At 39.4% G+C, this 60,948-nt stretch overlaps 1 protein-coding gene and 1 long non-coding RNA gene across 2 annotated transcripts; both read right to left on the reverse strand.

Moving 5' to 3' along the window:
- Positions 1–21,127: 21,127 nt before the first annotated feature.
- Positions 21,128–54,364, reverse strand: SDHAF3 (succinate dehydrogenase complex assembly factor 3). The gene is made up of 2 exons (XM_050327539.1): positions 54,167–54,364; positions 21,128–21,498 (listed from the first exon to the last, which is right to left on the reverse strand). Exons 1-2 carry the CDS (start codon positions 54,332–54,334, stop codon positions 21,295–21,297), a joined length of 372 nt encoding a protein of 123 aa, XP_050183496.1. The 5' UTR covers positions 54,335–54,364; the 3' UTR covers positions 21,128–21,294.
- LOC126646351 (uncharacterized) lies at positions 47,919–52,629 on the reverse strand. Its single transcript, XR_007630280.1, has 2 exons — positions 50,758–52,629; positions 47,919–48,815 (listed from the first exon to the last, which is right to left on the reverse strand). It is a non-coding gene; the product is annotated as an uncharacterized LOC126646351 (long non-coding RNA).
- Positions 54,365–60,948: the final 6,584 nt, after the last annotated feature.

Genomic DNA, 60,948 nt, shown 5'->3' on the forward strand with positions numbered 1-60,948 from the left:
AGCCTCCTTTTCTCCAGGATGAAGAACCCCAGCTCCCTCACCTGGTCCTCATAAGCCCTTTCACCAGCTTTGTTGTCCTTCTTGGGACACACAGTCAAGGTGCCTGGTCAAAAGTGATTGTAATCTGTTAGCTAGAACCTGTAGATTTATTTCTAGATTTATTTCTAGTTGTACTTTATGACATTTATATCTGGGATGCTACTGTCCCTATGTAGTGCTAAATTTCCTGTGACATACTATTTTATGGATTGGTTAATTTTAAATTAAGTTCTGTGTTTGTTTTTCTGAACTGTTAACACAACCCATCTCACTTGAAATGCTGTACTTAGCATGGAGGACACACTACTTGCTGCATGAGCACAGCTACCAGGAGTCACCCTCCTGATTTTACATAATTATCCCAATTGCTATTGCCTTGTGTCCCTTGGATAGGTTAAAACAGACTTGCCATAAAATATAATAACTAAAATCAGACATTAGGGATGTAACCTGCAAGCATTTATGTCATCTGCCATTAGTCAGGATTGGTAAAGCTTCTTAAACATCTCCAGTATGTCCTGTACAATTTTTTAGAACACTGTCTGAAATGCAAAAAACACAAGTGAACAAGTTTTTGGTAATCTGATATCCAGCTATTTTGTTTGACCCCAAAATGAAATGGACTGTTTAATACTCAGGAAGGACTACTTTATATATAAGTTAATTAAATCATGGAATGAAAGACTGAATATGTTTTATTTATCTGAGAAATCACCAAAATCAATTAGAGAAAGCAAACTTTATATAACTGTTCCTTTAAAAGAGCTGCTGTGCAAGTAAGCCATCAGAAAAGTAGATGGAGTCTTTTTCCTGTAAGAGATTCAAATAGCACTGGGTAGTACTTTGTCCTTTCCACACACCTTCATTTTCTTATATGCATGTTCAAAACACAGACATCAGTTCAAAATGAAAATCAGTTTATAGACCACAGCTAAATACAAGGCATAAACTGCTGCATTGCCTCAGGGAACGTCTGTGCTGCAGTGGGAGAATAAATGACTGAGCTGTAAAAGCTCCAGTGTGCAAGGGCTCCCCATGTCCCCTCCCAGGCACCACGCAGAGGCGCAGGATGAGCCACAGAAGCAATGATGTGGTGAGCTTGGAGATGGGGCTTCTTCCTCTCTCCAAGGTTCCCTCTCAGCTCTGGGTGCCCACACTGGTGCTCCCAGCAGCTTTGCCAGCACACTTTTGGTCCTGGGACACGGACCCTCAGCACTTCTCCCTGTGACCTGAACTTCAAGGGTGAGGTTGCACAGGGTAATCAAATGATGAAAGACAGATAAGGGAATGACAGGACACGTATTTCAGCATTTTTTTCCAAGTCCTTTGTGGGATTTACAGCTGGTTAAGAGAGGACATATGCTGATCAATATTGAAGAGCTACAGCAACCACAAATATGACACCTACTTAATTAGCAGCTTTCCAGAGTTTCTGAAGCACAGGTTGAAAATCCAAGTGTCTTGAGAGCAAGCATCCTTCAGAGCTGCTCTTGGACCAAGCATGAGTCAACACAGAGGTTTCAGCCATGAAAAGCTAGAACATTTATAAGAAACTGTTTAACAAAACACACCATGTACATTCATCTCTCTGAACAAACTCATCTGAAATCTGGGGAGGAAAGGAATCAATAATTCCACATTTTTTTTACATCTCAGTATCCAACTGACACTAGATTCCCTGTGGAGCAAGCCAGCCCACCTAACCTGACAGATAGTGGTACACAGTAGTCTAGAGCAGCAGTAAGAGTAATGAAATTGCAATGAATCACGATGATGAATAGCCTGGGGCAACAGCTCATCCTGTGAAGGACCATTCTAAAAAATGCTTTTCTTTTCTGTCAATGAAATATTGTCCCGTCAGAAAGCACTGATGAATGAGTTATTGTGAATATGACCCATCTCTGCAGAAAGATGAATCTGCCTGTTCCCAGGGAACACAATGTGAGGCTTAACAAGCCCATCCATGAACCAGGGCACTCCTGAAGCACTTTAATCCAGACAAGCATGCAGAGCAGCCTCTAGCTGGCATGGTTTTAGAAGAGCTGAGCCACCAGATCCCTGTCCAGTGTGCTCCCAGAGCCATGAGAATCATCAGGTGCAACAAAAATTTGCTCATATATGAAAAAACAATGGGAGCTTCAGGGTATAAAACAAAGCAAAGGGCCGTAAACCTGTTTCTAAATGAGCTAACCAATAGAAAATCAGGATCATATTTTCTAAGATCATGACAAGGTTTTACAATGGAAATTAGGTCAGATCCATGTTCCTCATCTTAAGCAGAGGTTACCAAGGATCCATTCAGAACATATATGCCATTGTCATACACTTCATGAGTAAAGCAGATTTGGAAAATTAGATTGAAAGATGGAAAACATGATGTTTTTAAGGACTGGGAAATATTTCATACAAATCATGTGCCACTAAACTCACAGCAAGAAAAACAGGATGAAACACAACCTGGTCATGGTTGCATCTATGGAGAACATTCTTTAACTAATTTGAGGCAAATTAGACCCTTTGAATCTATAATATGTTGGGGCAGTCATTGTCATCTTTCTGGTAAACTCAGGTTTAGAAAGAAATCAGTGGAGATTACTAAAAAATGGAAAAGGATGGGGCCTGGTTCTGTCTCAGGACAGCAGTGTTGGACAAGTCATTGCCTTTAACACCTGCACCCCATTTAACTCTATAATTAACAGTGAGTCACCACCGACTTTGGGTACAATTTCACAGCACAAGGTTCTCTTCTATTTCTCTTGTAATTGAACAAAGTGTTAGCACTTCATTAATGTTAACTGCTTTTTCCAGCAAACTTCTAATATGCATCCACTTCTCATGACAGCCCATACTCTGTTGTTTCTGGGTGTCCTGGCCAAGATCCTTGAGCTAAGAAGTAATTAGTGTTTTCCATGTCTGGAAAGATGGATGTTTGGAGAACTTAGCATCCTTCACACTTCAACTGTGGTGGAGGAGAAGGAGGTAAGATCACCTGCCCACCCTTCAAGCATCTATCCCAGTGCCATCCACACAGCTTCTGTCCCACGCATCCTAACAGCATGGAAGCATCCCACTGGCAACCCTAACATTCACTGGATGGGGCAGAATATATAACTTATCTTTTCTAGTGATGCAGCAGAATTTTTAGATCCATTTGAAAACTATTTTCTTTCTTTCCAAAGACCAGAAAGACTCGGGTCTACAGTGGTAGCTAATTGTGCCTTCATAATAATCTCATTAAAAATTTATTTTATGGTTCAGTTACTAACAAAGGGGTTTGTATGTAAATTTGAACTCTTAAAGTGTTGGGATTACTAAGGATATATAAAAGGTAATACGCGGGTGAGCTGCTTTTGTAGCAGTACCTACAAGCTGATATCGAACATAATTACAAATATTTTCCAATTTTGCTGCTAAAAAGAGCCTTCCTCATATTCTTTTACTAATAGATGATGACAAAGTTTCTTCTCCAAGAAGATAGGCTTGGAATTCCAAGCCTCCTGCACCAAAGGAGCCCACCTGGACGTGTGAGTGCTCCAGCCTGGCTACCTCACGCTGCTGGGGACTCTGTGCCATCAACAAGGGAGCTGTGAAAAGGACTGCTGGCAATGGCAGAGACACTTGCAACATCCGTGTGATTAATGCAAGCCATGTTTGCGAAAACAGATGGCAAACCCTGACCTGCATTAATCACGCTAAGAAGGGGAATTATTTTGCCTGTCGCTGTGATTAGGCTGTGTCAGAAGGAAACCTTTTCCATGATGGTAATTGTTAATATTTACTGAAACACTTTAAAGCACTATTTAACTAAACTTCATTTCACTATGAATAAGACCCTCTCTCACTCTTTTCACCCAATTGCCCATATCACCCTGATAAGGGGCCTTTTGTCCCCCAGTTGCTTGGGGACTTGGTTGTTCGGGGTTTTTTTGCTAGTTATGGAATTTTTTTTTTTTTTTTTATTACACAGAATACTGAGCCTTTCTAGTCCCTGAATTGTTTTCTTGTGCTGTAGAAACAAGAGGTAACAATGGCATACAAGGAATCTTTCACAGTGTCTGTGTCTCCCCTCCCTACTAGGGAGGACCACAGAGCCCTCCAGAAAACAAGAATTCTCTTTAACACAGACCAAAAACAAGTAAACAAACAAATAAAGCCAAAAATAAAACCACAAAAACAAACCAAATAAACAAAAAAAACATCAGCCAAAAAAGAAAAAAACCACTTGGAATCTGGTTCCATGCAGAAATGACAAAGAGATTTTTCTGGAAAGAAAAAGAAAAAAGAAAACATAAAGAAAAAAAAAAGACACATTAGGGAGTGCTTAGACAAACCAGTGGCCAGTGAAGCAGCATCAGCAGGAGTTTGAATCTGGGTCTGCTGCATTTCAGTCCTCAGAACTTCTCCCTCTCTCTCTGACCTCACCGCAATTAAAGCAAAAGATTTTATCTCAAGGGATGCCCTTCTGCAGGGATCTTCATCTTTAGCCAATCTACATTTTGTGATGGAAAAATGTTTCATATATCAGATGTAATATCAATCAAATTCAGTTAAATGTAATATTTCCAGGAAACAAAGGTTTTTTAAATCCAAAACTATTCTGAATCAACCTGGAGACTTTGCATCCATAGAAGATCTTAATTTTTTTTTTTTTTTAATTTCAGCATTCATCCATTAACTTATCAGGGATAATGGAGAGCATGTTGCTTCTTGTGTTACAGTGCTAATGTATTGCATTTATCAGATTTGGTAATTTTCTGTTTACAGGAAGCCAACATTTACCCGTCATTAGTCTTTATCCTTTTCATCCTTCTGCAGCAAGGAGTGATCTGTATTTTCTCCAGTGGAGCCACTGAGAATTCTAAGCCATACGGCCTTGAATCTCATATTATTCACAATGGGAACACTCTCTCAAATTAACTTATTGGAGAGAAATGTAAATCAATTATGTTTACAGCTCTCAACAAACAGAATTAAAATGTTCCACCAGTCTGCTTCGAATTCCTAATCATTTGTGTGATTAACCCGGTGTCTGGGATTTGCAAGAGAGTATGAGATGAATTGGTTTCTCTTCATTATCCAAGACAGTTCAGTTGTTCCTGAGGTGTTCTAACAAAACAGCCAGCCAAGCAACCCCCACCCTCACCCTCCCCCCCCTTAAAATAATTATCCGTCAAGAAATGGATAACACCCACTGCCATTCCACAGGACCACTGTGCAGCATATATGCAAGTCACAAGGTCATGCTCTTGAGACGGGAAATGAAGCAAAATCAATCCCAGGCCGAGAATAAATGCATGACCAGCCTGGCTCAGGTCAGCCTGCTCATAAAGGACTGTGAGTGAAAGCAAGAGAACTGGGTATATGACATACAGAAATGCAATTTTTGAAAATAATGAGCAACATCCAAAAATATGAAGCTCAAAGTGCCACTCATCTCCCCAGTACAACATTTTAATACTGCTCTCTGCTGCAGCCATCTCCCATTGATTCCATTTCATTTAGACCAGTACAATAATGAGGTTTTCATGATCCCTGGGGTCTATCTGCTTTTGTGATTACATGAAAAGACAATCCCTAACCCATATGTGTGACTGGTTTCTGGCTCTGAAGAGCCTTTTGAAGCAGGAGGGGTCTGCCTTACTCCAGAGATCCTGCTCCCGAGCTGACAGCCATGGGAATTACCTCCAGCCTCCCCACCCCTCTCCTGTGCAGAGCAGGGATGTCCTTGAGGACACCTCGTCACCCTCTACAATTACTTGAAAGGAGGTTGTAGTGAGGGCGAGGTCAGTCTCTCCTCCCAATAACAAGTGACAGGATGAGACAAAACAGCCTTAGGTTGCACCAGAGGAGCTTTAAATCAGGTATTACGAAAAATTTATTCACAGAAAGGTTAATCACTGGAACAGGTTGCCCAGGGAAGTGGTAGAGTCACCATTCCTGGAGGTACTTAAAAGATGTGCAGATGTGGCACTTAGGGACATGGTTTAGTGGTGTGCTAGTTGGCAGTGCTGAGTTGTACTCAATGATCTTAAAGGTCTTTTCCAACCTAAACTATTCTATGATTCTGGGATTTCATGTCTAAAGAAGACACCATGTGCTTTTCAGACATGGCCAAAAAAATTCCAGGCCTGGAGCATTTTGCCTTTTGTACAGTGAGATATCACCCCTGTTCTGTCATTCATATGAAGCACAAGGTGCCCCAACAGACAGACAGGAGACTCTGGCAGAAGCCAAAGTCTAAGCACAGGAAGGTTCCCTAGGGAATTATCTTCCACAGAAGTGCATTATTTCAGGAGATTCCAGTGTGCTCGTGCTGACCAAGAGCCCAGACAACTTTTCTGACAGGCAATGGTTGGGTCAGCTCTGCCTGAGACATCATCTCGAGATGCGGGGTAGACTGTGCTTGCTCCTCTGCATGAAGAATTTGACCAGCTGGGAGGGAAAGAACCAGCCCTCACCCAGAGAAGAAATGGGCCTCCTGAGCTGCAGGAGCCCAGCACCTCCTGCTCTCCAGATGTGCAGGCTCCCATGGGACAAGCACTGCAGGCCCCTGAATCAAAGCAGTTACACACAGCAGGAGCGCTGTTCTTAGAAAGAGCAGGCTGTGCTCAGCAGGCTTCATCCACCTCTGAATTTCAACAGCCCAGATCCTTCACATACTTATGTAAATCTCTGCTCAGTCTAGACTGACAAAATACGCACCTTAAGCACAGCCTGCACTGATATCCACAAACCCGGCATTTAGTGGCTTGACACACCAATAAAGTATCACAGTTGTTATTCCAACCTTATAATCAGAAAGTCAGAATTACAGTAACTGGAGTCTTTTCTATCTTCTGTTTTAAAAGGTCTAATCATTTTATTATTCAATGTATGTACATGCAGATAAGTAATAATTATTCTGAGTATTATCCTGCATAATAGAGCCTGTTAATGCTCAGAGATAATAGCACAGAGACAGCTCATTATGCCAATTTGTACAAAAATAACAGAATTATTTTTTTCTTCTGAACAAACTTGTTCTGGTTTGATAAGAGGAAGTTTCAATCACTTCTTTATTTGCTGAAAGATTAAACTATAAGCAGCCAGTAAGGTGATTATTATTTTAATGATGAATCACCACGTGCAATGAGGAATGAGCCATCCAAAGGATTTGAAGGAAAATTCATGAAAGGCTATACATCCTTAAAATAAGATGATCCTAAAATTATTGCACATCTGTTTCTAAACAGCCTTCTTACCAGAACTGTCACTTAGGAGTTTGTCCTGCTAACAGCTGAGAAAACTCAGGTGAGCATGGAGAGGAGGAAATGGTGATGGCTTCCAGTATCTCAGAACCATGCAAGTTTGAGGTACAGAAAACTCGTTCAGCCATTGAAAGTGTTTGGTTTCACCAAGGCTGAACTTATACCCTGAAGCAGGACAACTGCAACACAGGAGGTGGTTTTCCTGCAAAAAGAAAACAGCTTTGCTCCCTGATAACCATTTGTCTGGAGTATCATGGTCTCTGGCAGATCTAGCAGTCTGCTGCCCTCAAAGTGGGTATGGAAGTCCTCTGACACAGCATGTATTTAGTTTTTCTTGCCTTTTTTTCTTTCATCACCACTGATTCAAGCCTTCTTCATTCAGCTTCTCCTTATCTAATCCCTTTCTCCACTTTTGCCCTGAAATAAAAAACTCTGTGAAAAAAGCAGAAAATATAAAACAAATTAAACAAATGCTTGCCAGTCTTGTCTCTCTTACTCCAGTTCGGTTTTCCTGCCTAGAGGCCATTGGCATGACATGCCCCATGGGCAGGGCCACTGTGAGACTAAAGACCCAGTCCAGGGGACTTGAAGCATCAGCCAGTCCCATGATGCACAAGACATAGTGCAGGGGAGACGCCACAGGTTGAGATAAAAAGCCTATTTCTGATTAGTATCCTAGTCTGTCTGTCTGTCTGTCTGCTGGGGCAGACTGTCAGGGGCCCTAGCAGCACTTAAGCAAGGCAGGACTTAAGCAAGTGTGTCTTCCTGGGAGTATTCAGGACCTGTAGCCCCTCAGTGACACCCACAGGTCACGGTGCATGGCCTACAACAGTAGAACAGGCTGGTTAACATTAACAACAGGCGACCACCTCCATCCCACACCATGTGCTGCCTCATTAGTACACAGAGCTTCCCACCAAACTCAAGCTCATCTGCCAACCCCTTGACTAAAACCCCCACCGAGAGATCTCTACAGACAGTGCTGGGCTCTCCCATGCCCTCCAGTTGATGGTTGTTTTCTATTCTGGATAATTATTTCAGTGGCTGGCTAAACTTGGGGTTTGAGTCATTGTAAAAGTACCAGATTTATTTTCAGTTTGCATACAAATATTTTTAAAAAATCTTTAAACCCAGCAAATCTCCGAAGAGCTTGTTCTGCTTCTGACCGAGTACTGAGGAAGAAGCACAAACATCCTTGGCTCCCAGGGGTAGTTTTGACTGGCAGATCACCAACCGCAGCATCCCTGCAAGGTCCCACAGGATGTCACATCGGAAGGGAGGCAGTTCACTCCCCACCTCACAGAACGACATGGGGATGGCTGGGGCTGCAGCTGGTATTTCTCCCAAAGTCCCATCTGCTCCAGAACTGTGGCCTGGTACAGCTGAGCATCAGGGAAGAGACTGACCCACCACCTCCTCCTTTTCCTGTGAAGTGGGGCTGCCAGGGTGGGGCCAGAGGCTTTGGAGAGACAACTTACTTTCAAGGAAGGAAAATAAAGCACAGAGGAAGAACTAAAAGAAAATCTCCACAGAAAAGGAAGACTTTAATTTCAAACTTTTTTTGTCTTGCATCCCTTGGAGTCTGTCCTGCAGTGAAAAGAGAAAATCACTGCTATATTGAACACAATTTCATAACTCACTCCTGCTTTTGATGAAAGCTCATTCGTGGCACTTTTTTTCTGCACCAGCATTTATGCATTTGCTCTGGGATTGGGAAGGTCCCCTTTAAGCAAATGAAATATTGTTCTTGCCTCTAGACAGACATTACGGATCGTTGCAATTTCTATCTTCCAGCAGAGGAGCCTGAGACTGTGAATTTGTCTGCAGCTTTGCGTTTTTTCTACACGAGCTGTGTGAAGGTAAGCAATGAGCAATGCTGCTCCTCAGCCATGACCTGTGCTGCTTTCACTGGAAGCCGAGGTTGGTTCTCAGGCCATGATAGTGATGTCTCTCCTTCACTAACACAAGCAGCAGAGGCCTGGCTCTGTGGGTGCAGATGAAATTTGCCACCTTCTTCCCTGTATGTGGGGTTTATTGGAGGAATGGCGCTTGCCCTTGTCCTTGGTTCCAGTTAGTCGATGACGCTGCCAATTGCAAATCTTATTTCTACAGTGCTGATGGGTTTATTTTCCATGGATTAGAAAGGGCATTTTTGTCATCTGAATTGCATGAGCCAGCAGTACAATTCACTGAAATTTAGTACCTCTATAAATATTTCATAGGAAGATGCCAAGTACAATAAATTGTTTCATACAGTGGCTCCCAAACACCACGGAAGCATGATGCACACCAAAGGCATTGAAAGGCCTGTGATCCAAAGCCTAGGAGGAGCTGCCTGTCCCATCTGTTGGCAAGGGGAAGAAAATACATTAAAAACCTTGCTCAGAAAAGGTATTCACCAGCATGCCAAGGCTCCATGACAGCTCTGAATTTTCATGGCATGCAAACTGGGCAGAATGTCATAGAAAGAGTAGGAAAAACCTTCATTATTTATGGCAGAGACTGAGTCTAGTGACAAGCTCCATTCCTGGGAACCCCAGGCATGCTGTCTGCCTGCATCCAGTCCTAGGCATGTGGCTTGGTTGAGGCTGAAGAGGGATGCTAAAAGGGTTTTAATTTTCCCTTTTTGTGTGCTGTAGAGAGGCAGTAAGGAGGTGCGGGTCAATTCCGCTGATCGAAGTCCCTGTTTCCTACTCACAGAGGGATTCCCTCTTAAGATGTCCCCTCTGCTACTCAAGTACATATTAACAATGTCATGCTGTTATCGGTGAAGTCACTTTTGATTATGATCCAATAAGTTAAAAGAACTTTTCAAAGCTGAAGAACATCTCACATAAATCAAATGCCCAGTTAGAACTGATTTGAGAATGTCATTCTATTTAATTTTAGCATGTGAGCACATGCCACTGGGTGGTGGGAAAATGGACCTGTCCTAAGTATCTTAATATGGCAGTTTTTTAGCGTCTTTGTCCAAATCTTGCCAAAATCTTTCCACTGGAAAACTTGAGGTCAAGATGGTATTATACATTGCTCCCAGGACATAAAGGGAAAACCCATTTAGGGTTTTTCTTTACAAACAATGAAATGCAACTCTTCTGCTTTGGCTTTGCTTCTGAGTTAAATTACAACATTCTTGTCCAGTTCAGCTATTCCAAGTAATTCCAATTGTTAATTGGAAGATCATCTTGGAAAAGAAATTAAGTGCATTTTTATGTGCATTGAGGTAAAATAAGGTTTGTTCAGATACATTTGTATTTCAGCTTGCTTTTGTTTTCCTTCTAGTCATAGAAACATAGAAATCCTGAGTTGGAAGGGACCCACAAGAATCACTGAGTCCAACTCCTGGCCCTGCACCCATTCCCCAGTCACATCACGTGCCCAAGAGTATCATCCAAACACTTCTTGAACTCTGTCAGGCTTGGTGCTGGGACCACTTCCCTGGGGAGCCTGTTCCAGTGCCCAACCACCCTCTGGGTGAAGAACCTTTTTCTAATATCCAACCTCAACCTCCCCTGACACAGTTCTAGCCATTCCCTTGGGTCCTGTCACTGGCCACCAGAGCACCAGGTATGCTGTTAGTTGCTGATTTCATATGGAGGGACTTTTCCCAGACAGTGAGAGAGAGAGGGACTCAACACCTTCACTACAAATGACTGTAATGCTGTGTGACTGACACGTGTTGCTGCATTGCAGGCAGGAACACGTCACACACAGCTGCACATCTGCAGCCTCTGCCTGCTGCTCACTGGCAACCCCTGCCCAGGAGACTGGCAGGCAGGGAAAGAAAGATCTAGGAAGATCTGGCTTCACAAAAAAACAGGGAGGTCTACCAAGCATCTCTTGGTACTTTAAGGTACTTTCACCTGAAGAGGCCTCTGCCAAGTGCTGATCCATCACTCAGAGCACCAAAGCCACAGCAGAGGTCTTGGTGCCAGACATTGGCTCAGACTGTGGGGTCCAGTCTTCCTCAGGCTCAAAATTCCTCAGTCTGTCTTGGGAAACTCCATTTGTCTACCACAGGAGGCGGCATTGCCTGTGTGCAGAGTGCACTCTGCATGCCTGTGGTAGGTTCATGACAGTAACTTGGGACAATTGCTTCGATTTTGGTGTAAATACAGCAACGCAGCCCCATATTTTCAGGGGATTTAGTACCGTGTTGCCTTCCTGATCCCACGGTGGTGGGATGGTCAGTCTAAGGAAGACTGGCACTGTACAGTGTTAAGTCCTACAGAGGTAAATGTGCTATTTCCTACCTGCTCTTCCCAAGCCTGTGTCTCACCTCCCAGAGCTCAGGAAAGTTTTTTGGGTCTAATTTGGCCCATGCTTCTCACTCCAGTAGCCTGCTTTTAAAACTGCAGTGAGCAAGTAAGTTATGAGATGTTTCACCCAAGCCTCAGGTGAGACTACAGGATTGGAACTGTAAAACATTTATCATTGTTGCTATGGAGACCGGAGTTTATGTAGCAATGACTTGTTCTGGTTTTTATTTCCTTGTCTTAAGCCAAAAAAAAAAAAAAAAAAAAAAAAAAAGAAAAAAGAAAAACCCACAAAAATATCAGGGACAAAACCTCTGAGACATGAGAATACAATTTGAATGACCTCTCAGCAGTATTGCAAAAGAAAACAAAGTTGATAGGAATAGGGAGTAAAAAGTCTTTGTGTGCCAGGACAGTCTCTTTCAGCAGAGAAGGAACTAGGAAGCAGCTAGTAAAGGAACTAGGGCCACACTGGAAACAAGTGCAACCATCAGCTGCAGACTCTTTGGGGTACCCAGTGTTCTCTGGAACACTGTCCAGAGCCACTGCTCCAGCCAAACAGCTCATGCACTCTGGTCACGGTCAGATGCTCAGAGGACAGCATAACACCTTTTCACAATAAGGCCTACCCAAATTTTATCTGTAATATGCATCACTGGACAACAGGGATACGGAATCTGGGCCTTTACCTTCTCCTAAATGGCTGTGCATGGCAGTGTAGTTAGGAACAAACATGTACCTGTTCCTTGTGGGCACATGATCAGTATGAGTATGATGACAGTACACGAAATCTGTACCAGGTTCTATTGCAGATAGATCACATTGCTACAGTAAATAGATTATTTGCAGTATTTGAAAGCAGCTCTGAAGTTTCAAAAAATGACACATCTGAAACTTAACAGATTGCCCTTAAAAAAGCCCTTACATATCCATACCAGAAAGCAAGACTCTCCCAGATTAAAGTTATTTTAATGTCATAGAATTTAGGCCTTGGAGTGGATGGCCAAGGCATTCCTAAGATAGTCATCAGACAGGTTTCAGAGCAATGTGGAAAAATATCCCTTTTGGTTTATGATTATTAAAGTTCTGTGCTGAAGGAGCAAAGAAGGTGGCCATGTGACCCCATCCCTGGCCATGAGCAGTCTCTTCTGGTTGTCATGATTCAGGACATAACTAAATCCCTTTGCTTTTCCACAACAATGCATATATAAGAAAGATATTAAGCTATTGGAAAGTGTCCAGAGGAGGGCAGTGAAGATGGTGAAGGGCCGTGAGGGGAAGCTGTATGAGGAGAGGCTCAGGTCACTTGGTCTGCTCAGCCTAGAGAAGAGGAGACTGAGGGGAGACCTCATTGCAGTTACAACTTTCTCGTGAGGAAAAGAGGAGGAGCAAGCACTGATCTCTTCTCTGTGGTGACCAGTGAGAGGACCCAAGGGAATGGCCAGAACTGTGTCAGGGGAGGTTGAGGTTGGATATTAGAAGAAGTTCTTTACCCAGAGGGTGTTTGGGCACTGGAACAGGCTCCCCAGGGAAGTTGTCCCAGCACCAAGCCTGACAGAATTCAAGAAGCATTGGATGATACTCTTGGTATCATATGGTGTGACTCTTCAGGATGGTCCTGTGCAGTGCTGGGAGTTGGACTCAGTGATTCTTGAGGGTCCCTTCCAACTCAGCATATTCTGGGATTCTGGGATTCTGTGTGCAGTCCAGACATAACCACCCACCAAGCAGAGATGCTCCAGGACAAGTAAATCAGATGGAATTAGCTTCTCTATTTTCTCTTCTTTTTCACTGTTCACACGGGCTCTGCAAAGCTGCACCTGGCTCCCAAAACAAGAGGCGCTGTGATGGTTGTTTCTTTGACATCTACATACCCTCTTTTTAACAGCAGCCACATTGAGGGCGTATGGACTTTGTGTGCTAACAGACAGAAATTTAAAGACTGGCTAATGGCTTTCAGAGAAAAAAAACCAAAACAAACCCAAAAATTAGATGACAGGGGACAGGTGACATGTTACAGGAATTTACTAGTTTGATCCCTAATGTTGAACTGTTGTAGGAATTTTACTGCATATCACAACAGCAACTCACTAAAAGTGAGACAAAACAAGCGAGGAAAATCAACCTGGACTGCCAAGGGGGTACTTGGAGTTAGAGGCAATTCTGTAAAAGCTATTTAGATGTTACTGACATCCTGCAATGAGCATAGTTATTTTGAAACCAATCTTCAGCAAGTTTATAGGCCAAAATATAATTCCACCCATCTCAAAAATAGGATGAACTCTAAAAGTCCATGCAAAAATGAATCTCAAAGGGAGAGTAAAGGAGCATCTGAGACAACTTTTAGAGAACTGGAAGCGGAATCTGGGAGATCATTTAAATCCCAGAGTGTCTTCAAATGCTAAGTGCAAATTAAGAAACTAATGCTGGCTCGGTCAGTTCTTGCCTGTCACTGGGAAGTGCGGTGCTTTTCCTCTGTCGTGCGGACCAGGCAGAGCAGGTCACACATAGGCTGGAACTGCTGTCTCTTCTGCTCTTCCTGCAGCAAGTCTTTGTATCTCATGGGTGATCAGTAACCCAGATGTCTTCTGAGAGAAAATCCCAAACTCTGCAGGATGAAACCTGCTTGGTTAAATTTATTTGAATAGTGACAGTCAAGCTGTGGCATGAATTTGGAGGTAAGTAACTTCATCTTGACCCAGCTTGTTTTCTTGGTCATTTCTATCAGGTTGGGGTGGTGGTTTTGTTTAATTCTACAAAGTTGATATTATCTTCTGGTATGGAGTACAGGTGATCAGCTTTGCTGTTCTTCATGGATTAGATTGGATACTAGGAAGAATTTCTTCACTGAAGGGGTGGTCAGGTACTGGAAGAGGCTGCCCAGGGAAGTGGTGAAATCACTGTTCCTGCAAGTGTTCAAAAAATATGCAGATGTAGTGCTTAGGGGTATGGCTTAGTGGTGTTAGGTTAATAGTTGGACTCAATGATCTTGGAGATCTTTTCCAATTGTAAATAATTCTGTGATTTGTTCTGTATTTCACTCTACTTAATTAGTCTCTTTATTATCATAAGAACTACTCAATGAGTTAAAAATTGTACCTATTTCTTTTCAAGTTCAGGAATAATTATAAAAACTGATGCTAAGGGTTCTTTAGACCACTATAAAAAAGTTCTTATAAGTAAATAAGTCTTTAGAAATTTTAAAATGCCTGGGCCATACACCACAAAAATCAACAAACAAAAAAGCTTAGAAAATTCATAATGTTATTTATTACTCCTGAACATAATATATTTAGTGAGATACCTGTGGAGCTCTTTGCATCACGTGAACCTTATGTATGATGTATAATCACTTCTGGGTCTCATTATTACCACATAAGCCTTCTATTAAAACAAACTGATAATTGTGTAATTAGTAACTATGTAATGGTACAAGCTGATAACTACGTAATGGTACAGTCATTTGTAAGAGCAAAATTTTGTTCCCTGCCTAGAGGGAGCTGGAGAGAGCTATAAACATGAAATACCAATGCTACCTGTGGGATTAAATTGCTATTTTCCAATCGCTGCGATGCTTAAAAGGATATTGCTGTAGCGCGGATGTTTCGGGAATATGATGCACAATGCATAGCTGTGATTAAGCTAAATCACACTTTGTCTTTCATTTGGCTTCTCTCTAAATCAGGTATCACAGGGTGTTGCACTCTTGCAGCATCCTCTGGGGTCCAAAGGAGTACATGTGCTGGTGGGAGTCAGGGAATGTCCTCCTATGGAAAGGGGGTACCTGTCCCCAGGGCCCTTCCCCATGGTGCCCACTCCTGGCTCCTCCCCAGGCAGTGTGACCAGCTTCAGGGGGCTCAGGGCAGCCATCTCCATCCTCTGCATGGTGAGGAAGGGCACTCCTGGCATGGCACAGCAAGCCAGAGAGAAATCCTGACGTTTCCATGCCCACTGTCCTCAGCAGGCCGAGGTTTGGAATGCAAAGGGTTCATTTCTGCGACATGTAACACACCAGCAAAGCATCTCCTGACTGCATTGGTGTGCCCACAACCAGCCTTTTCCTTTCCCTTGGGGAGAAACAAAATGGAAGAAACCGAAAATTGCATCAAACAAAATCTGTTCCCAACTGTGTTTGTTCTGACTGCGGTTTTTCCAGTCCCAGGGTGGCATTTCTTTACCAGAACTGTTTGCTTTTCAGCTGAGAAAATGGAACTGGCTTGGAAAAAAGACAGTCCTTAGCTCTTCCCCTTTGCAGATAAGAGAACCTGCTTACAGTTTGCAAACATGGTTAAGATTTTTAAAATTGATGCCATTTTACTGCAATGTCAGAAGCTTTGGGAAGCTCAGGACCCACTGCACTGGCCTCTGCACTCTTTGCAAATGAGCAGAGGCTTCTGTCATCACTCCGAGGGATCTGTGTGGCTTTTCTGAATTATTTTTAACATACCACAGAGAGGATTAGGAAGGAACCTTTGTACCATCTGTCCTGGACTGCTAGTGAGCCTTTCTGGAAATTACTCAGATAGTTTGGTGTGAACAGGCTGCTTAGATGTTGTGTTTTTCAGCCTCTGGGCAGTGCATAGTACCTGTAACACCAATATTTTAAAGAGCATGGCCTTACAATGCCACATCTTTAAATAAAAAATGAAAACTTTTTAATGAACACTGGCAACAAACCCCAAACATTTTATTTTTTTTAAGGATTCTCAGTCCCTGTACGAAGTACCAAGCATGCAGCAACATCTGCTGCATAAAAACCACATCTACTCAGCAGGTGGAGAGGTGGCAGGCACAGGGATTGCCTTTGGAGGGCATGGTCGAGGGTGGGGATAAACAGATATAAGAGGCTGCAGAGGGTGTGAAGAAGCTTTTGGTACAGATGCTCTCTGAGCATCTTGCTGCAATGTACCACTGTCCTGCCCTGTGCCATCCCTAGCTTGCCACATCCAGTTTAAACCTCAGTCTGGTTGTCAAAGCCTGATGGAACACTGGTCTGTCATCCCCTTGGGCTACTTACTTCCTGTCATCACCACGCTATCCTTTACGTGGGTCCCTTGTACAAAGGAAGAGCATGGCCAGTTTCCATTGCTCTGTCAGACTTTCTATGCTACAGATTCCGTACAATATTCCACTACAGTAAAGGTAAGTGAAATGCTGCCTTTGTTACAACCCCAGCTGTGTATTGCCAACTTACAGTCCTCTACATGTTTTATTGGTTTTGCCATTAATCTCTCATGATAAACACATACCACTGCTTTAGATTCTGTAGTAGTTGTTTCTCCAGTCACAACCAGAAATAGGAACCTCTGGGGGAAAATGGTAAATATGTTAGCTCACTTAACGCAGGATTGAAATTTCACTTCAGCCCTCAAGGAATGTAACTGGCATAAAACAGAAGGCTCATCCGTGCTGGAAATGGTGTTGCATATGGTGTTTTTTCCACAAACTCTTATTAAGGGTTATACATTTGTAATACACACTTGTCTCTATGTTTTTCAGCACTTATAACAACTTGAAAAATATTCAGTAACTAAAGGTCATTTTATTAAATGAAGATACTTGTTTTATAGTCTCAAGTACTAGCTTTGAAACTGTTAGAGAGCAGATTAAACACTGAACTCCCCAGACACACATATCAGTTGTGCAGGATCATACATCACCTAAATGAGCTAGCTGAAACACCTGACATTTACTCATAGCACACTGCTACAAGTGGCAAAACCATTCAGTTCTTAGTCATTTATACACTGAATTTTTGCACTGACTCTCAATTTCAATGAACAAAAAATACTTTGTATTATACTTATGTAATGGTTGCATCCAAATGAAATTAAATTGTGATCTTCAAGTGCTGTAATTGGTAGACAGAAACCACTGGAAAAGCTGGAAGGACTCAGCACTGTTCCCAGAGCAGAGCTGTGCACAGAAACTGCTGAAAATGTTCCTACCAAAGCCAGTGGTTTTGCATCAGATACACAACCTCCATGAACAAGAGCAGACCATTTACAGCTGCAAACTTTATCACTTCTAACACCTAGAGTTTCATTTGTGCCAGTCTTTGCCACAAACTTCCTGATGTGGTTCAGTGGGGAAGACCTCTCTGCACCACCATTCCTCAGTGTAAGGCTCTCAAATACCCGGTCCCGCACCAGGATATGGAGCAGTAGGAGGTGGCCCAGCCAGTTCTGTTCATCAAACAAGCCCTGCAAAACCTCTACTGCTGCATCTGTACCCTCCAGAAGGAAGCATTTACCTTGAAACCCTTTCCAAGAGGTCTGAAAATCAACAGTTAAGCAGGACAGCATAAAGAGACATCTTTTGCACTAGCATGTGAGCTGGTTTTTAAAGTGATTCAGCTTTCACCCTGCATCAAAGGTACATCAATCCTTTGTGGGTGCACTTGGAGTAAATCAGTCTGCTGAGAAATTCAACCTTCCCTCTGCTGTTAGTTTAGACATAAAAAGTAAAAATTAAAATAAATTATAACATGCAGGGAAAGGCACGTTTCCTTTACTAATTTCTCAAAATTTTTACGAAGAAGCCAATTAAAAGCTGGCCAATGACTCAGTGAATAGCCAGCATCTCATAAATACATATCCAAGAGGAAGAAATAGAATGTGCACTAATAATTCAACAAGAATAAAGTCCAAAGAGCTCAAAAATTTCTTCATAAATCCTACTTTCAAAATGTTACATTATTAATTTATTTTTAAGGGAGAAGTAGGTCCCAATAGCTCTTGCTGAACAGACAGTTAAAAAAAGCATAATAAACCATTGGAAGAATGGAGTTTTTAGTTATTCTTTTTAAGATGTGTAACTTTGTATTTGCATATCAGGTAATTCTTTAATAAGACAAATTTCTGAAAATTCTTTATGTGTTGCTAAGACTTCAGTTTGTGCCTTTTCCAGCTAACTAAAACTTCTGCTCCCTCCAAGTCCTACCAGCTGCTGGGCAATTATATAAAATGTTACCACAGATAAGGTTCAGCCAAATCAAGCAGTGAATTTTATCACTCTCTTTTAGTTCTCTAAGAGCCAAATGGATTCGAGATCAACAAAATATAAAGTATCTTTCTTAATGGATAAAGTGAACGGAGAGAAGGCTTTTTAGGGTGGCAGGAGCTTTTCAGTGGTGAGTTGTATAACAGCAATCCATCCAACACACAGAGAACACAAAACTCTGTACTCATTTCTGATGTGATTAGAGCCATTTTTCATGATAAGGTGAGTAGCATCTTTTTTTTTTCTAAACAACTCTTTTGCCATTTGAAATAGCATGCTGTTTTGAAGTATTTTTGACAGATGCTTTCCTCTGTTCATTGTCCTTCAATCCCAGTGTAAAATTCTCCACAGAAAGCATCCTGTAACTCAAAAGTAAAGAAACAGAATCTGTGTCATTCTGTCTTTCTGTGGTCAAGATGAGAAGCCCATTGTCTTCTTCACCTTCTTCAATGTAACTGCCATTAACCACTCTTGTAAATCAAAGAATTTCACTAAGCACAGCAGTGTCGGCATCACAAAGCTTCTGTGGGGCCATCTGTGCCCACCACTTGCATAAGCCCTACTTAGATCAGAGCATGCCTTACTACCAGCACTGGCTGTCTTAAAACCAACAGTCTTTAAAGATGCTTCATTCCTATTATGGAATTTTGGCTTTTTAAGTGTTGTTTTAAACAAGGTACAAAAATTGTACAAAATACAGGCTACCATGGGGAATGAAGGAAAAACTGTTGGATTTACTAGAAAAGGGACTGTGGATGTTAAGATGCCTACCCTCACCTCCAACTCCCTTTAAGTCTCATTATACGCTGAAGTTTGTCATATCAAATACCAATTTTCTGTTATTAATTTAGGCTCTGAAAATGTGCATTATCTAGGTGCATACATGAGTAGACAGATGCAAAACAAGTACTCTAACTAGTTTCACTGAACTAACAACTTTCATCAAACCCGTTGATAAAAGTAACTGCAGTATTTAAAATTTTAAATTGCAGTATTTGAAATAAATTTGAAGCAACAACAAACTCTGTTGTCAACACCCAAACATTGCTTTTGGTATGAAAACCGAATTGTGATGTAATTACTGATTACAGTACATCTGATGGAAGTGTGACAGAATATATCCTTAAGTGCTCAACTCTGGAGTTGGATTAGATTTGTACAGACTTTGAACTCTAAAAAGAAAAAAAGCTTAAGCAATGTGTAAATGGCAGTATCAGAGACCGATACAGCTTCAAGCTTCCTGCATGCACATCCCATCTGCTTCCCACTTGGATGCTGTGGCAGGACCAAGGTACAGAGCAGGCCAGAAGGGAGCTGCCGTTCTCTCCAGCCACACCCTTGAAGCACTAAGAATCAGGACTCATGAACCTCAGCCTTTGCAGTCTGGATGTCATCTCTGCCCTTCAGTCCTGTTTGGATTAAGTGCTTGAGGCTAAAGGATGTTCCTATAGCACAAGCAACAAAGGCTGGGGCTACCAGAGGAAGATGTAGGAAAGCAACCATAAGTGTTTCTCACACAGGAGTCTTGCAATCCAAATTTTAATAGAAATGAGCAACCTGCAACCTACAATCCCATCAAAGAATTGGGAAGAGAGACACGGGACAAAGAAAGAGGCTGCTCCCCAAATTGCTCCCCCATCCCCTTAGGATCCAGGGGCACAGCTTTGGCAAGCAGCATGTTGTTACAAATCGAGACAGATGGAAATGTGCTTACTTGTCAAAGCTGTTATCCCTCAAGAGCAAAGAAATTATGTTGTCTTGAACACGCTGTGGGTAACAGACAGGGAAAGGTCCAGAAATAGAACAAAACTAATAATATAAAACTAGGTTTGGAAGATGAAATGAAAGCTGTCTTCTGCACAGAAAAGGATGTGTTTTTTCTTAACAGATAAAAATCCTTCTTTAGTCCCAATAGTATATGCTACAATAGACAAGCATTGTCCTACTGAAGATTTAACCTATTAGAAATAAATTACTAATGTTTGTCATGAAGTATTATCAACAGGATAATTTCTGTGATTGAAACTGAAGGCATTTACAAATTCTGATCTATATCAAATACTGGATAATATGGGATACTGACCTTTTAGAGAACCTTTGAATTCTACCTACAGCACAACCCACTTATAAAAGGTTTTTTAAAAAATTTAGATACTAACAATGATCTGATTCCTTCACGATTAATTTAATAGTGAGCTACATCTTTTACTTTTAAGCACATTTCACAATAAAGCTCAAGAAAACCAATTTCACCAGCAGTATGTTTTTCTAATACTGCTCATTTCTTTCCATCAAAACAAACTGACTCTGGTACCATATCTCTGTCTACTGAATCCAAGCCAGAAAATAAATGATAATTGCATCTTTTCCATTAAGGAAGAGGATGATACACAAAGAGGAAGATGTTTTGTCCTACAGGTGCCAAAATTTAAAAAAAAAAAAACACACAAAAAAACCACAAAACAAACCTAACAACTTTATATTTTAAAAATGTCACTCTACTTTTACAAAAAATCTTTCAGTCTTCACCTTCCATTACGAGAAAAAAATAAAGGAGAAAAAATACTGCAATTACAATATAAGTGTTGTGATTATTCCATTTTACATTTATTCTTGCACAAAAAGCCAAGTAGCCGGACAAGTTATGGCATCAGCAGTGCCCATTATTTCACAGAAACCACATTCAACTCCAGTGGGAAGAGGAAGTTTCAAAATGCTTCCATATGCATTAAAACAATTTTCAAAATCTTTTAGTGTTTGTATTTTGAGTCTTTAGAAATGGTGGTTTTTTTATTAGGTTTGGTTGCCTCATCCATCAGTTCCTTCAGCTGCCCAATCTGTTCATCACGGAAGTCATTAAGTTTTTCTTCTGTGAGCTGGATTCCATAGACAGTCTTTTCTCTCAAGTTTTGTTTGTCCTCATTGATTTGTTGCTGTATCAATGCTGCATAGTTCTAAAGAGGAAGGAATATAAAGGTTACAAAACTGACAAGTGCAGGGTTCATGTCAACTTTTTTCAACAGCAGTTTACTGTAATAACATACTCTTACACAATCTCCTCCAACAGTTTATTAATCAACACCAAATGACAAATTACGCTTTTCATAAGGAAGAAAAGTTATTAAAACATTTCTACATTAAAACATCTACCACCAATTTAATGTAACTAGTTTAAAATGCATACTATATATGTACAGATTAATTTAATTATGTCCTATTGTATACTACTTTTGAAAACAAAACCTAATTTAATTACAGGTCAAATATAATGACTAAAATAATTTTTTCTATCTAACAGGATATCAATAGGATTCACTTTTAAACTGACACATATGGAGAAGTATTATTCTTGAAATGTATTAGAAAAAGCAATCTGTAATTAGACAAATGTCCTGAAGCCTTTTTGCCTAACCACTTTTCTCAGAACTGATAAGGTCACTTGCATCCAGCCTTGGACTGCTCCAGACTTGGACTGCTCCAAAGGCAGCAGGAATTCAGTAACTATGAGACTTCTGTCATTCTGCCAGCTTTTAGAAGAAATTAGTTTAAAAAATTAATAGGTAGGTGAGGATAAGAAGGAGCTTAAAGATACCTCTGTATTGCATACTCACTCCCCAAAGAAAAAAAAGAAAAGGATAACCTCCCTTTCTGCAGGGTTTTGAATATATGGAAGTTTGTTCAGACTTACTCACAATCCTATTGTAACAGAAAGCATTTGGACCGTGTTTACCTAGATAACAGCACTTATGTCAGTGGACAGGCAACACAGTCAGTGTGTGTTACATCAATACCAGGCTGAGCACCATTAAAAAATCAAAACTTTCTCAAGAGCAGAAATGGAATAGGCCAATGGATCACACCAGTAATGTGGGCATAGTTGGAAAATTGCTTTCTCACCACTTCAGAGCAATCTTTGACCATTACGACTTTTCTAAATTACAACACTCAAGGTTCTGCAAGGACAGCAGTTCTGCAAATTTAATTCAGCTGGCGGTGCTCCCACTGACACTGCTGTGTCCAAGGCCCATCATCATGGATGCTGTGAGCTTCCCAGCTCTCTCTGCCCAGCACCAGTCCCGCTGCAGCAGCTCTCAAAGAAGTTGTAGTGAGTGAATTCATCAAAAGCCTCATGGTGTGTGTACTTACAGAAGTCAGTGAACTTACTCGGATGTTTAAAAGTTAAGCACACATTTAAACACCGGGTTGGAAGGGAGCATAAACGTCCATTTTTCTTAAAAAGAACTTAAGAAAAAGCTCCAAAACTAAGAAATTAATTTCAAAAGTTAATTTTTAATTGGAAAAAAATATAGGCTTCTCTCCTACTTCAGTAAGGTATCCTTTAAAGCACCTTTAGAGTTTGAAGCACAACTCTGCATAAAGTATAAGAAACTGAATTAAAAAAAGACCATTTTGTGAATACTAAGAATGAGGACTGTTACATGACAACATCTTTTTTTTAAATAAAGGATTAAATATCAGGAGCATTCAAAAGCACAGCATTATAGCAATGAGATATAAGCCTCAGTTGAATTCCCAATCTTCAACTAATACTGAATTGTTAATCCAATGAATTGTTAATCCAATTACCAGCAGAGTAACTGAAGCCACTACTTCAACTGTCTATCTAATAATTCCAGAGAAGTGGGTGAGAAGGAAGAATGATATTCATAAGCATGTGATAAATTTCAAAATGACACCATTTACTAACATAAATAAACTACACTGTTAATGAACCATGTCAAGCCTCACTGAAGTCAGCAGGATCTTATCACTCCTGCTGCAAAGCATAATTCATGGCTATTTAAAGAAAATAGACAGCTAAAACAAACCAGGGTAAGCAAAAGTACATATTTTTATTAATAGGGACTCTGAACAAATGCAATTCTTTGAGGTTCTTCACAACTTCACCTCTCCCGCTTTTACATTAAATATGCATTCAGGAACAGTAACACTGCAGTTAATCCCCACAGTAAACCTACACTTCAGTGGTATTACTCCATGGTAGAGTTGGTGTAAGGTTCAGAAGGAGCTAAATAGTTTTCTTTCTGAAGATTGAACAATCAAGTAGTAACACCAAGATAAAATATTATAATGGGTTAAGTCTTCAACTTTGTGATTTACATAATTACTTATCAAGGCAGATGGACAAATGTGATCTGTAAAGTTATCTGCAGACCAGTAACACACTGATGGTGACAAAACAACTATTCCAGCTCATTCTGTCTTCACATTTCTGCACAGAACTATCCAGTCAGTACTGACTATGGACTCAAAAAAAAGGAAAAAAAGAAAACAAACTAACAAACAAACAAACAAAACCACTACCACACTCATTATACCAAACAACAACATTCACAGCATATAATAAACCATACTGAAAGCAAGCAATGTGAAGCTCTTCACATCTTATCAACAAATCTGACTAAACACACAACCCCAAGAACCCCTCCATGTGATGTCCTGTGCAGGTTCCACGGCAGGAGAAAAGTCCTTCCACTGCTAATGAACAACCACCCAGGAGCAGCCTGGGGCTACTGCTGCAGGCATGGGCTATGGTACCCAGAAATAACTGAAGTCCATTTAAAGAGTGGTTATAATTTTACAAACTTTGTTGACAAGAAGATCATCTTTTCCAAAAACATCAAATTAATTACTGGCAAAGAGTCTGCAATTTATTTTTTTCCATCTAACATTAAAGCATCACACTTCACAGAGCACCAGCGTTAAAGAATCCAGATCTTGAAAGTGGTGGTTCTCAACAAAGCTGCAACGCCCACTCTCACAGATGCTCTGCATCCAGACACAGAGCAATGGACTGTACCTCCCCCATTCCCTGATGCCAGGTGTTCCCTTCTCAGCACTCCCGCATGCTCCCATCTGGACTGTCACCGCTGGCTCTTTTCCCCTACTCGTTTTCTAGCTGAACAAATGTTTTGTACATGCCAGAAAACCTCAACAGTGGTAGTTTCACATCAATTTGCAATGTGAACGGAAATTTAAAATTGGACCCTGGAAACATGCTGGGTTTTGGTTGGCTCATGACAGAAAATGGAACTTTCTCACCTCACTTTACCAAAAGTCAGTGATGCACCAAAGAAAATATGTTTCAGCCTTTACAAAAGTGCTGAAAATAAATCAACTATATGGTATATTTAATTTTCTCTTTCTGTGTTTCCAGCTGAGGAACAAACAAAGCCTGGAATATTTAACTAATATTTAACACTTTATGGCTACCTCAGAAATTCATACTGTTATTATGTGATCAGTGATTTGTGGAAAACTACTACATGATTTGATGATACACAGCAATTTAAGATGGGGTTCTATACAGAAAATGTGCCACTTTGCTAACTGCACATGAAGTTTAATACTCTGAACTCCAAAGTTCTGAAATAGGTTTAAAAGCATAATGAAAAAAAAGTGGGGGGAAGCTAACATTTTTACTTCCAGTAATATAACTGGTCACAAAATACGATGACCGCAGTCCCTCTCTGGCAACAAGGAGCAGCATGTTCATGTATGGTCTAGTTTTCATTAGAACTTAATAGTTATAGAACTTAACTATTTTCCAGTGTCATCTTCCCTACTAGCAGAACTGCAATAAACACTTGCTTAGCTTTTCCAAACAAGGAAAATTATTTCCCTTCTGCTTTTCACTTTATGTTACATATAACTGCATCTTCCAAATATAACACCTTTGTCAATCATGACACAAATCCTGAGCAGATTTTTCAAGGGCATCTCATTCCAATTATGGTTCACACTGTGCTCACAAAACCAGAGACAGGAGACACAAAATGGAACACCAGTAAATCTGCACCCTCACAGAGCCAGGCTCAGCGTACACAAGGATGGCAGAGGGACACAAGTGCTCTTCTTCTTTGCACAGAGGGTCAAATACAGTACATCAGTCATGGACAACTTCTGTATCTTAGGGTTTTTTAGGTTGGTTGGTTGCCTCTTTGTAAGTAGCTCTCACTGCAGTGATCCTCTGCATGCACCAGGTGTAGACTTTCTGAGCACCCACATGAAAAAAAAAACAAATGACAAAGCCCCCACCATCTGAATTGTAAAGTCTTTGCCCCTTGTATATATGACTGCCACCGGAAACACAGAAAATCAGAATCAAGTTCAAGTCTAGACAACCTCTCCTGACCATTTACCATCAAAAGATGGCTGATTTATCCAGTACTAAATCACAGCATGCTGGCCATCCATGTCACAGACACACTCTCTGTCTTAAAGGAGGTCCAAGGTAACAGTGAGAGGTGCAGACTGGCCATGTCCCTGCACTGCCATCATTATGTGTAACCACAGACATACCCCAAAATTCTCCGTATCAACAATGCAGAGAGGCAGATCCCTCACCTGGATGGTCTCCTAGAGATGCTGATTCTGCCACAGATCACAATGGCATCTGCAGCATGGAAGCTGAACCCAACCATTAGGCTCTCTTAAAATCCTATGATGTGATAAAATACTTCAACCTCTAAGTGATTGATACAAAAAATAATACAGTAAGTATTTGCTGCAATCAATAACCACAGGGGGCTTTGTTTAAATTCACTAACTGAAGTCAATACATACTTTTTCTCTGCTGTCTGATTCATAAGCATTCACAGAATGCACAAATTCATTAAACGGGAAAGGGGATGAGTGACATTTGAGGTTTTTAAATACCACACATTACAGAAAGGGCATCAGCCTTGTTGTTTTCAAAGTTTTCAAAGGATTAAATAGAAAAATAAAAGCAAAAAATCACACAACCAAAAGCCCCACTCCCTGACTGCCAGATATATAGATTCTTACCTAGTCCAGTCCAAATTGACAGATGTTTATCTCATATGCAAATAAAAAATGCGGATGGACATTTATGATTTAATCATAAGATTAAATGAGTTAAGAACCCATTTTGGCCATTTTTACTGGAAAGAACAGTAATCATAATGTCTATTTTCTTTGCATCCTGCTCAACATGCCCAATTCTATATGTTAGAAAAACACTCCAAAAATCTCTGTAAGATATATTTACATAGAAAAAGTCAGAACAGATATATCTGTTCACAATAACTATCTGTACAATTCACTTTTTTGCCAGACTTTCTCTTAAAAAAAAAAAAGTCTAAAATTTTTAACTCCCTTGAGCATCTGAAGTATAAAGCTGAAGAATTCACACATTCCAAAACAACTATATCCACTTGCAGCCATAGCACTGATAAAACATCAGTACTGGGGCCTGATCAGAAAACGCTACTCTGAGACATGTTAAACAATCAGGACAAAGTCGGGCACAAGAAAAATGCTATCAGATTATTTGAAATTTATTTTTCTCAGGGTGACATAAAAAAAAAATAGCATGGCCTGACAGGCCACTCTCATTGCTCCCTGGAGGTTAATTTCCCATTGCAGTATTTCAAATTCTTCTGCTGCTACTCCGAGCAAAATTAAACACACGCTGCCAGGATGGCAGCATGAAGAAACAGCTGTGAATGCACAGCACAGCAAGCTGCAACCTGTCCTTATTATTGTGCAGAGATATTTTGAATTAATTATTTTATATTATTTCAGACAGAATTCTGCACATTATTTACTATATATTTTATAGGAAAACTGTTTTGATGTTAAGCTAATTGAGCATTAGCAAAAGATAAATTATTACATAAGTGATTTTTAAATGGGAGCTATGCCCCGTGAAATTCCAAAGCTTCTTCATACATTTTATCTGAAGCTGTAAATACAGTTAGAAATGCAATAAAAAAACAGGAAAATTCTACCACACAAGCTGAGCTTAATACATCACTACAGTGAATATTTTCATACACTCAAGTACCCACTAAGCCACAGCAACATACATTTCACCCTATAAGACCACTTAAAATAGCCCATAAACATTTTGCAAATTGCATAAAATACAATTACTGCCAAATAAGTTAACTGGTGTGAATAAACAGCTATGTATCCTCTAACAGGAACAATGAACTATCAGTTTCAAAACTGAAATTTCAAACCACTTTTAATTTTGTAAAGAACACAGCATGATCACTTTAAAAAAGTGAATGTACTATAAAGAGTGCTGAGTAAGGCTTCCCTTGCTTTTGAAGATACCCATCAAATGGTACCTGAATGATACCAGGTAATCACATATGGCAGCATTATCACAGTTGCTTTTTTTGAAAATTAAAATACCAATTGCTGGGAAAAGGGCAATAGGAGGAAGATGGGAATTTCATTCTGAGGTATCCAGCACAGCAGAGGATCTGAGGGGAATAAAGATGTCCAGCTCCTACTGCAAGTCTTGACAGAAGGTGAAAAAACAGCTTTCTCTTCTGGCATTTAAATGACCTCAGCATCCATCTTATGTGTAATAGCAAACCAGGCAGATACAAGGAAAAACAGGGACAAGCTTGTTTATTATAGGAACCAATGTTTTTCCTCATGTTTTGTTCTAGCATCTTCTTCATTAACAATATCACCACACACATTCCATCAACAACATCTTGAATATCTAACTAAGAGTGGCAGAGCTGTGCAAAGTAACACAAAGCATTCTATTTTCAAAACCAAAAAGGTCTTCCCAGCACAGACTTGTTAAAGAAAGTCATGGAACAGCCCTTCAGCAGGGTAACTTGTGTAAGGTAGCCATGGCTGCCAAATCAGAGACCTGAGACGGTGCTGCAGCCCACAAAGGCTGCAACAACAGAGGTAAGCGGGTAAATGCTCTTCATGTCCTGTGTTCACCACTGCTTATCCTGAGGTATTGTTTAAGTAATGTTCCAGTCCTCCTTAGATCCACACACAAACCTTTGTTGTTCAAATTAAACCTACAGTAAACACAAGCTCTTTGGCCTGAGTGAAGCACCAGGGTGGCTAACGGACAGATACAGTGGCTATGCTACAGGCTACAGACATATTTAGCTCTCACTCCTGTGAATGATTTACCTATATCTCATGAGAGCAATCTGGTTTTAGATGCTGTTGTTGAGATTTTTTTACCACCTTCTGACAGCTCTTAGTTGTAAAGAATAAGATGACTTAAACAAGCCACAAAATCTGTCATTTCTGTTACATTTCAAACTTTAGCCACCCTTGATACTGTCCATTAATAGCAGGAGGGTTCTGTTAAGCAGAAGTTAGGATACAACATATTAAATGCCTGTTTTATTCATATACATTTTATTCAAAAGCCAAAACACTTAAAAACCAGACTGAGTAGCTTTAAGTCATAAGAGTGGTCGTAGGAAAAAAAAATCTATAAATAAGAATCAGAAAGGGTATCAGAAAGAATATTTTTATTAATGCTGAAACACTAGTCATGCTTACTTTAAAAAGCACTCTTCTCAGAAATTAAAGGAAAGTACATTTTCATATAAAATTTTTAGAATTTCAGACTATATGAAAAATAATCTTTTTAATAATTTTTTCCTAATCTAGCAATAGTTAAAATTGCATTCCTGACAATATGAGTTCCCTGTGCACTACTACCTTTTGAGTAGGGCAGTTGAGGAATACCCAAAGGGAAAAAAAATCCCCAAATGGCACTAAATCAGAGTTGTTAACTCACAGCCATTGTTCCTGCCCCTCTGCTGAGGCAGCCACTACAGTGGTACTCCAGAAAAGGCAGGAAAAACAGGGACAGCAGAGCAGCACACAGAGTTCATTTAAGTAAATGCAGAGCAAGAAGGTACAAAAATGACACTGTTTGCCAAATGCCAAACTGGCTACTCAAGTATCCTTTAGGATTACTAGTATGGAGAACCCATTTCACTACAGGATACATCTCCAAACTTCAAAGAAAAACAACACAGGTGAAATAAATTCCTCTCTTTTCTAAAAAAATATACACAATTGCAATTAATAAGGAGCTCTAAAACATGTTGTGTGAAGAGCAGCTCGGATAAGCCGGTTTGTATTTCAGTCCATTATTAGATGGAAGGGCCATCTTTGCAGAGGCCACTTCAAGCCATGGGAACAGTCTTGCACTTTCAGTGGGACTGCCTATGTCTAAGTGTCATGTGTCTAAGTGCAGCTAGAGATGTAGGCTGTCTTTGTGCTGAGCATTTGAGAGAGAACTTCTGTCTTAAACATGATGTGATGACTGGATACACTGTTCTCCAGAGACCTGGGTCTCATCACTGTGAAAGCAACTACGTGTCTCTCTCTGTGTCCCTGGCTGTAGATGACTGTCTGCAATAACTTCCTTGCTTACGGTAAAAGGAAAGTGTTCATTAGTTATGTTTTGTGCTTTTTTAATTACACAAGGCAACAAAAACACCATTTCTCCTTGAGCGAATCTACAATCTTGCCCCTGGAGTTTTATCTTTTCCTAATGCTGCTGAAATCAGACTCACCAACATCCTGAAGTGAAACACATGACGAAAACAGAAGTTGTAGTTTTCCTCTTTATCCTTAGAAATAACTATGCCTTACATATATTTTAATTTCTGGGGATGACAGACCCTGTCACCATTTCTAACAATGCACAGAGGTAAAACAGATTTATCCAAAGAACGTCACTGGATCATAAAGAAAGGGAACAACCAGAAAATGTCAGCTTACTAAAAGTTAATCCGAAAGGAAAACAGGAGAACTTTAATAATATCATGTTTTCCCAGGATATCCAGGAAAGAATATGTGATTATCAACCAAATTTCAGGGAACAGATCACACTAACACAATGATGCACACCGTGTAACTATACAGAACTGTTACCACAAGGGGTTTGGGTTTTTTTTTTCGGTTGCTTGCTCGTTCGCAGTTTGGGAGGAGAGAATGAAAAATTGTTAAGCTAAAACGGAGCCAGGGAATATAATTATGTAATATTTAGTAATCAGCATGGAGAATTATTATTTGATCAGGAAGGTATAAAATGGACTGCTTTTTTTTGAACACAGTTAACTAATATTGTTAAACTGGAAGAAATGACATTTATTTAGAGGAATGTGAAAAAAGCTCAAGGACTAACTCAGCTTTGTTTATAGCTTAAATAACATGGTATTTTAATGTTCTTTTTTAATGTAAGGCTTACGAGATCATAATTTGAGGTGAAAGTGGGAAGTTTATGGCCTGATCATCAAGGTAAGCATATATAAATGCTATTAAGTCCAAAATGGAACACAACGCCATTAGAGTACATCAGAGGCTACTGTCATTTGTTGAAAAACAAGCTGTGATTATTTCTTTCTTTCTGGATGCACAATACTTACACAAGTATTGTACATCAGGGCCAAAATACAGGTCACTAAAAGCTTTTTGCTTCATCTGATAACAGCCATAGTCTTTAAGATTCTCTTCACTTAGGTTAATAAGCTTCATCTCAGGCCTTAAATAAAAACCTTGAGCTTATTCTAGGGAATAAGAAAGGAAAAAAAAATTTGAACATACTTGAGGGAAAAACAACATTTAAACAAAAACAAAGTGGTCAATTAAGTCCTGAAAAGAGAGATCAACCTGAAATGTAGGTGCAGCACAAGAAAGGAGGACGATATGGGAGGTAGAATGAAAGAAATGGTCACCCAAAGGGTGCCAATGGCTCAACAAGATCTCGTCATGGTTCTGTATCCTTGGACAGCTTGTATCATTTAAAGTGTGAGCTCCACTGAAAAAAAAAGACTTATTTTATGAAAGAATTAAAAAAAATTCTTCTCTGAAGTACATATCAGTATTTGAAAGATTTTTAAATTGGTATTGAAGACAAAAAGACTTCGAAGAGAAGTATATTAAAAACCCCATTAGACTATACTTAATCTAAGAACAAAAGATGGAAAATTATTCAGACTGGACCTTCATCTGTAAAAATTATGATAAAATTACAGTGTTGCTAATGCCAAACTCTTTAAGACTACTGTGACCGAACAAATGACCTACAGACCAGAAAAGTTAAATTTCAAGAACATTGTTTTATATTTTCATAAAAATCCTAAGAAACTCTCAACAATTTGAAAGATGGTAATTTCTTGACTCAGTTTCTATTTTGCTTTGACATATTATGCTGTGTGTGGCAGTTCTTTGGCTAATTAAAAAAAAAGCTGTTCTGTGCACTTCTGTCTTCAGCTGATGTCTTGTCTGGCAAATATTATGCTATAATCTCACAAAATATTCAAGTATTTATCACATATTGTTAACTTAAAGCAAGGCAAAGGAAAAGACTGGAAGTGATAATATCAGTTTATTTTTAGGAACTTCCACAATGCATCAGTTATACTGCAATATTTCTATTTAAATATTAAGCTAGGAAATCTTGGGAAAGTGGTTTACTGCAGATAATTCCCAGACAAATATCAACACTAAGTACAGGCATTTTACCTAAAGAAACCCTAAAGACTGTTTTAGCAACATGATCAGACAATTATAATTAAAGCTCACAATGCAAACATCTCTGTTACAGACTTCTGTATCGATTCTTTAAATAGGGAACAAGCATCTTAAATTTGCAGTTATTTCTTTCAGAAGCATTGTCTTCCTTGACAATCTAGAAGTAATGATTTCATATCTAGATATTCACAAAAGGAAAATAAAACCTGTTTCCAAGACAACCACATTAGTTTCCAGACCGCTAGATACTAACTAAGAACATTCAAATGATTATATATCCCAGATGATGACACTTGAAAGACTTCCACGCATGTTCTTCTACTCAATTTATACCTAATGAAGCATTTCAAGTGTACATATATACCCAAGAGAGACTCGGTATTCTTATTTTTCCATTACTCACATTTCTAGATGCTCAATAGAACCAAAACCTTAAACTAATAAAGTAACAAAGAAAAACTCAAGTATAAACAAAAAACTAATCCACTAATAGGCATCTTGTACTGATTTCCGTGACACCACAATAACCTTTCTGCTGAGGGTGCACGGAATTTTTTACTTTAATGGGCCTGTAGAAGAAACACGTACTTGAATGAATTAAGTAAAAAGTCACGCACAATAGTTAATAAATGCATCAGAAGGTCATTAGTGTAAAAGTCAGATCCATCTCTTAGGATAAACACATAGAAACTTCTCCATTTTTAAATGAACATACTCTACATTACCTGTTCCAATACAATACATGGAATTTGGCAAGAGAAAACACTGAGTCAAAGGCTCATTTTCTTGGCCAGTATTACCATGATCCTTCCAGTAATAGGGGAGAGACACAAGCCCTACCTGAGTGCTTGTAGAGGTATTTAAGAGAGACAAACAAGGAGTCATTGAAGTTTATCTACCTGCTTCTTCAACAAGGCACAAACATTTTGAGGTGTGCTCTTTACAGAGCACTACATAGGAGACTGGTCATCAATAAAAGGAAGCCTACACACTGGTGGACTCATGATAAAAAAGTAAAAAAATATTGCCACTGGGAAACATAGGTGAATTTTTATAAAGGTGTTATTTATCTGAGCAGGACATTCAGTCTGAAACTTTTAAAAACACTACTCTGTAGAAATAAGCGTATTTGGTCACAATCATTTGGTTACAATTCAGTTCTTGCTTTTAAAAAGCAGCAATAGGACACCCCTATGAAAAGAAATGCATATTGATAGAACTGACATTTTCCTTAAGACAATTAACAACATACTGGTTTATATCTGTAAACTCACTTTATGGAAAGAGGGCTTGTTACTGCAATTAACATCTCCTTCACAGTACTTAATAAGAGGTAAAAAAGATTAACTCACTAGTCTCTGTGCTAGACTCACTGCAAACCTTTAAATAAAGTTCTTGTTGCTACGGCAAAATAACGTTAAATGACGTTCAAGTTTTAGACCACACATATGCTTCATATACACAATAAAAGTACCTCTGTCAAGTGAAATCAATGATTTAAAAAGTCTTCCATGTCCTCCAAGTAATAGAACTGGTTAGAGCATTTCCTTCTTCTTTAGTTTTATTGCTCTCAAAATTACAACAGAAAGTTCCTTACTCTGGTTTATTTTCCTAAAATATTGAGATATAACCTATGGAGCCAGAAAGTCCTCTGAACTCCAGAGGACTGCAGAGTAACTGCAGACAGAACAAGGTCAGAGAAATTAAAAGTTCCCATTCCAAACATAATTCTAAAATTGTGCTTATTTTTTTAGCACTTCTTAAGTGCCTAAAGCCAACAAATTATGTATCTTAGCAAAGGTTTTTAACTTGCAGATTTTTATACAATCTCTGAACTACTTCAGAAATAGCCACAAAAGTTGACTGAAGAAAACAAATATATAATCAGTATTCCAAGAGCTGCTAAAAAGGAGCATCCATTTTTACTGACTACATCAGAGCCATCAAACCTGAAAACCCCCAAAACTTCTGTAATCATCTGCAAGTCACTATTTATTCCTTTATCCAATGGTTCTGACATTTAAGAGGATTTTTATAGCATCTGTCACAATACAGCAAGTGAGAGCTGGGCTGTCACAGAAGACTGGAGGGATTAAGCACAAAAGGAAAAAGGAAAATTCAGTCACCTGCTGAACAACTTTCAAAATTCAATGAAGTACTGCAGAGACAGCTAATCTGAAAGCGCTTCTGAAAAATTCCATTAGGTATTCTGTACTGTTCTTGGGGAGATCAAATACGTATCAAATTCAAGCCTGAACACATTCTACTGTAACCTCTATACAACAAATTCTTCAAAATTAACTTACCTAAATCTTGTTCTATTCCTTCTTTTTTGTTTCTGCTATTGTTGGTGGTTTTCTTGTTATTAAAGGGTGCTTGCTTTGAATTAGCAAATGATGGGGAAAACAGGGCAGGGGAGAAATACTGGGATGGAAATCGAAGAAGTCAAAGAGCTTAGAGCTTTATGTACCTCACTTCGAAATGAATACTTGGTTAACAAAACCCTAAGATTTCACAGCAAAAATCCAGATTGTCTACTTATTCCTAAAAATTCTCACCCACCTAGAACCTCCCCTTTTTCTCTGTGCAAACGTAGGCCATCTGGTCCCAAGTAACCAAAAAAAAAAAAAAAAACCAACCACATGTTGAATTGGAATAGAAGTTAATTTGCCTCAATACTTTAAAGGAAAAGAATGCAAAAACACCAGAGCCAGGACAACACCAGGGCAACTTTTCAGAAATGCAGATGTACCACGTTCAGATTGGTCAAGCCAGTTTAGCTCTGTGTTCTGGTGGCCAGCCTTGCAGGTGCTTCCACAGCCAAGTGCCAAGTGTTTTCACCTAGAGCTAAACCATTAAAATTTGTAGCAGAAGCAACCTGCCTGTAGAGAAGGTATCACGAATGGGAAGTGTCACATACTAGTTCTACTTGTGTGTCAAAAACTCCCAAGATAAACTACCTCTACTGAGTTAAGTGGTATCATTTAATCATTTTGGTGTGGTACATCCACATCTGCTCAGCTGCAGTCTCCACACTAATATAAAGATACTTTGACCATTAGCATCAGTGTCAAACTGTTGCATTGTCTGCTTATACTGCATTAAAAGGAACAAGTTCTTTTTCTATTGTGTATGAGAAGAGTTTTCAAATTGACTATATAATAAGTTCTAGAAAAATCTCTGCTTGCCATCTACTGATGATGTGAATAAATAAGGTTTCTACCAGCCAAGAGAATACTAAAACTATTCAGGTTTCATTTGCAAAATTTTTCAACACTAAAGAATTATCTTCAACTTACATTTGTACAGCTTTAAAATTACTTTGGACTTCCTTAAAGCAATGCAATACTATATGAACACTAAAAACTTGAATTATTTTTGAGTTGTTTATATATCTTAATGGATTTTGCTTGCTAGCCAATTAAAATACAGAAAAGAAAGTCTTCTGTACATCTACCCACAAGCAGGGCAGAACCTCATGAATTACACTGAATGGTAAATTATGGGGTCTTTGTGACCAGGGAGTTATTTTCATCTTGAAAGGTTAGCAAGCTTTGCTGTCTTGGACAGCGTTTCACACGCCTTTGCAAAGAAGTCATTTGTGAAGTCACCAGTCCAAGGGAGAGCTTAGACCAGCCCAACTAAATCTTCTCCCGCTCACCAGTACCATGAAAATGCAGCAGGTGAGCACAGCACGCAGATGCTGCAGGTCAGGGCTCTGAGCACTGGCCCTGCACAGGAAGGCCACAGATTGTGAGGGTTCCTCTACTATCCCAGTATGTGCATCATTTCTATCACAGAAAAGATGGGAAGACTAGAGTAAACAGTTATTTACACAAAACCCACTTGTGGGCTGCTTGCTGAGCTGTTCCTCTGGGCTGGACATTGAAAACACCTGCACAGGTTGGTCCCAGGGCCATGGCCAGGCACTGCTTTGGTGCCCTGAGCGTGCTGGGCTTCCCAGAGGATCTCTGATCTGCAGGCACGTGCACTACAGTAAATTGAACCAAAAAGTCCACTGGCTGCTATAGTGCAGGACTAGTCTTTACTACCGACTGCTGCCCTAGAAAACCAGAACAAAATGTAACTTACCTTCTTATGTCAAAACATAACAATTTAACATGAATTTTGAATGTCTTGAAAGATGAAAACAAGACCATACACCAGTGGTGAGAACTGATGGGATCATTTGTATTCTACTGTATTTATTTATGAGAAGAACACAACAGATCTCCTCATCTTCACTGGACTCTGCTATATTCTCTATAGCAGTGATTCTACAAATAACAACTTTGTAAAACACTTTGCTTTGCAGAACCCGGCTTGGTAATGCTTTATTTCAGGAGGTAGGTGGAGAATTTCCTTGGGAAAGTTCTGCCATAACTTCTGTCAAAATTATCATACCTATTTGAAATACTTTTTGGAACCTACCTTCCCTCAGCACTGCTGCCTACAATCTATCTTATCACAAAGGAAAATAAATAAAAGAAAGTCCCATTAGTCAGGAAAAAGGAAACCTTTGGCAAGTAACTTGGCAAATTGTCAGTGATAGATGCACCACTGTAGCAAAAGCTTTAATCAACAAATGGGATATGCTAAATAGTACAAGGGGTCATGAGAACTCCATCTCACACAACAGAATTGAACATCTGAAGGTGAAAAAAAAAGACTAAGTCAAATAAAGCAAATTCAAAGTGCTGATCCATACTGCAATTAAATCCACTGCACATTGCTGCATGCTTTCTGCTAGACTACTAAATAAATTCAAGTGAAACCCTTAGAAATCAATCTAGCTATTACATCTTAAAATTTTAATGCCATGAAAGACTGGAACTAAGTCTTTTGGACACCATGGAATTGATTTCAAAGGAAAAATCCACACAAACTCATACTTTTAATTTGTTACTTGTTACTGTGCATTAAAAGTGTGTATTTGTGCAAATAAGTACACAAATGATCCATTAAAAACAATAGAATAAAAATTAATAATTATGTTGACAGCATTCACATCACTATAACACCAGTTTCCAAGCTCTTGCTAATTGCTGTAAAAGTTTTTCCATCCCACTGTCTAGAACATTAATCCTCATTTCAACCACATAGGCAATTTATATGGCTGACTTGTGCCTCAACATAAAAACAGATAAACCAAAGTGTACTAAACATATTGTTGAAATATAAACACACCACCAACATCACACGCACACAGTTAGATTTATATATAAACTTAATAAATTATCAGGCAAAACCCAACAGAGCATGGTTTTCAATTTTTTGAGACACAGTACTCTTGGATTGAAAGCAAGTGATTAGATGTACTGCCTTAGGATACCAACCTGTGCCAGTGATGATGTACTTTCACAGTGCTGAGTTAGCACTTGTACTTCAGTACCATTTAGCTGTGAATTATGATTTAGGTTACAACTGACTTTCAGAATTGTAATTAGTTTTGTTTGAACATGAGAATATTTTGGGAATCTTCTCAGCTAATATAAAAATTTAAGTCAAATCTTTTCTCCACATTCTCTAACACGAAACAGCAAAATTCAAAAGGTTTTGTGACCAGACAAGGCCACAAACAATTGATTTTAAATGGTCCTGCTCTGAGTAGGGGACTCCAGAGGCCCCTTCCAGTCAAGGTCTTCTAGGCCATCTCTCCTTTAGTACTTTACTCATTAAAAAGCCAAAATTAGTCCACACTACATTTTAATGACTACTCCCAAGTTAAAAACATTTAAAATACAAATATCAGGTTATTGATAAGACCTGACATTATGTTTTGAGGATTACTAGATCTAAGATTTTTCAAATGTTGAAATATACTGAATATATCGTATTATATTAAAGAGTTCTTCCCCCAAAGCAATTGTTTAAAAATAATTAAACCAACTACAAAGTTCACTAAGACAGACAAGTTCACAACCTTAAGAGATTAGTAGTAGAATATTGTCATCATCCAATAATCAGATGATTTATTTATATTGTACTGGAACGCGAGCTTTTACTGACACCATGCATGAGCTGGTTTCTATGCTATTCTTTCATAACAAACACAAAACTTCATTGGCAGCTATTTCTCAGAAAAGAAATAAACTGTATTTATAATTTTCCTCACTAAATAAAAAGTAATTGAATCTTTACTCATTCCATATGCAAGAGCAAAGAAGAACAAAACCTCCTTTCCACTTGAAATACAATACATATCATGCAGCAGTACCTCAACAAATATCTGATCAAAACTTAGAAGCAATACATCTTAACAGCTCACCAAATTAGACTCAACAACAAAGCATAAATTAGAAATATTCTAATACACAAACTGGCATTAAGCCAAAGAGAAACAAAGTATATTTTCTGTCTGCTTGTCCTTGAGGTATTGTGTAAGATGACAGTAGCTCTAGTTCTTCCAGGGAACTCAGGAGTTCCTCTACACCCACCACCCCCCACGCAAGTTTAACCAGGCTTCTTCATGCTGCTCTTCACTCACACAACACCCTCTCAGAGACACCACACACAACAAACTTCCCAATGTCAGTTTCATCTCCTGTGGCCCATGAGAGTTTAAACTTGGCCCATGGCATTTCAGAAGTGGGTCAGTAAAAGGGAACAATGAGAAATTGTCTTTGTCTTATTAATGCAAAGCACAAGTATGAACAACAGCTGAACTATGTTTTCAAGAGGACACTGAAAGGGCTAATAGCAGTAAATACTCTCTTTGAATTGAATTAGAAATGTTAGTATTCAAATTTCCAGACCTATGATACAGAGTAACACAACACATCTGACAACCCCTCCAGTTTAGAAAGAGGGTAAGGGTGCTTTCATTTTCCTTCCAGGAATGCATTTTCCACCTGCTCAGAGCAGACCATTCACAATTGCTGCTGTACAGACATGGCACCCACCTCTAACAAGCAATTTCATTAAGGCCTAGAGAGTCTTCCCTTATTTTACCAATCAACAGAACAGCACTAGAGAGTTCGGAGTTTCTTTCCTAGAACAGCTCAGTCTCCACAGAGATTCCAGAGATGACGACTCTTGATTTGGAGAAAGTTCAACAAATCTAACAGTTGATGAAAATCTGATAATGCATGTGAGGAAGAACCAGAACAAAGCAGCACTTGCACTTGACAGCTGGGGAGTCAGAGCTCTGTCTGCAGTAATGACTTAAAGCAGTGTCAGGGAATGCTTTGAGAAGGTACCACATCTCAATCACCCGCCCTGGGAACGTGATGCCATGGTCCTTGGCACAGGTTTTGATCCTGGATAACCATCTTGATGAGAAACAACTTGCAGGTTCTGTTGGTGAGCTGGCACAGATCGGGGATTGCTCCCAGCAGGCAGTTTGGATGTGGCCACCCTGCTTTGGAGCATAAGAATGTAACAGTATGGAAATGGGTTGTTCTGCTGCCAGTTGCAAAGGAGCCCCAGGCACATCAGATTCAGCACGCTCTGCAAGAGGTGTATTCCCAAGCCAAATGCTCATTTCATACACTGCTCGCTTTTGGCTTAGTATCTCCTCTGTGATGTGTAGTTTTTGTAGTGGGACAATTTTTTCCAAAACCTTATTACACCGTCTATGAAGACATCCTATGGCACAGTACACAAAGGGGTGGGATTTATCAATATGTTGTCAAGCAGAGTTAATACAAAGGTTTGCTTCAATGCAAACAGATAAAGGGTTAAGTTCTTCACCTGCAAAATTCAGACTCCTTTCTCTTAACCAAACACTCTGATACATGAATGACTTTACCTTCACAGTTCAGTAAAAAACTGAAAAGACTTCACCTACAGCTGCTGTCCCCTGAGAACACTGTCCAGCACACTTGCAATTTCAGAAGAACCCACTGAAATCGCTGTATGATTTTACCATGCTTTGCTGCAGGGTCATTAAACACCCAATGAAGTAGATGGTCCAAACCCCTGAAATACACCATACATGTATGCTGCACACCTATACATAAATGAATACAGAAAAAAACAATTTCAGTGGGTTGGAAGGAGTTAACATATAGACAATTAAGTCTGTGAAACAACAGTTAACACTGGATAGTCAATACTAATCAGTGCTATGGAAAATGTCCTTAAGAAAAGCAAGTTTGTTGTAATGCCAAATGAAGACAGAAACACTTCTTCCTGAAAATGATGCAAATAAACCACAATTTAGAATACTAAACTTCCTAGGAAGAGCTGATGAAACCCAAACTACAGAACCCCAAGACAACTTAAAGTGGGACTCTCCCAGGAAACATGCAGGAATGCACTGACACTGGCACAGATGGCTTTTTTCACAGTTAATCCTCCAGGGCTCAAATGGCATCCCCAGATCTTCACAGGTTTCCCATCAGCCACAAGAAAGCAGTCTGTGTTATTTTTAAAGCTGAGGAGGTGGAATATGTATGTGTGTGTGTATGTATAGATAGATATATATATCTATACACACACACATACACATAACAGATCTTCTCTCACCAGGAACATAAAACTAAACCCTTTAGAAAAACACACACAAGTGGTTGTCTGTGAAAAATCAACAACTCATCAGTTGTATCAGGAATATTACCGGCACACTGGATTCATACAGATGAAAGGTGTCGGGGCTGAAAATGACATCTATCACCTCAGTCCAGGGCCTGCTGATCTAACCATATTTATCAATTATCAAAATAGTCTTCTACTGCAGATGTCTACAGAGGTCAAGCCAGGTCTTGCTCATATACATGACTCCAGTTGCTACAAAGATGTCCGTTTAAAGTTTGGAGACAGCCCCAGGACACCTAACCACTGGATAATGCCTTTTCAAAATTTAGAAAAACAAACAACAGAATATCTGTACCAAGATTTCCTTGTTTATTCTCACTGCACAGCTTCTCAGTTCCTTCTCGCACTTACAACTAGGCCATTTGTTTTTCACCATGTGGAAAAGCTTTATAAGGACTTGACCTATTGCAAGTCATTGAGACTTCAGCTTCTAAATCTTTCTCATTACACCTTTTCAGCCATTCCAATACAGACACCTTTCCACCTTCCATGGTGAAACTTCCTTAGTACTAAAAGATTTCTGGGTCATGCTCTATTCAGCTGAAATACTGCTCCACACAAAACTTTGAAGAACAAAGGCACCTTACCTTACATACTACTATTTTTGCAGTTTTGGGGTTTAATGCATCATCAGGAAACAAACCTTTAAACAGCTCCATTGTAAAATATAAATATTTAATAGTTTATAGCATAAGTTGTTCTTGTTGAAACAATCCCAGGCAAACTACCATCAATGTTTCTAAAAACAAAGGTGTACCACAACTATTTTCCTCTGTCTGGTCAAGGGGAACTAGTCTGCTACTGAGGAGTGGCATGTGCTGGCAGACAGGCACTCCACAAAAATCAGATTCACAGATAAAATTAAAAAGGAAAAAAAAAAAAAAAGACAAATCAGAGTTTGCATTATTCACTGAACAACTCTCCCTTCTATCCTAACTGATAGAATTATGATGTTTTTCTCAACAATGTAACTCCTTTCAGTTATGCTGATGGTACTGAATTGCCCATGAACCTGAACGACATTGCTAGTGCTGCCTATAAGATTTCTTTTCACTAGTCAGTCAGCAACAGAAGTGAAGGACAAAATACATGTTTGTTATTTAATTAAAACCATTCACATCATGGACCTCTTAAATAAATTCTTACTATGACTCACTGTAATGGACGCTAAATAGTTTGCTAGGGTACTTCACTGCGAACAATCAACTCAGTTTAAAAAATTCAAGAGGCCCAGAAAACAACTGAATGTCATGATTTGCTGTATGTCTTAAAACTAATTCTAAACATTAAATGAAATTTAAACTACTGTAAATGATGTAAATATACAGAACAAGTCACTGCACATGAACCAAAATATCCTTAATTTTAGAGCAACTTGCTTATACTACAGCCTAAAGCTGACCTACACTTTCCACTAGGTGCTATTCCTGGAACTGTGGCAATCTATAACTTTTTGGCTTAAAATATCATTGTGGATGACTAACACATGCCATTCTGAAAGGAACAGAAAAAATAAAAGGAGACTCTGGTTAAATGTTTTACCCATGTCCAAGAATAAGAACAAGAATAAATAATATTTTATACTATATTTTCACTTTTACAGAAAACTTCCTACTCTAAACAGCACCGTGCTATATGAAGATACTTTACAACAACATCTAAAATGTGGTATTATTAACAATACAGTTTTTCATTTGGTGAGAAAAAACACAACATACTGGGCTATTACTACACACTTCCAAAAATATAATCACTTTAAAACTCAATAGATCCATTATGGAAAAAAAAAATAAAATACAATTTTAAAAAAGAGAGGTTTGTATCTACGTACCAAGGCTCCATCTGCTCTGGGCATAATTTCGTGTGGGCTATTGTGGTTGATCAGAATTTTGTAATGACTCCCCTCAGCTGCCAGGTTAGTCAGGTGAAATCAGAGCAGAAAGCTACTGTGGCAATGATCTCCCTTCTTGATACCCTAGTAGCAACCAAAGGTGTGCTTTAATGTCATTTTTGTCATAATATATGACATTTGACATCAGATCTGCACCTAAAGAAACATCTGTTTATCCAACTACCATTATCCAGTGTTGATTGAAACACCAACAGTCATTCAATCGCTAGACTTTCAGAACTTAAGAACAAAAGTCACGCTCATAGACTCAACCGTGGTGTTCTCGTCACTCCACTGAGGACCTGGTCACAGCACTTCCCAAGTCCCTTCCAGCCCCACAACATTAGAAGCCTACAGGTGGAAACCAAGGAGCTGCTGTACATGACTCAGTATAGAGTCCAAGCCATAGCCTAGGCACGAAGGATATTTCCTTGGGCCAAGAATGCTTCCTGGAAAATTTACATCACTGACCTAGATTAAAAGATGAGAACTTGGAAAGAAAGAGTGCCACGGAGTAAAATAAAGAACAAAATACTATACAGTATGTCAAAACTATATATCTATTAAGAAATACAGGAAGGAGAAAGTATTTAAGGTGATAATGTGCCAGAAAAGAGGCCTGAAGAGGAGCGAATGAAGTAAAACTATCATGTTGGACTGTTTAACCACAAGACTATGAGAAAAACACTTTGAAGGACTCCAAGAACTTTCCAATTGCAGGAAAAAGGAAACTTTTACCATGCCAACATCCGTTGAAAAATGTAGATTCACAGAATCTCAGAATTATTAGGGTTGTAAGGGACCTCTGGAGTTCAGCTCATCCAACCCCCTGCCAAGGCAGGGTCACCTAGAGTAGGTTACACAGAAATGCATCCAGGTGGGTTTTGAATGTCTCCTGAAAGGGAGACTCCACAACCTTCACACACTGGCAGTCTATAAAGTTCCTAGAATGTGATAATGGTATTTTTTAATATTTAAATATGTGGAGGCTAGTGCAGGGTATGTTATCTTGGGCTGGTTCTCCATTGCAGGTCCGACTCATCTACAAATCCAATTGCGAAAAGCAATTTGAGTAAAAACCATCACAAAATGAAAGATCAGCATTCTAAAAAAGGAATTATGAAAGAGACTATAAAACACCTCTTTAAGGAAAGATCAGATATATTTCTCCAATAGAGAAAAAACAAAACAGGCTTCAGAAAAGCAAACTTCAGCACCACCAGGGAACCAGAAGTGCCAGGGCAGCCCCCTGAGCGATAACAGAGTGTTGTAGGTGTCCCTTTCCTGTGATAGGGTAATTAAAGGGTAGCCATGCCAAACACTGCTAACTATTGGGGTACCTGCTGCTGTGTTTCAGTACTGGGGCAGCAAACTACCCCAATGCAAATCCAAACTACAAAGCACATTATGAGAACATTATGACTAAACCAGGTGGAAACTACAGCAAAGTTTTTTTAACTGAAAAGCATTCTCAAAATCTGCACCAGTAAGTTAACAATTCTCAATATGTATCTCAATAAATAATTAACAACAATTGGATCTGTGAGAATTATAGTTTATATTAGAAAATTCGATATCCTACTTGTTTCTAGTACAGGAATGAGCCTTCTCTATTTAAGTATTTGCTGCCATCATGTGTACACTTCAGAAACTGCAAACTTACGAACAATGCTCTTTTCTTGAGTCAAAAATCAGCTATGAGTACACATAAGGGCATTACAGGCTTCAGTTAGAAGGTGATGAAGTATCAAGGATCACTAATGTAACTCAACTCAACTCAAAGACCACATGCTTCCACTATGTAATCAAAAGAAGCAAGAAACTGACTATAAGTAAATGGTATTTGGTGGCCCACAAAAAATAAACCAATTGCTCTGGTTCATTCCACGCAGATATCAAAACAATCAAATTCAATACCTTCAGCCATGACATCTCCAAAAAAGCAGCAGTGATGGGGACTTGAATTCAAGCCCTTACACTAGGTTCAGGAAGGAAAAAAAAAAAGAAAAGAAAAAAAGAGAATGTTGCAGTGACCTAATGTTCATTTCCTATAAATTAGGAAATAGAATAGTTCAGCAAGAAGAAAAAAAATACTATGAAATCACATAAAACTAGCTTGTCAATTTTACATCATTCAGTAATTCCCAAAGAGGGAGGGAAGATGCATCTACATTTTAAGAGTCTGTTGTTAGCCAGTCTTGAAATATGGGTGCAAGATCAATTTAGAAGGTATTCTTCCAATGTAGCTAGTTACTGCAGTGAGGAAAAAAATACATCATGCTCTCCTTTACCTCAGACTCTGTCTCTCACTAATATCCCTGAAACAACATAAGCAGCATATTAACAGGACTCAAACTCCCCACATATCAGTAAGGCTAAAATCCTACACTCTTTAACTCTGCTTCTAGTATCATTTCTAGCTTGTTCATTAGAAATACCTCATTACTTAACATTACTTCTGGAATTGACCTTTAATAGCTATAAATTCAAACATTTTAGCAGATGTTATGATTAAATATGTTTTCCAAATTATATCCTTCAAAAATGTAGTTTGGAATTGAGACACAGAAACAAAAAAATATTTCAGCAGAAATTTTCTGCTCGATAGATTGCCAGGAGTGAGCTGCATATACAGTAGGATATCACTTATAAGATCTACGTGGTAAATACAGTCAGCTTCAGCCTTAAAACAGCCAAAGACCTCAGCATTACAAAAGACAGATAAAACAACATGGAGATTGATAAAGATGCTGCTAAATACAAGATTAGGAAGTCAAAATGTGATGCTCAACTTCTTGTAAAAAATGATCTCTGATTAAACAACTGAATACTGAACTGAATAAAAACCCTTTCACCCCTCAGTGTGTACACATCAGTATGTCTTAAGTATAGCTGTATATATACAAATCTGGGGCTTTAAAAATCCTCCAACATGCATAACTCCTACTTGTTCAGGCTCCTCACATTATGCTGAAAGAAGAAAAAAAAAAACAGTTTCCAAACAATTATTCAGATGTGCTCCAGATGCCATTTTAACTTGCAGAAAATATCAATTTTGTGTCTACACAGGACAGGAAGGTACATCTATACAGTGCGTGCAATTACAGCACTCATAATATTATTGCAGTAATTACAAAATGTGGTACTTGACAGCACTTGTAGAAAGTTGGCAGTGTTTAAAGTGTTGATAGTAGAAATGCACTGACAACACAGTAAAACCTACCATGCTTACAAAACACTACATGCTGACAATATTCACACAAGTAGCAAACAAATGCTAGAAGGAAGGTGTCAATAAAATACAAACAAGCAGAAATCCTTATAAATTTGCAATTCCAATTTGTATTCAGTTTGTCTGTTTGACCCACTACATTGTCTTAAAATGTAACATAGTTCAAACCTTGATATTTTCATACGAAAACCTAGCCTGGTAAGGTTCTTTCAATTCTACCATAAAGTACTTTAAACACTAAAAATAGACTGTGCTGTAACACTGTGGGCAAAACAATCAGAATACCCATCTCCTCCTCTTTCTTTTTTTTTTGTTTACATGTAAGAGGAAGCAACAAATCTAACAAGACCCATACTTGCACATACAACTTACAGACAACATTTTAAGACACCCATTTTCTTTCTGTAACCTGTATCAAGTTAAATTTTTTTAAATGGTTGTTAAGCAATACTGAAAAAGAGGAATCATGCTAATTTGCAGTAAATATGATAAACTGTTAAATTCAAAGAGTACTCAGGGATCTGAATGCACAAAATAACAGATTCCTGATCATTGCAGCTCGAACTCAAAAAAATCCAGAGGTCCTGAGAATTATGTGCCATTATGTATATAATTTATACATAATAAAGGCTTTTGATTCCCTACGTTTCAAACACATACACAAGTACAACAGAATGTAACCCAGTGTGGTTATGCACATGATGTCCCTCATGGTTTGGACAGAATTTTATACCACCACTAGATGGAAACCTGAACTATGTTTTAAACTGACAATTCTGTAAATCACAGAATCACAGAATCAGCCAGGTTGGAAAGGATCTCTGAGATCATCAAGTCCAACCCTTGATCCACTACTGCCATGGTTACCATACCATGCTCCATTACTGGCTCTCCTTCTACTGTGTCTGGCTATTTTCTCATTTAAAGATCTAATCCCGCATTGGCTGTCACTAACCTGTACTCATTAGGAAGGTATCCATGGGGCAGACATACACAAAACTTCTACAGTATCTTCAACTCTGAGAGCGTTAACAGAAACATGCCCTGCTCAGTTCCCAGGCCAGTGTACTCAATGTAAGGAATAAACTGTTGCACACATTAGAGATTTACCCCACTCCTACAGCAATTTAAACTTCTCAGTCTGAGTTACAACTAATAAGAATTGCTGCAGTCTGACAAGAAATTTCAGTAGGGATTCAATTAATAACACATTTTAAACATCAAAGGCATATTACCAAACTGAAATTTATAAACCTATTTATAAATCATGTATTTATACAAAGTTTCATCACTTCGATGGAGTTTACTGTGCAATGTACCTGAGGCGACTGGCACATACTGCCTGATGTGACCCCTATGACTCAGATATTATTTCCTGCTGTGTCCAAATAGTTGTAAATAAAGACTTCAACTGGTAGACAAGCACAGTTATTAAGACAGCCATCTGACTAGCTACATGCAATCACAGATATGATAACACAGAGATAATTGGCATAGGAAACATGACAGAAGCACTGAGAGTACTGATGCCACATCTTATAAGATTCTGAATTTGGAAAATACAGTAAAGGTCTAAAACCAGTATGTACACAGGCAAAGAAAAAAACAACCCACCAAGAAATCACTGACCTTAGCAGTAGTTAGATGAAAGAGAATGACAGTTTTCCAGGTGAGAAGTACCAAATGCGCCTTCCCATGACAGGCGTGCACCACGCACAAGCCAGAGGGTATCCATCAGGCTACCCCAAGTCTCTCCACATGAGAAAGCTCCCAGATCACCTGGATTCTCAGTGGAAGAGAAGTGAATACCAGCCCCTGCTTCTAAATCCAAATTTGAAAGAGCACTGAAAGGATGGAAGTGATGCCATGATATGAAAAAGATGTTATTACTGTGAAACTTTGCAATAGGCATCCACGTGGTCAACCTTTGCTTTTATTTCCTTGGTCAAGAGGACAATTGCATATGAACACTGGTTCAGGAAACTCTCCAAATCATGGGTCACCGTGACAAAATTTCATCTTATGCAAAGGCAGACTTCAAACTTTACAGCAAAGCAGGCCACCAGGAATGCTATGTCAGAACAGCAGACTGATTTCCTGTGGCCAGTTCATACCCAAATTCTACATGCTCTTCAATTTATCAGCCACAACTCCATGGCACTAAGAAAAGTGTGAAATTCTTTCCTGCCTTTAGATAAATATCAAAGAAAATAGAGGAAACTGTCTCTAATTTATTTCTTACAAATTAATAACCAGTGAACACCCTAAGTGGGGACTAGATACATAAGGCTCAGTAGGAACTGACTCTTAATAAGAAGGTTTTGATTCAGATAGCCATAAAAAATACTAAAAGCAAATTCTGGTAACCAGGAATGTTAAAATGAAATACTACTACACTTAAATCCCATTTCACAACTTTTATTATAGTCATAAAATGGCAAAAAACTTAAAGACATATTATACTTTTAAAAAAGATGTATTCCTTTGTCAGGTATAGGAAAACATCACATATAATCTACTTCACTGAAGTTAAGAGCATAATAGAGAAAGCCAGCAGTAGTTTTAGACATTTGCAACCTATATTATTTGGCAAAAGCACAAAAAGCAACCCACACATCCCATTCCCATCTCAGTCTGACTCCAGTACTGGCCACAGCTTCCTCTTCCACGCTCTTTGACTATTTGCTCTTCAAACTCTCCTGTCAACATTTTGACATATTTTTCAGTGTCAGAAGCTTAAAAACAAAGGGGAGGAAAGATCATACTAGCCCAAAGAATTGAGAAGCAAAAAGTTCTGTAAGTGTATCCACTCACAAGCAGAAAAAGGTCAGGACACTATGTCCTGAGAAATATCATGACAGCATCCCACAATCATCCCAGCAAACTAAGTACTGCAAGGGATCCAGGTAACTGAAAACAAATTTGATGAAAGACAATTATTTGTATCACACCAAATATTACACTGATTCACAAAAATTAGTCATTCTTGAGAGGCTACGTGACCAGGTTCCCCAGATATAGAGATACTGTTTTATCTTAATTTTACCAATATAATGCCTAGATTTGTTGAGGAATGAAAAGAAATGTCATCTTTCGAGTATACAACAGCAGATGGCAGCTCCCAAATCAGTCTCAGTTCATTTGAAAGCTTATTAAAAGGTTTTTAGAGTCATGAGTGGCCAAAGCATTTCAGAGGCAGTTTATTCAATCTATTAGATGTGAGAAGATGTCACATAACTCTTCTGAATGATTTTGCTCATCTTCAGGTAGTCCAGGCCTTCTCATCTACAGGTCAGATTCTATAAAAAAGCCAAGTATCAGATGGTCATTTTCAAATTTAAAAGAGGAATTAGCTTAAATGTGAAACAAATGGTTATTGAAATTACTTAGCTGAATGTTCTACTTACTGTAACCTGGAATAAACTGATCAATACTATCTTAATATTACCTGTCTTAAGAAAGCATTCTCATCAGCTACCACACGTTTTAGAAGACTGTTCAACTAATTGACTTATCATACCAGTCAACATTAATTCAATAGCGTTCCAAAGTAATAATCACTATCAATCTAATTATATCAGCAGTCTCCTGTGAATGAGTACCAATTATTTTAATTAAAATATTAAATATTTAGAAAATAGATAGGAACATATATTAATAATTTAGATACTTCAATTGAATCTATCTGAACAAGCATAATTCCTGAACAACAAAGCTTATTTTCTTTGTACCCTACTTTAATATTTTCCATAAGGTTTCAAGACGTTGATCTAATACCAATGAAAAAATCCCTATTTATATTGTTCTACTTTTATATAAAAGTGTACATGGACTTGCAGTCCATTATCAGTTGTATTCAGACTTTATTCAGATATCACTTGTATTCAGATATTAAGAACTCCTCCAAGAATATTCAAATGATAGTTTCCCTATTTTGTAAATGCAAACAGGACAGGTTAGGTTTCCTATAAAACTACATTAACCATCTATGTGGTTGAGTTCTAACACTAAAGCCCTCAATTCCCATGTATTCTAAACAAGCAAATCCCTTCTCATCTCCTTTACAAGAAAATTACACAAATCATTCACATACTAAGGCAATATCATTTGGGAGCTTTTTGCTTCTTTCCCCCACCCCCTTTGTTTTTAAAGCTAATCTAGAAATCTCCCTCCAGTTTCTTCACCAAGTTTCACAGGAAATAAAGGAAACTCGTTCAGCTTGTGAGAAACAATCACGAGAATCATTTGAATGGGAAAAGACCTCCAAAATCATCAAATCCAACCTTTGATCAAACAACACCTTGTCAACCAGATCATGGCACTAAGTGCTAGGTCCAGTCATTTCTTGAACACTTCCAGGGACAGTGACTCCACCACCTTCCTGGGAAGTCTGTTCCAGTATTTAACAGCCTTTTTTGTGACAAAATTCTTCCTGATGTGCAATCTGAACATCCCCTGGTACAGCTTGAGGCTACGTTCTCTCGTCCTGTCACTAGCTGCCTGGGAGAAGAGACCAACCCCCACTTTGCTACAAAGTGAAATCAACATGCCCAGTTCCCTTGAATCAGCACGATTTAAATACCAAGGGAGCAAAAAAATCATTTGAGGCAAGCATAATGTGATTACAAGAACAGGCCTGTTTTCTAAACAACTAGCAAATATGAATCAAACTGGAGGAAAGAAAGCACACCACAGACTATGAACTAGTATATTCAAGCACACCCAGAAGGTCTGACTACCCAAAAAAATCCCGAAGGGTTTTAACAATAGCCAAGTAGTTTCATGTTAAAATAAGCCATCCTTGAAAATTGTCATTCAAAAGTATTTGGAATGGCTTACTAAGGTTACATTTGTAAGGGGGGTACTTTTGATTTAGATGATCAGTGGAGCATAGAGGGGTGAGAAAGTGATTATATTAGCACGTGAAACCAGTCAGAGTATTGTACAATGTAACTTTATTGCACAAGTTGACTGTAAGGCCCATTGTGCCTTTAGCAAGTTAACTAGATGTCCCTTATTATCATAGCTGAGTTCCTCCTTGGCTTGGTTACATTCCACAAGATAGATACAAATACCCTTGAAACACAATGGTAGAGGTCGTACATAGGGGTGAGGAAGGTGATGGAGAAAGGAAGATGATGTGGGCAGGGGTCGTTCACCCCTTGCCTTACAGCAGAGTGTGCACAGACTGTTGCCATTACGCAGTGAACAGGCGGTGTTTGGTTGCCACTCAAGCATCACCTTATACTGCGTACTGGCCCCACACAGTGTAACGTAGAGCTGATAAAATGGGGTGTCAGGACTGCGGGGTCAAGCGATACTCATCCCTCCATCGAGACTGTGTTGCTCCACAGGGACGCCCGCTAAGATGGGTGCTGACCAGCCGCTGCAGATCCTGGTGGCCTTGGCCTGCCTGTGCAGGTAAGCACAGTTTATTGACAGGAAGCAACCGAGAAAGCAAACTTTTTATATCCCTTTTTGTATCCTTTTAATTCCCTTTTTTTTTCACTAGCTAATACTGTAATAGAGGCTGTTCGTAGTATTGTATGAACACCAATAGATAAAGTAGGTTTTTTGTATTCTTTTTTAGATTTTGATTCTCTTTGCTAATAGTTTTTTACTCTCACTGCAATAAAATATATTTTGTAGCGTTTGAATGACTGTTGTACTTGTCTTTATTCCAGGCATGTATCCTAACGAACTGCTGCAGCATTTCATATTGAAGTCCTCATTCAAAGTCAGCAAACATCGATGCAATCATCATATCCATAATCTTTATCCTCTGATGAATATACATTCAGATATACAATTTTAATATAAAATTAGGAGTACTAATTTTCTGTAACATGAGACTACTCTGTACCAGATGCCCTGCATGCAATAGAAGACATGAGGAAAGAATATTTCCAGATGCAAGTTGAATACTGACAACACTAAAGTGCATACAGCATGGTATATGCTCAGCCTAATGAACAAGAAAATTAGGAAGTGCTTGACATGCAACATGTCAAAATACTGTTAACAGAGCTGTAACTTTGCTTTGTTTTTTTCTTAAATAAACTTAACAGGAAATTCAAAAAATCATTTTGTATTAATGATGTAGTGATTTGTTTAGGTGGATTTTTTTGTTTGGTTTGGTTTTAGTTTGGTTTAATAAATATAGATAAGGAGGCAAGGAGTACAGTTATGGTTCATGTATGTGAAGAAGTAGCATATCACTGATTCATTCACTGCTAACTGCAACTCTTGTGCCCTTCAAGAACTGGATGCTTCACAAGTCTCTCTGCAAGACTCGTAAGGCTCTGCAAGAACTGTCCTAGAGCTTCCAGCCTATTTCTGGTCAGAAGTGTGTCCTGCTGCCCAGAGGGCAAAAAACAAAACCCAAGAGAAGCAAGTGATGCACAATACAATTGTTCACCACCAGCTGACTGACAGCCAAACCATCCCCAAGCAGCAAATGGCTCTGCCCAGCCAACTCCCCCCAGTTTATACACTGAACACGATGTTCTATGGTATGGAATATCCCTCTGGGCAGTTCAGGTCAGCTGTCCTGGCTATTCTCCCTCCCAGTTGCCTGTGGACCTCTTCACTGGCAGAGCACAGGAATCTGAAAAGTCCTTGATTTAGAGTCAGCACTACTTTGGAACAACTGAAACAGTGTGTTATCAACATTATTCTCATATTAAATCCAAAACACAGCACGTACAAGCTACTAAGAAGATTAACTCTATCCCAGCCAAAACCAGGATAGAGGACTCCATTATGAATTAGAGCCTAATTAGAGTCTACAGTTACCTAATCCAAGTTGTCTACAGTCCACCTTCCTCAATTATCTAGTTCAAGTCTTCAAAGGACTGGGAACCACAGCACAGCATAAGATGCAAAGCAAGTCTCACAGGTCAAAAATGTCAAAGTCTGATTTAAATTTCACCCTTGAAACAGATTATCATTTGGGGGAGAAAAAAATCCAGAACAAAAAAAAATTAAAGATGAGAAGAGACATGTTAACTATGTGCTAATATCTCCCAGCATCTTGTTAGAAGACAGACATATTTGCAAAGTTCTTTATACTCACACACTCAAAACAGTTATTAAATTAGTTTCCTTTCCTTGAACATATCATACCTAATAGCACTAAATGTCAGGTTTCAAAATTCGACTTCTGTTCCTCGTAGTCTGATTTTTGTCGCAGTTTCCCTATAATCTACTTTTGAAACATTTTAAAACTGAAAAATATTTTCACTGTTTACTTCACAGAAATGGTTAAAGGTATTTCAATGTAAATATTTACTTCCTTTTCTAAAACTATTTTAAGGAAGATTTTAGCACTGAAAATAGTAACCTGTAACTTGTCTTTTTAGCTCATGTTAAAACTGGAAGCAACGATGCGGAAACATTTCAGCAATATCAAGTAAACGGCAATTGAGAACTACAATAGCATCAGGCATTTGAGAGGTAGATACAAATTTCCCTGATTTGAGGATCTATCAGTTGGCAAGAGGCAATTAAAATACACTTATTCCTCTCCTGTGAAGAGAATACCAGGCAGCATTCTCCCTTCTGGTTCCTGGTGCCCTGGCCCAATTTGCTTTACTCCGCAAGATTTCAGCTACAGCCTTCACTTGGTAAACTGGGAGACAATGGATGCTACTTATGTTAACCAGCTTCTGTGGCAAAGCAGAATACAATTTTTTTTCACAGAAAGGAAAACAGTTTTGAGATTCAAAAATACTCCCAAACCAGTAGTTCAATGATCATGAAAATTAATGGGAAGCTTGTCTACAGATCCATCTCTTGCAGTTGAGTTCTTGTTTTAATCGAAGTTTTCTCCTGTGTGAAGTGTCTATACATTTGTCTGCCGTGTAGGGTTTTTGGTGTCTATTAATACTGTAGCATCTGCTGGAGTTCAGGCATGTGGGGAAAGCAACTTATGGGTCTCCCTCCTCTGCCGCTTGTGAAGCTTGTTACAACCTCATCACTTCAGAGGGATTTGCTTTTCCATCCTTGGTGAAACCAGGCACTAAGTTCAGGGGAAGGGGTGTTCACCAGAGAAGCAATAAGTTCACATAAGACTTGTTTCGTTAGGAAACACTGAAAAAATGTCACTCAGAAATAAAATACAAGATCATGTGAAAGCTATTTACACCTACGTATTTAGCTAATTATAACTATAGTTAGCTACGTATGTAGTTATAAATATATATATGCATCTATATAATTTATTATTATATAGTGTAATATCTAATAAAAATAAAATAAAAACTAATAAAAATAATAAAGATAATTCTGTATATATATTTTTGTATCTGTACATATAGTTTGTTATATAATTGCTGTCATTCTGTTACATACACCTGTGTGTGCACAGCTATGATGACACACATTTGAGGCAAGGAAATGGAAAGTGTAAAAGATAAACCTGCCCAGAAACGTGAAATTCAAAGAATTCTGTAGCTCCGAAAGGAGTTCGCCCTTCAGGGAAGCGTGCCCGAGAAGACAGAATGCAAAAGACCTCTGCGATCATCGAGTCCAACCTCTGAACAGCCCGGGCCCCCTGAGCTTGCGGGGCCTCCCCTGCGCCCCGCCGGGCCCCGCCGGCCCCGGTCCGGGGGGCACCCTGTCCTTCCCCCGCGGGGCGGCGGGCACTTGCCTCCCATTCCCGCAGGAAGCGCTGGGCCTCGGCGGGCCCGGCCGCCCTGTGCCTCCGGAACTCCTCCTTGACGTAGCGGTCTCCCAGGTCGCGCAGGGCGGGCGGCAGCGCCCGGTGCAGCTGCAGGAGGCGGCGGTAGAGGCGCCGCGCGGCGCCCGGCGCGGCCATGGCGATGGCGGCGGCAGCGCGGCCCGCCCGGGCCCGGCACGGCCGCACCGGGGCGGGGCGAGGGGCCGGGCGGGGCCGGGCCGCCCTGGGGGAGCGTTGTGCTTCTGCCACAGCGGTGGTGGGGAATGCTGGCGATGCGCTCAGACAGAGCCTGCGTTTTGCAGATAATGTTTAAAACGTTACCAAGAAATGCAGTTGCAAATAGTACTGCCTTCACCACATATGAACAAACTATGCCCTTTTTACCAGGGTGGAACGTGGCACAAGCGAGTTAGTCCACTAAGCACAAGCTTCATACGCTTAAATATGTTTTATCTGCATTTTCAAGCGCAGGTGGAAGACGAGAGAAGACATAGCGAGAAACCTTCCTGCCTCTGTGGCCCTGCTCGCAACTTTGTGCCACCACGTCGTCACCACCAAGCTCCTGCTTTCTCCCAGCTCCCTCTTACAGCCCAAGCTCCAACTCCCCAGCTCTCCATAAGGTTTTTTTTCAACAGCTTAACACCACATCCAGCTCACCCACGTGAAAAAAATCTTAATCAAAATGAACAATAGTAAATATTTTGGAAAAAGCAGAGTCAGGCAGTGGCCACAGTGGCGAAATTCCTGCCTCATCACAGGCACATGTTAAGCTCGTTCCATCCAGTCAAATCGCTGGTACTTCAAAACAGAAAGGAAACATTTCTGTAGGCCCAGGTAGTGCTAAGCTTTCCCTGCATACTAGGAAATGTCATAAAAATGTACTGCCTCATCAAAAGCCCAAGTCATTATGTGACGGCAACAGAGAAAAGGGCAAAGTACAGATTATTTTGCTGACTACAGTTTCTTGATGTTTATTTATTCTCTTAAGCACTTCAGTGATGGAAAACTGAAGTTCCTAGTAACAAAAAGTTATTGAAGTAAAACAAAATAGTTATAGTTTCACTTTTTATCATTGTCACTTTCCAGTCTTCTTCATGCCTACAGTGCTCTCGGAGTGAGCAGTTAGGCCCTGGCAGAGGAGGCCTGATCCTCAAATTTATTGGTCCTGCTATGTTTTCAAACTGTATTTTCTACAGATGTCTCTTTCTGGACTTAATGCATTTTGTCTACCCTATGTCATTCAATATGTTCTCAATTTAAAAAGATAGAGGTTAAAAAAGTGATTTGCTTTATCAGTTTTTTTTGCAATGATGCAATTCCACTGAGTCATCTCAGAGTGCATTCATTTACAGAATTTATTTAAATATTTTATTATATATTGACCACCATACTCATGATGCTCGTTGAGAGCTTTCTCCTTGCTATGTCCACCCAGTGTAGTTTTTAAGAGTCCTTTCCTTTAGTAGCCTGCTTAAGCCCTCTGCTGGGCACTCACTTTGAGGCTCAAATACTCACTAGATTCAAATACCAACTCAGCCAGATCTGTGACCCTTCAACAGTTTTTACACCTTTTCTTTCTATCCACAGAGACCAAAAGTCATTTTTACATTGGGTCTGGCTGAGGTGGAGTTCATTTCCCCATAGCAGCCCCCACAGTGCTGTGCTTTGCATTGTTAGCTAGAAAGGTGTTGATAACACATCAGTGTTTTGGCTACTGCTGAGCAATGCTGGCACAGCACCAGCACTGTCTTTCCAACATTCCATCCATCAGTAGGCTGCGAGTGGGCAAGATCCTGGGAGGGGGCACAGCTATGCCAGCTGACCCATGTTCTACACCATATGACATCAGCTCAGACATAAAAGTTAAGGAAAGGAGGACGAAGGGGGAGGCTTTTGTTATTTTCAGTGTTTGCCTTCCAGAGTGTGTGCTAAAGCCCTGCTTCCTGGGAAGTGGCTGAAGACCACTTGCTGATGGGAAGTAGAGAGCAATCCTTTTTTTTTTCTCATTGCTTGTGCATGCACAAACTTTCACTTTTGCTTTAATGAACTGCCTTACCTCAACCTACAAATCATTTTCCATCTTATTCTCTCTTCCCTACCTGGCAAGGAAGGGGAATGACAGAGCAGCTTGGTGGCCACCTGACATCCAGCCAAGGTCTATCCACCACACCCATCCTCTGGGGCAGGTGTTTCCTGCCCAGGAGAAGAGGAGGATTCCTTCAGCATCTGTGCACCTCCAGGCTGCTTCAGCTGCACCTCTTGAGCCTCGTCCTTGCACCTTCCCTAGACACTGCTGGAGAAGTGAGGAATTTGCCAGTAAATTCCCCATGGAGCAGAAGATAGAACTGTAAGCTTATCAAGCTGCTGATAACAGTCTAAGTTGTCAGTCTTTGCCTATTAACAATTTTTATATCCCAAAGTCCTTGAAGGTCTCTGCACTATTAGGGAATGTGGAGAGGCAGCAGATGCAGTTGAATGTCATATCCCTTGTGTGTGGGCACAAAAGGGCTCACCATCAGAACTTGTTAAGATATAACATGATATTAGAGGTATTATTTCCATATAATGACCTCTCAATCATCAGTACACAAAATATCTGTGCCACAGCTTGACTCCAGACAGAGTTTTAGCTAACGTTCATGAATGCAACTCCTTAGCTTAGTTACTTGCAGCTGCCTGCGTCTGCTTCCAGGCAGCACTGCTTCTGTGCAGGGCACTGTGGCATCTGTGCTGCTGCTCCCGGTGCTCAACAGCCTGGGGAAACTTCTTAGCTTGCACCAAAGAAAGCGGCACCTCAGAGGAGGGATTCATCCCACCCCTTTTTGGGCAAGTGGAGGAAATTAATCCCTACTTCCTTTCAGATGTCAATAGAAGGATATGCTGTGGTATATGTGATATAGTAGTCCATAAAGGATACTTCTGCATCCAACTCATCTTTAGCACACTGGCTCTGCATCAGTTGTGCTAAAACTGGTGTGAAAGCTACAAAGATACTAGAGTGTCTCTGTGTCATTGGATGTCCGTAGTGCCTTTGGATCTGGGGAAGCAATATCTGCTGTGCCACAGGGCAGTGTAAAGGCAGGCAGAGTGACTCAGATGATACACTAAATCTTTATTTACATGGCTAGGACTGTGTGAGGTAGCATCTCAACCTTTTCCCAAGGGCATATGAGAAATCTGTGGCAAAGAATAGATGCAAAGTGCTCTAGTTATTTATCCATCCTTCTGAGCTTTTGACCCTGTGAATCTGCCAGAGCAGCCATGTTATTTGCTACAGTCCTAATTCCAAATGTAGAAAGACTGGAGGAACACTTCCCTGTTTATTTTTTCCTTTTATCAGTAATGTGTTGACTAAAGAAGATGAAGCTGAAGTATTTATTGAGCTGTAATTGCTGTAATTTTTTTAATTATCAAGAGCATCCTGAGAGAAGTTCTTTTTGTGAATCAAAATAAATGATTAAATATAGAATGCAATACCGTGATATTTCTTTCTAGAACTGTTGGTAGTCCTGATAAAGCTAAATTGTATTGTCATATTTTATAAACCAGAATAATACACAATCTTCTTCTCTAATTGAGGGTAAATATTAAAGTACAGTCCAATTTCCTGCTACTAAAAAAAAAAAAAAAAAAAGAGCATATAGGCCTGTCCCATATTATATTTCCTGTTTTTTGCATTGTGCAGATCACAACAAAATTGCATCTCTTACTTCAGAATTACGGAGTTTTTAATAAACTCCCTACATATTTGAATAGATTCAAGACAGTTTGTTTTTGCATACTATTCCATACCAAGGCAGACTTTTCTGATTCAAAAATCAAGCCAAAGATCTGTTATGACAGCACAAATTGCCTACTAAACATTCTGCGGCATCTTCCAGTGTGCCTCGTAAACTAAAAAAACATGGAATTATCCCTTCTTTGTGGGAAACAACTGCAAAATTAATAGTTTCATAAATGACTTAGAAAAAGCTGTGGATAATTAGAGATTCACAGGGTGCTTCTGCCTCTGTCAAAGTAGAGTAGAGCTTTGTCCTTGATTCAACAGAAACAAAATCAGTCCTAGCATGGAATGGTCTGCTTCAAAACCCACCTGAAAGTTGGACATGCAAACTACTCTACATGGATGCTGTTAAAAAGGGACCAGCTCTTTCACCAAGGCTTGGGGAAATACAGGCCGATGAAGATACCAGTCATGTTTGCTGTTGGCTGCAGAGGCAATTGCCTGTCTATGTCTGGTCCAGGTGAAACCAGCGTGCTTCACACAATCAGCAGAGCAAAATAGTGAGAGCAGGACAAATGGCTTTCTTGCAAAGGCTCAGTTTCTGTGAGGAAAAATGATGCCATAATAAATGCTGTTTGGTGTAACTCATCAGAATGGCTTCAGGTAATCATGTATGCATCTCATAGTAAGATAAAACCAAATAATAGGATGTATTTCTTATTAAATAAATACAGTACATGATGATTTTGGAAAGAAGAGACAGACAGCTGTTTCTGGACTTCAGTCGACTGCCTGCTTGGTGTGCTGATAGCTTTTGGACATTAAAAGGAAGTTCTGCTTTGGTTCAGCTTCTGCTTGAGCTGCTCATTCATTGCAGGATTTCTTATTCTTTCATCAGAAGCATGTAATCTTTATCATTCAAACCAAATTTTTTTTACAGTTCCTGAGGAAGTTCTGCTTGCCTCCTGCAGACTTGAAAGATGCCAAGTGTGTTAGAAATCTTCAGAGAATTTAGCTACCAAACTTTGTCAAGTTTCTGATTGAATATGTGTGAGCAGAGCTTTGCAGGGAGCCAAGTGTAAGCAACATCACCCCAGTGGCAGGTTCATGTGTGGACCCTCCTGCTCACCATCTCCCCATTTTCATCTCCTCTCCGCAGTCCAGTGCCAGATTTCAAAGCACACAGGCACCAGCATGTTGCAGGGAAGTGTTGTGAAAGAAAGAGAGGATTGCGATGAACCTGTGCGAGTTTTCTCTAATCTCGTTTCAGAAACATCTATTATTCAGCAGAAATCTTCTAAAAGAGTTCAACTCAGTGAACTGATCCAAAACTAAAATTTTGGGTAGAATGATTAAAGAGCATCAAAACTCAATGTAATGGCAGGCAAGATCGTTTTAAGGGGAAAATCCTACACCTTCCTTTATAGATGCTGCCAAATCAGACTGTGAACTGAAAATCTTTTTTTGTCCTTAAGCTATTAGCGTTTTCAGCATTCAAAGAAAACACCCAAAAGATCGCCTATATTGCAAAATAGTTTTTCTACTTTTGAAAATTCAAACATAATTTGAGAATGCCAGTATTTAGACATTTAAGACATTTAGACATTTGAGAATGTCAGTATTTTCACTGTGTATCTTCTCCTTTTATGAACAGTCTTTTTGGTAAATACAGTACTAGTTCACTTGATTAATCTGCCACATGTGCTGTTCTGTTCAACTGCATTAAAATTCTGTAAAAGATGCAGTATTCTACTGTTAATTCACACAGTAAATTGATTATCAGCAGAATGTTGCTACTGAAATAAATACAGTTTGAAAGCATACATTTTGTTATTTCACATATAATATAAAGAGTACACCATTAATGGGTAAAGCTTTGTTTTCTTAGTCTACTTAGTAAGTAATTGTAAAGCTTAAACTCATGAAAAGATGCTTCCACAAATCCATTAAAATTCCTTCCAGAAGAACACAAGAAGAGCACAGAAATTGTTATGCTGATGCTTTTAACAGAGTGGAGAAACAGAACAAGGGAGAAGATGCCCAAATTAAGTAAATTAATATTTTGGAAAGCTGAAGAAAAGACCATATATGTGTGACTGCAAAAGCATAACCCAGCCTTGGAGCATCAAGAGCGAAGCACAAGTGACTCCCTTCTGAACAATGACATGCATGGCTCCTGCAAGCTCTGGATGATGTGCCATTGGACCCCAAAGTCTAAACTAAGGGAATAAAACTAGCTAGGCTACATCACTTCCAAGCTTTTAGTCCAGCTTCACATTAACCCAAAGGGAATTTAAAGCACAGCATAAACATGTGTTTAAATGAAGTTAGAAGAAAGCTTATTGTCCTGTCTCCTGTTTTAATTAAATATGTTTTATATTAAAAGCATAACTTACAAATGCAAGCTGTGTGGTTTCTCTGGCAGCATTGCAGCTCTAAGTAAACACACCATAGTATTATTTTGTTTGCTTTCTTCCCTAATTAAGTTTTTAAAGTTTCCTCAGCTCTCTGTGTGGCTGCTTCAGTTTTGGCAGTCTTACTGAGGCAAAGGAGACTGGAAAGAAGACTATGCTTTCTCTTTCTCCCTCCATCCACCAAGTAATCACAGATCAATTTCATATCCTTTCTCCTTTTTTTAAAGATATATAGATGTCAAACTACATGTTGCAAATAAAGTATGAGCCCTCTTCATCATACCAATCTGGGAGTCCATACTCTCCCACTGAGAGAGCTGCGAGCACCCAGGCTTCGCTGCACACTTCAGAGCAAAAAGCAGGGCTGAACTACAAAATTTGTAGACAAGCAAGACTTTTGACAGCCTTTGAAAGTGTTTGAAGTTCTTTTTTTACCATCCTCAGAGGCTACAGATTTTCAAGTTCAAGGCTGTGTTTCATAAATCCAGATTGTTGTCTGCTGTTTAAAATTAAACATGCATAATCCAACATCTTTCATTATTTTGGCATAAACAGTGTGCTATCAGCAAAGTGCATGTCCCATTTCAGGCCTCTAGCCCTTTGATAGCCCTCTG

Source organism: Myiozetetes cayanensis, unplaced genomic scaffold (genome assembly GCF_022539395.1).
Source record: "Myiozetetes cayanensis isolate MyiCay16 unplaced genomic scaffold, myiCay2020 scf1, whole genome shotgun sequence".
NCBI lineage: Eukaryota > Metazoa > Chordata > Aves > Passeriformes > Tyrannidae > Myiozetetes > Myiozetetes cayanensis.

What these genes read in the sequence shown, in the direction of transcription:
- SDHAF3 (XM_050327539.1), bottom strand. Translation starts at nt 54,334, where the DNA reads ATGGCCGCGCCGGGCGCCGCGCGGCGCCTCTACCGCCGCCTCCTGCAG. An exon ending in GCTTCCTGCGGGAATGGGAG is followed by an intron (nt 21,499 to 54,166) that starts GCAAGTGCCCGC and finishes CTTCCTCTTTAG; the next exon opens with AACTATGCAGCATTGATACA.